The 72,089-nt window shown below is 47.1% G+C and overlaps 1 long non-coding RNA gene across 2 annotated transcripts; it reads left to right on the forward strand.

Moving 5' to 3' along the window:
- Positions 1-7,156: 7,156 nt before the first annotated feature.
- Positions 7,157-43,371, forward strand: LOC144680074 (uncharacterized). 2 transcript variants are annotated; one of them, XR_013576483.1, is made up of 3 exons: positions 7,157-7,254; positions 41,415-41,563; positions 43,239-43,371. It is a non-coding gene; the product is annotated as an uncharacterized LOC144680074 (long non-coding RNA). The 2 variants fall into 2 exon arrangements; XR_013576482.1 differs by lacking the exon at positions 43,239-43,371 and adding an exon at positions 42,256-42,328.
- The last annotated feature ends 28,718 nt before the right edge of the window (positions 43,372-72,089 follow it).

The following is a 72,089-nucleotide window of genomic DNA, read 5'->3' on the forward strand; positions in this document are numbered from 1 at the left end:
ATGGAGAGAGAGCAGGGCGGTGGGATTAGTTTGGGATTGATACAGAGCTACGGGCAGAGAGCAGGGGAGCGGGATTAGTTTGGGATTGATACAGGGCTATGGGGAGAGAGCAGGGCAGTGGGATTAGTTTGGGATCGATACAGGGCTATGGGGAGAGAGCGGGACAGTGGGATTAGTTTGGGATTGATACAGGGCTATGGGGAGAGAGCAGGGCAGTGGGATTAGTTTGGGATTGACACAGCTATGGGGAAAGAGCGGGATAGTGGGATTAGTTTGGGGTTGATACAGAGCTATGGGGAGAGAGCGGGGCAGTGGGATTAGTTTGGGATTGATACAGAGCTACAGGGAGAGAGTTGGACAGTGGGATTAGTTTGGGATTGATACAGGGCTATGGGGAGAGAGCAGAGCGGTGGGATTAGTTTGGGATCGATACAGGGCTATAGAGAGAGAGCAGGGCGGTGGGATTAATTTGGGATCGATACAGGGCTGCGGAGAGAGAGCAGGGCGGTGGGATTAGTTTGGGATTGATACAGAGCTACGGGCAGAGAGCAGGGGAGCGGGATTAGTTTGGGATTGATACAGGGCTATGGGGAGAGAGCAGGGCAGTGGGATTAGTTTGGGATTGATATAGAGCTATGGGGAGAGAGCAGGGCAGTGGGATTAGTTTGGGATTGATACAGGGCTATGGGGAGAGAGCAGGGCAGTGGGATTAGTTTGGGATTGATACAGAGCTACGGGGAGAGTGCAGGGCAGTGGGATTAGTTTGGGATTGATACAGGGCTATGGGGAGAGTGCAGGGCAGTGGGATTAGTTTGGGATTGATACAAGGCTATGGGGAGAGAGCGGGGGCAGTGGGATTAGTTTGGGGTTTGATACAGGGCTATGGGGAGACAGCGGGGCGGTGGGATTAGTTTGGGATCGATACAGGGCCACGGGGAGAGAGCGGGGCAGTGGGATTAGTTTGGGATTGATACAGAGCTACGGGACGAGTGCAGGGCAGTGGGATTAGTTTGGGATTGATACAGGGCTATGGGGAGAGAGTGGGGCGGTGGGATTAGTTTGGGATTGATACAGAGCTACGGGGAGAGAGCAGGGCAGTGGGATTAGTTTGGGATTGATACAGGGCTACGGGGAGAGAGCAGGGCAGTGGGATTAGTTTGGGGATTGCTACAGGGCTATGGGGAGAGAGCGGGGCAGTGGGATTAGTTTGGGGATTGATACAGGGCAATGGGGAGAGAGCTGGGCAGTGGGATTAGTTTGGGGATTGCTACAGGGCTATGGGGAGAGAGCGGGGCAGTGGGATTAGTTTGGGGATTGATACAGGGCTATGGGGAGAGAGCTGGGCAGTGGGATTAGTTTGGGGATTGATACAGGGCTCTTGGGAGAGAGCTGTGCGGTGGGATTAGTTTTGGGATTGATACAGAGCTTTTTGGGATTGATACAGGGCTACGGGGAGAGAGCAGGGCAGTGGGATTAGTTTGGGATTGACACAGCTATGGGGAGAGAGCGGGATAGTGGGATTAGTTTGGGGTTGATGCAGAGCTATGGGGAGAGAGCGGGGCAGTGGGATTAGTTTGGGATTGATACAGAGCTACAGGGAGAGAGTTGGACAGTGGGATTAGTTTGGGATTGATACAGCGCTACGGGGAGAGGGGTGAGAGCGGGACAGTGGGATTAGATTGGGTTGATACAGGGCTATGGTGAGAGAGCAGGGCAGTGGGATTAGTTTGGGATCGATACAGGGCTATGGGGAGAGAGCAGGGCGGTGGGATTAGTTTGGGATTGATACAGGGCTATGGGGAGAGAGCGGGGCAGTGGGATTAGTTTGGGATTGATACAGGGCTATGGGGAGAGAGCAGGGCGGTGGGATTAGTTTGGGATCGATACAGGGCTATGGGGAGAGAGCAGGGCGGTGGGATTAGTTTGGGATCGATACAGGGCCACGGGGAGAGAGCAGGGCTGTGGGATTAGTTTGGGATTGATACAGAGCTACGGGGAGAGAGCGGGGCAGTGGGATTAGTTTGGGGATTGATACAGGGCTATGGGGAGAGAGCAGAGCTGTGGGATTAGTTTGGGATTGATACAGGGCTACGGGGAGAGAGCAGGGCAATGGGATTAGTTTGGGATTGATACAGGGCTATGGGGAGAGAGCAGGGCAATGGGATTAGTTTGGGATTGATACAGGGCTATGGGGAGAGAGTGGGGCGGTGGGATTAGTTTGGGATTGATACAGGGCCACGGGGAGAGAGCGGGGCAGTGGGATTAGTTTGGGATTGATACAGAGCTACGTGGGGAGTGCAGGGCAGTGGGATTAGTTTGGGATTGATACAGGGCTATGGGGAGAGAGCTGGGCGGTGGGATTAGTTTGGGATTGATACAGAGCTACGGGGAGAGAGCAGGGCAGTGGGATTAGTTTGGGATTGATACAGAGCTACGGGAGAGAGCAGGGCAGTGGGATTAGTTTGGGATTGATACAGAGCTACGGGGAGAGAGCAGGACAGTGGGATTAGTTTGGGATCGATACAGAGCTATGGGGAGAGAGCAGGACAGTGGGATTAGTTTGGGATCGATACAGAGCTACGGGGAGAGAGCAGGACAGTGGGATTAGTTTGGGATCGATACAGGGCCACGGGGAGAGAGCAGGGCTGTGGGATTAGTTTGGGATTGATACAGAGCTACGGGGAGAGAGCGGGGCAGTGGGATTAGTTTGGGGATTGATACAGGGCTATGGGGAGAGAGCAGAGCTGTGGGATTAGTTTGGGATTGATACAGGGCTACGGGGAGAGAGCAGGGCAATGGGATTAGTTTGGGATTGATACAGGGCTATGGGGAGAGAGCAGGGCAATGGGATTAGTTTGGGATTGATACAGGGCTATGGGGAGAGAGTGGGGCGGTGGGATTAGTTTGGGATTGATACAGGGCCACGGGGAGAGAGCGGGGCGGTGGGATTAGTTTGGGATTGATACAGGGCCACGGGGAGAGAGCGGGGCGGTGGGATTAGTTTGGGATTGATACAGGGCCACGGGGAGAGAGCAGGGCAATGGGATTAGTTTGGGATTGATACAGGGCTATGGGGAGAGAGTGGGGCGGTGGGATTAGTTTGGGATTGATACAGGGCCACGGGGAGAGAGCGGGGCAGTGGGATTAGTTTGGGATTGATACAGAGCTACGTGGGGAGTGCAGGGCAGTGGGATTAGTTTGGGATTGATACAGGGCTATGGGGAGAGAGCTGGGCGGTGGGATTAGTTTGGGATTGATACAGAGCTACGGGGAGAGAGCAGGGCAGTGGGATTAGTTTGGGATTGATACAGAGCTACGGGAGAGAGCAGGGCAGTGGGATTAGTTTGGGATTGATACAGAGCTACGGGGAGAGAGCAGGACAGTGGGATTAGTTTGGGATCGATACAGAGCTACGGGGAGAGAGCAGGACAGTGGGATTAGTTTGGGATCGATACAGAGCTACGGGGAGAGAGCAGGACAGTGGGATTAGTTTGGGATTGATACAGAGCTACGGGGAGAGAGCAGGACAGTGGGATTAGTTTGGGATTGATACAGAGCTACGGGGAGAGAGCAGGACAGTGGGATTAGTTTGGGATTGATACAGAGCTACGGGGAGAGAGCAGAGCAGTGGGATTAGTTTGGGATTGATACAGAGCTACGGGGAGAGAGCAGGACAGTGGGATTAGTTTGGGATTGATACAGAGCTACGGGGAGAGAGCAGGACAGTGGGATTAGTTTGGGATTGATACAGAGCTACGGGGAGAGAGCAGGACAGTGGGATTAGTTTGGGATTGATACAGGGCTACGGGGAGAGAGCAGGACAGTGGGATTAGTTTGGGATTGATACAGAGCTATGAGGAGAGAGCAGGACAGTGCCGCTGTGGAAAGGTGTAGATTCCTTTGGAAATATCCTCATGTTTGGTGCAGTGGCGATGAAGGATTTAATCGTGATGATGTATAAATTATTGGGCGGCTTGGAGGTGATGCTATGTTCAAGGTGTTATATAAATTCCAGTTGTTGTTGTGTCTGCTGCCCTTGTCATTCTGGGTGGTCAAGGTTGTGGGTTGTGTTGGTGCTGTCGATGGTCAACACCGTCACTGTGGCCCATTTGGCCACCACAGTCCATAGGATCACCATGATCCACACGGCCACCACAGACCACACTATTATTATAGTCCACAGGGTCACCACGGTCACCATCGTCCACACGGTCACTGCTGCCTCTATCCTGACAGAATTGTTTCAGTGCAAAAGGAGGCCATTTGGCCCATTGTGTCTGCACTGACTCTCCGAATAAACATTTCACCTCGTGCGATTCCTCCACTTTCTGCCTGTAATTCTGCACAATCTTCCTTTGCAGATAACAGTCTTATTCCCTTTTGAATGCTTCAGTTGAACCTGGGCAGATGATGGCGTAGTGGTAGTGTTGCTGGGCTAATAGTCTAGAAACCTCAAGCTAATGCTCTAAGGACCAGGGTTCAAATCCTGCCTCAGCAGATCGTGGAATTTGAATTAAATTTAAAAAACAATCTGGAATTAAAGGTCTAATGATGACTCATAAAATGATCGTTGTCAAAAACCATCTGGTTCACTAATGTCCTGCTGACCTTACCTGGTTTGGCCTGCATGTGCCTCCAGACCCACAGCAATATAGGCAATAAATGCTGGTCTATCCAGTCATGTCCAAAGAATAAAAAAGATCCGTTTCTCCTCAAATTACCTTTGCCAATTACTTTAAATCTGTGCATCTCTTGTTCTCGATCTTCCCAACAATGGGAACAGCTTCTTCCTATCGACTCTGTCCAGACGCCTCATGATTTTGAATACCTCCATCAACTCTCCTCTCAACCTTCTCTTCTCGAAGGAGAACAGTCCCAACCTCTACAATTTATCTTCATAACTGAAGTTCCTCATCCCTGGAATCATTCTCCTGAATCTGAATCTGTCCTCCCAATTCCCAGTTTCATCCTATATTCCCAGCTCCCATTACAATATCCCAACCGCAACCCCCTCCCTCACTGATCCTCACCCATACCTCCCCTCTCCCTCACTGATCCTCAATCTGCCTCTCCCTCCTTCCCACTGATCCCCAAAACCTTCTCCACCCTCCTCCATTGATCATCAAACCCCTCCCCTCTCATTCTAATCCCACCCTTCCCCTTCTCCCACTGACCCCCAACATTCCCCTCACCCTCCCCACTTATCCTCATACCACTCCTCCCCCTTCCCCCACTGACCCCCAACATTCCCCTCCCCCTCCCCTCATCCTAATCCCACCCCTCCCCTTCCCCCACTGACCCCCAACATTCCCCTCACCCACCCCTCTCATCCTAATCCCACCCCTCCCCTTCCCGCACTGACCCCCAACATTCCCCTCCCCCACCCCTCTCATCCTCATCCCACCCCTCCCCTTCCCCCGCTGACCCCCAACATTCCCCTCCTCCTCCCCACTCATCCTAATCCCACCCCACCCCTTCCCCCACTGACCCCCAACATTCCCCTCCCCCTCCCCATTTATCCTAATCCCACCCCACCCCTTCCCCCACTGACCCCCAACATTCCCCTCCCCCTCCCCATTTATCCTAATCCCACCCCACCCCTTCCCCCACTGACCCCCAACATTCCCCACCCCTTCCCCCTCTGATCCCCAATCTCCTTCTCCCCTCATCCTCACCCACCCCTATCCTCCCCGCTGATTCTCAACCTGTCCCTCACCTCACCACAATGAACCTCATCCCTCACTCCCCCCTCCTTCACTGATCCTCAACTGGTCCCTTCTCCCACTGAACCTTTCCCCCACCCCCCTCCCCATTGATCCTCAACCCATCCCTCACCCCTTCTCACTGAACCTCATCCCTCACTGCCCCCTCCCTCATTAATCCTCAGCCCACCCCTCCTCACTCCGATTGATGATCCCCAACATTCCCATCTCCCTCCCCATTGATCCTCAATCCCACTTCCCTCTCATCCTCAACCCCCTCCCTCTCATCCTCATCCCATCCCTCCCCATCCCCCAACAATCCTCAATCCGTCCCCTCTCCCCTCCCTCACGGGCCCTCATTCCTCCCTCCCCACATCCACCACTGATCCTCAACCTGCCTCTTCTCCCACTGATCCTCATTCCTCCCCTCCACTGATCTTCCACTTGCCCCTCCTCATTGATCCTCCATCTGCCCCTCCCCCTTGATCCTTAACCAACCCCTCCACCTTCCCCCGCTGATCCCTAACAATCACCTCCTCCCTCCCTCACTGATCCTCAACCCACCCTTTCCCAACATTCCCATTCCCTCTCCAGTGATCCCAACACCTCTCCCCCATCATGCTCACCCTACCCCCTCTCATCCCCTCTCATCAACCTGCCCACTCCCCTCCTACACTGATCCTCATCCCTCACTCCTCCCTCCCACACTGATCCTCATCCCTCATTCCACCTTCCCACCCTCATCCCCTCACCTTCCCCCATTGAGCCTCAACCCACTGCTTTCCCCCTTCCCCATTGATCAAGCTGCCCCTCCCCCAATCCCAATTGACCCTCAACCCACCCCTCACCCACTCCCCATTGATTCTCAACCCTCACCTGATTCTCAACTTGGCCCTTCGCCTCACCCCCTCCCTCACTGATCCTCAACCTGCCCCATCTCCTCTTCCCCGCTGATTTTCTATCTGGCCCCCTACTCCCCCCGACTGATCCTCATCTCCCCCCACTGATCCTCAACCCACCCCTCACCCCCCCACTGATCCTCAACCCACCCCTCACCCCCCACAGATCCTCAACCCACCCCTCACCCACCAACAGATCCTCAAACTGCCCCTCACCCCCCCACTGATCCTCAACCCACCCCTCACCCCCCCACAGATCCTCAAACTGCCCCTTCCCCTCCCCCACTGATCCTCAACCCACCCCTCACCCCCCACAGATCCTCAACCCACCCCTCACCCCCCACAGATCCTCAACCCACCCCTCACCCACCAACAGATCCTCAAACTGCCCCTCCCCCTCCCACCACTGCCCCGCCCCCTCCCCGCCCCGCCCCCTCCCCCTCCCCCCCCGCTCCCTGCCCCCTCCTATGGCCACGCCCTCCCTAACACCCACAACACCTCGCTGCGTGACCGCGCACGCACGCACAAGGCGTCGAGATCGCGCACGCGCAGGGACGCACAAGGCGTCGAGACCGCGCACGTTCGATCGAAGCGGCAGCGCTGAGTTGGAGCGTGAGCAGCTGGAGGACGGAGTGAATTCAGGAGGGAGAGAGGTGAGCGCGAGGGGGGGGGAGAGAGACCCTGTGGAATGGGGGGGGGGGGGAGAGAGAGACCCTGTGGAATGGGGGGGGGGAGAGAGAGACCCTGTGGAATGGGGGGGGGGAGAGAGAGACCCTGTGGAATGGGGGGGGGGAGAGAGAGACCCTGTGGAATGGGGGGGGGGAGAGAGAGACCCTGTGGAATGGGGGGGGGGGGGAGAGAGAGACCCTGTGGAATGGGGGGGGGGGGGAGAGAGACCCTGTGGAATGGGGGGGGGGGGGGGGAGAGACCCTGTGGAATGGGGGGGGGGGAGAGAGACCCTGTGGAATGGGGGGGGGGGGGAGAGAGACCCTGTGGAATGGGGAATGGGGGGGGGGGAGAGAGACCCTGTGGAATGGGGAATGGGGGGGGGGGGGGAGAGAGACCCTGTGGAATGGGGAATGGGGGGGGGGGGGAGAGACCCTGTGGAATGGGGAATGGGGGGGGGGGGGAGAGACCCTGTGGAATGGGGAATGGGGGGGGGGGGGGAGGAGAGAGACCCTGTGGAATGGGGAATGGGGGGGGGGGGAGAGAGACCCTGTGGAATGGGGGGGGGGGAGAGAGACCCTGTGGAATGGGGGGGGGGGAGAGAGACCCTGTGGAATGGGGGGGGGGGGAGAGACCCTGTGGAATGGGGGGGGGGGGAGAGACCCTGTGGAATGGGGGGGGGGGGAGAGACCCTGTGGAATGGGGGGGGGGAGAGAGACCCTGTGGAATGGGGAATGGGGGGGGGGGAGAGAGACCCTGTGGAATGGGGGGGGGGAGAGAGACCCTGTGGAATGGGGGGGGGGGGGAGAGAGACCCTGTGGAATGGGGGGGGGGGGGAGAGAGACCCTGTGGAATGGGGAATGGGGGGGGGGGAGAGAGACCCTGTGGAATGGCGGGGGGGGGAGAGAGACCCTGTGGAATGGGGGGGGGGGGAGAGAGACCCTGTGGAATGGGGGGGGGGAAGAGAGAGACCCTGTGGAATGGGGAATGGGGGGGGGGGAGAGAGACCCTGTGGAATGGGGGGGGGGAGAGAGACCCTGTGGAATGGGGGGGGGAGAGACCCTGTGGAATGGGGGGGGGAAGAGAGAGACCCTGTGGAATGGGGGGGGGGAAGAGAGACCCTGTGGAATGGGGGGGGGGAAGAGAGAGACCCTGTGGAATGGGGGGGGGGGAGAGACCCTGTGGAATGGGGGGGGGGAAGAGAGAGACCCTGTGGAATGGGGGGGGGGAAGAGAGAGACCCTGTGGAATGGGGGGGGGAAGAGAGAGACCCTGTGGAATGGGGGGGGGAGAGAGACCCTGTGGAATGGGGGGGGGGGGGAGAGACCCTGTGGAATGGGGGTGGGGGAGAGACCCTGTGGAATGAGGAGGGGGAGAGAGAGACCCCGTGGAATGGGGGTGGGGTGGGGGGGGAAGAGACCCTGTGGAATGGGGGTGGGGTGGGGGGGGAGAGACCCTGTGGAATGGCGGGGGGGCGGGGGGGGGAGGAGAGACCCTGTGGAATGGGGGGGGGGGGTGGAGAGAGACCCTGTGGAATGAGGAGGGGGGGGAGAGAGACCCTGTGGAATGAGGTGGCAAAGGGAGAGACCCTGTGGAATGGGGCGGGAGGGAGACCCTGTGGAATGGGGCAGAAGAGAGACCCTGTGGATTGGTGGGGGTGGGGGGAGACCCTGTGGAATGGGGGGTTTGGTGATGATGAGACTTCCAGTGGAACGTGGGGTGGGGTGGGTAAGAGACCCCCTCCTCCGCCGTGGAATGGGAGGGGGAGACCACCTGGGTAATGTGGGGTTGGGGAGAGAACCTGGGTAATGGAACAGACGAGACCCTGGGGAACAGGAGTTGGGGAAGCGGCGGAATTGTGATGGGGTGTGGGGGGGAAAGAGAGACCCTGTGGGATTGTAGGGGGGGAGGTGGGGAGAGACCCTGTGGAATGGGGGTGGTTGGCGAGAGACCCTGGGGAGTTTGGCGGGTGGTGGAGACCCTGGGGAATTGGGGGGGGGGGAGGGGGGGAAAGGGTTTGGAGTCCCTGGGGAATGGGGCGTGGGGTTTTTTTTGGAGTCCCCGGGGAATGGGGCGTGGGGTTTTTTTTGGAGCCCCCGGGGAATGGGGGTTTGGGGTCCCCGGGGAATGGGGGTTTGGAGTCCCTGGGGAATGGGGTGTGGGGGTTTTTTTTGGGGTCCCCGGGGAATGGGGGTTTGGGGTCCCCGGGGAATGGGGGTGGTCCCTGGGAGCTGTGCAGTGTTCTGTGAGACCATCAATGAGTTGTGATTCTGTCCTGATGGGCACTGCCCTGCGGTTTGTGTGAAGCTGCTGTCTCGGTGTGTATGACGTTGGTGTGCCCGGTCTGTCTGTAACTGCACCTTATCGGCTTGTCAGGCTGTGCCAGAGTGTTTTATAATCAGTTAATTACCCCATCAGCTGCAATCATGGTTACAATTAAAGTAAATGTGGCAATGCAGCAAGTCCCAGACACGGCAACTCATTAAGAAGCAGCCAGTGTTTCCTGTTTGTCTAATTCCCTGCTTGGCAATGGAGTGACGGGTGTGAGGAGCCCATCAGGCAGAGGCTGTCAGCTTGAGAATCCAGGATACGGTTTGTGGCTGACACACAGATTGTTGGTGTTATGAAGTAGGACTGGGTCCCAGTTAAAATATAACTGACCACTCATAACTATTTACAGAGAATGACATCGAGTTCACAGCACAGAAACATTCAATGTAACCAGCCTGTGCCAATGTTTATGCTGCATTGAAATCACCTCCTGCTTTTGATCATCTCACCCTATAAGTATATCCTTCTAGTCGTTTCTCCCTCGTGCTTATCTAGCTTCCCCCCTTACATCATTTAAACTATTAATTCGCTGTTTTAATGTCTCCCTCCTCTTCCTCTGGAGAATTATGAATTTGCACTGATATGCACAACAGTTTATGTTTAGACAGCACCTGTAATACAGAAACATTACCAGTCAGAAAATTGAGTCTGAGACACAAAAGGATATATTAGTGCAGGTGATATAAGTTTCCTCAGAGGTAACCCCTTAAAGGAGGAGAGAGCTGGAGAGAGGTTTTGGGAGAGAATTCCAGAGCTTAGGGGCGAGGCAGGTGAAGGGACGGAGTGAAGGGAAGTCATGTTGTGTGTAAGAAATATAAAGGAATAAGCTGACTCGTGAGCCCCCTCCCCTGTGGGCACTGGGCAGTGAGCCCCCTCCCCTGTGGGCACTGGGCAGTGAGCCCCCTCCCCTGTGGGCACTGGGCAGTGAGCCCCCTCCCCTGTGGGCACTGGGCAGTGAGCCCCCTCCCCTGTGGGCACTGGGCAGTGAGCCCCCTCCCCTGTGGGGCGGTGAGCCCCCTCCCCTGTGGGGCGGTGAGCCCCCTCCCCTGTGGGGCGGTGAGCCCCCTCCCCTGTGGGGCGGTGAGCCCCCTCCCCTGTGGGGCGGTGAGCCCCCTCCCCTGTGGGGCGGTGAGCCCCCTCCCCTGTGGGGCGGTGAGCCCCCTCCCCTGTGGGGCGGTGAGCCCCCTCCCCTGTGGGGCGGTGAGCCCCCTCCCCTGTGGGGCGGTGAGCCCCCTCCCCTGTGGGGCGGTGAGCCCCCTCCCCTGTGGGGCGGTGAGCCCCCTCCCCTGTGGGGCGGTGAGCCCCCTCCCCTGTGGGGCGGTGAGCCCCCTCCCCTGTGGGGCGGTGAGCCCCCTCCCCTGTGGGGCGGTGAGCCCCCTCCCCTGTGGGGCGGTGAGCCCCCTCCCCTGTGGGGCGGTGAGCCCCCTCCCCTGTGGGGCGGTGAGCCCCCTCCCCTGTGGGGCGGTGAGCCCCCTCCCCTGTGGGGCGGTGAGCCCCCTCCCCTGTGGGGCGGTGAGCCCCCTCCCCTGTGGGGCGGTGAGCCCCCTCCCCTGTGGGGCGGTGAGCCCCCTCCCCTGTGGGGCGGTGAGCCCCCTCCCCTGTGGGGCGGTGAGCCCCCTCCCCTGTGGGGCGGTGAGCCCCCTCCCCTGTGGGGCGGTGAGCCCCCTCCCCTGTGGGGCGGTGAGCCCCCTCCCCTGTGGGGCGGTGAGCCCCCTCCCCTGTGGGGCGGTGAGCCCCCTCCCCTGTGGGGCGGTGAGCCCCCTCCCCTGTGGGGCGGTGAGCCCCCTCCCCTGTGGGGCGGTGAGCCCCCTCCCCTGTGGGGCGGTGAGCCCCCTCCCCTGTGGGGCGGTGAGCCCCCTCCCCTGTGGGGCGGTGAGCCCCCTCCCCTGTGGGGCGGTGAGCCCCCTCCCCTGTGGGGCACCGAGCCCCCTCCCCAGTGGGGCACCGAGCCCCCTCCCCAGTGGGCACCCTCTGCTCCCCTCCGGCTCCCCCCCACCTCTCCGCTCCGACTCTCTTCCCCCCCCTTTCCCTCCGGCTCCCCCCCTTTCGCTCGGCCCCCCCGTCCGTCCGTCCATCCTTCATTTAGGGTATTTAAAGACTTCCATTGCCTTTCCCTGTTGTTGCTTCGGTTTGCAGTGAGACTCTGTGTCCTCTCAGCTGTTGGTAGAGTCGTGTTTCTGTTGTGCTAAACAGTTCCAGGCTAGCTCAGCGATGTTATTTTGTTGTCTGTGATCTTTGAGGTAGGTTGGGAATTGTATGAATATACAAATATGTAATTTTGTTGTCTCTGCCTTTGCTAGCTGTTTGCTTTGTGTTGCTTTCTCCAGTCCAGACATGTCTGTGTTGTTTCTTGCTTCCAGTGAAGCCCAAAGGTTGTCATGTGAAGTTTTTGTACTGTGTCCATTTGAACTGTGGCAAATGATCCTTTCTACAGTTTATTCTCTGATATGTAGAGTGTTGTGTAATTCTAGGGCTTCGTTGGCTGGGCCAACATTTATTGCCCATCCCTAATTGCCCTTGAGAAGGTGGTGGTGAGCTGCCTTCTTGAACAGCTGCAGTCCATGTGGGGTAGGTACATCCACAGTGCTGTTAGGGAGGGAGTTCCAGGATTTTGACCCAGTGACAATGAAGGAACGGCGATATATTTCCAAGTCAGGGTGGTGAGTGGCTTGGAGGGGAACTTCTAGGTGGTAGTGTTCCCATCTGTCTGCTGCCCTTGTCCTTCTAGATGGTAGTGGTCTTGGGTTTGGAAGGTGCTGTCTAAGGAGCCTTGGTGAATTGCTGCAGAGCATCTTGTAGATGGTACACACTGCTGCCACTGTATGTCAGTGGTGGAGGCGGTGGATATTGAAGGTGGTGGATGGGTGCCAATCAAGTGGGGTGCTAAGCAAGTGGGCTGCTTTGTCCTGAATAGTGTCTAGCTTCTTGAATGTTGTGGGAGCTGCACTCATCCAGGCAAATGGGGAGCATTCCATCACACTCCTGACTTGTGCCTTGTAGATGATGGACAGGCTTTGGGGAGCCAGGAGGTGAGTTACTCACTACAGGATTCCCAGCCTCTAACCTATTCTTGTAGCCACAGTATTTATATGGCTAGTCCAGTTCAGTTTCTGGTCGGAGGTAACCCCCAGGATGTGATGGTGGGGAATTCAGTGGTAGGGAGGTGGTTAGACTCTTTTTAGAGACCGTCATTATGTGCGGCCCTGTTACTTGCCACTTATCAGCCCAAGTTTAAATGTTGTCCAGGTCTTGCTGTATGTGGGCACGGACTGCTTCAGTATTTGAGGAGTTGCAAATGGTTCTGAACAAGCTTGCTCCAAGAGGTTTACAGGAAGGTCTTAGTTGAGAGAGCTGGCAAGGTTTAGGATGAGAATTTCAGAGCGCAGGTACCTGATTAAGCCTGGAGGAGACTCTGCCCTTTCGTTGTCAGTCCACAGGACTGTCTGCAACCTTAGTGAGTGAACCTTCAGCTGTCTTGCCCCTGGTTTACTAAATTCCTTCTCTTCACTTCCTCTTTCAGGAGTCTCTCCGATCCCATGATGGTGGCCAGGTTAGGTTTAATGTCTCGAGCACTCCACCATGTTCAGGGGGCTACGTAATAAGCTGTTTCAGCAGTCACCTGGTCTGCTATTCCATATAGCCAGAATGTACTCTTCCCTTCAAATGAGATGTGAAACTGAGCTCGGTGTGGAAATTGGAGGGTGTTAAGACAGCACAAACTGGGGACGGGGATGGAAAATGTGACAAGATGAAAGGGCCACAGCTCTCTGCACCTCCCCTGAGCTAGCAGAATATAACCAGCATTCATTCAGTCTCTCTTGGCCAGAGCTTGATTTAATCAGGAATTTCTGTTGCTTTACAGGGTTATACAGAGTGCAATAATATCCAGTTTGTTTAAAAGGAATGTAGTATCCTCCTCCATCATCCTGTCTCTGAACTTGCCTCAACCCTTCACCCAACCAAAAGTGCAGTCTTTTTGGCCATGAGAGTGAACCCTTGGCCGTGTGTCAATTGGCACACAAGAATTCAGAGTAGGAGTAGGCAATTTGGTATCTTCAGCCTGCTCCAGGTCATGGCTGGTCTGATTGTAGCCTCAACTCCACTTTTCTGTCTGTCCTCCCCACCCCCCCCACCCCCCCCCCACCCCCCAATGACCCTTGACTCCCCTGATGCTCAAAAATGTGTAACTTAGACCTGAATATATTCAATGACCCAGCCTCCTCTGCTCTCAGGGGCAGAGAATTCCAAAGACTAACTACCCTCGGAGAGAAAAAAATTCCTCCTCAATAAATAGGAGATTGCTTGCTTTGAAACTGTAACCCCTAGTCCTAGACACTCCCCACAAAGGTAGGGATAGTGTGAGTAGCCCATTGGCCATGGTGCCAGCTGGGAGTGTGAGTGACCCATTGGCCCTGGTGCCAGCTGGGAGTGCAATGACTCATTGGCCGTGGTGCCAGCTGGGAGTGAAAGTGACTCATTGGCCATAGAGCCGGCTGGGAGTGTGAGTGACCCATTGGCCGGGGTGCCGGCTGGGAGTGCAAGTGACTCATTGGCCATGGAGTCGGCTGGGAGTGTAAGTGACTCATTGGCCATGAAGCCGGCTGGGAGTGTAAGTGACTCATTGGCCATGGAGCCGGCTGGGAGTGTAAGTGACTCATTGGCCATGGAGCCGGCTGGGAGTGTAAGTGACTCATTGGCCATGGAGCCGGCTGGGAGTGTAAGTGACTCATTGGCCTTGGAGCCGGCTGGGAGTGTGAATGACCCATTGGCAGAAGTGCCAGCTGGGAGTGTGAGTGACCCATTGGCCGTGGTGCCGGCTGGGAGTGTGAGTGACCCATTGGCCGTGGTGCCGGCTGGGAGTGTGAGTGACCCATTGGCAGAAGTGCCAGCTGGGAGTGTGAGTGACTCATTGGCCATGGAGCCGGCTGGGAGTGTAAGTGACTCATTGGCCATGGAGCCAGCTGGGAGTGTGAATGACCCATTGGCCGTGGTGCCGGCTGGGAGTGTGAGTGACCCATTGGCCGTGGTGCCGGCTGGGAGTGTGAGTGACCCATTGGCAGAAGTGCCAGCTGGGAGTGTGAGTGACTCATTGGCCGTGGTGCCGGCTGGCAGTGTGAGTGACCCATTGGCCGTGGAGCCGGCTGGGAGTGTGAGTGACCCATTGGCCGTGGTGCCGGCTGGGAGTGTGAGTGACCCATTGGCAGAAGTGCCAGCTGGGAGTGTGAGTGACCCATTGGCAGAAGTGCCAGCTGGGAGTGTGAGTGACTCATTGGCCGTGGAGCCGGCTGGGAGTGTGAGTGACCCATTGGCCGGGGTGCCGGCTGGGAGTGTGAGTGACCCATTGGCAGAAGTGCCAGCTGGGAGTGTGAGTGACTCATTGGCCGTGGAGCCGGCTGGGAGTGTGAGTGACCCATTGGCCGTGGTGCCGGCTGGGAGTGTGAGTGACCCATTGGCCCTGGTGCCGGCTGGGAGTGTGAGTGTCCCATTGGCCCTGGAGCCGGCTGGGAGTGTGAGTGACCCATTGGCTGTGCTGCCGGCTGGGAGTGTGACCCCCACTGGACAGGTTGACCCCTTGTCCAGAATGCCAGCTAAAAAAGCAGTTTCAGCAAACGTGTACAGCCTCCCTCTCTCTCCCGTCCCTCAGGCAGTGACAGCCACTGAACTCCTCTCCATTGAACTCATTGTAGGGAGTGAACTCAAAAGCATTGAGTTAGTGTCTGTCGGTGCTTTTTTCTGATTCATTAAGAACAGTAGTTACAGGAGGAGGTTGTTCAGCCTCTCAAACCTGTGCCAACATTACTGACAGATGTATATTTCAACTCCATTTACCTGACTTTATTCCACATGCCTTGATACTTGACCAGGATTATGTTCTCTCGTTTTGGATTCACCCGCAGTAAAAAGTTTCTCTGTGCCAACCACATTGAATCTCATGAACGTTTTAAATCACTGATTCATCTTCTATAATCGAGGAATACAGGCTAGGTTTGTGCAATCTGCCCGCATGATTTAACAACAAACTGGGATTTCTATAGTAGAGCAATTGAGCAGTGGCTATTTTCCAGTTTTGTGAGTGGAAAACCCCATTGTGGTTTTTGTCTGGGGGCTGCAGTGGGGTTGGGCCTGGGGACTGTCAATTGCGTGCTCCAGGTGAGTGAACCTGTGATTCAGCTCTGATCAAAGTGAGGTTGGTGTCCTGCTTGAATTGGTTTCTTTTTGATTGAAGCTTTGATCTGTTTCAGGAATCCTTCCCCAGAGGAAACTGGCACTTTAAATTCCTAGGACATGAAAATAGGCTTAGAAAACATTCAAAAAATGATTATTTTTGAAAAGTAACGCCTAACTCCTTTTGCTAATTTTGCTGTTGTCTTCATGTCAGGGGCTAATCCTTGGGCTGGTGATTCACTGGAAATCTTTGTCTGATCTTGAAGAGTGCAGGCCATAGAATGTCATAATACAGAAGGGGACCATTTGCACCATTGAGCCTAAATCTGCTCTTTGGAAGATGTATTCAATTAACCCCCACTCCCCTGCTCTTTCCTCATAGCCCTGTAACTTTTTTTTCCTTCAAATATTTATCCTGGTCCCTTTTGAAAGTGCCTATTGAATCTGCTTCCACTGCCCTTGCAGGCAGCGCATTCCAGATCGCAACAATTCACTGTGTAAAAATAAATTCTCCTCATCCCCCCCACCTCTGGTTCTTTTGCTAATTATCTTCAATCTGTGTCCTTTGGCTACAGACCCTCCTGCCAGTGGAAATGTTTCAATCTATCGACTTAATTAGAGATCTTCATAATTTTGAGCACCTCTAGTAAAGCTCACCTTAACCTTCTCTGTTGAAAGGGGAACAGTTCCAGCTTCTCCAGCCTCTGCTTGCAGTTGGCAGGCTAATTGGCAACAAAGACCTTCACAATTGAGCCTGGCACCTGTTGTCTTGTGAGAGCCACGTGAGCGTATTTTTGAAAAAGCTCATCTTCTCTGTCCTCACTAACTCAGCCAGGCTGGGACCATGCTGTGTGGCCCAGTACCTTGTTAGACAGTGCATTTTAGGTACTGAGCCGTTGTGGGGGGGATTTATCTTATTCTTGGAGATCCCAGTGAACCTCATCTTTTCCTGTCTGACAGTTCAAATCCCACCAAGGGTTGAAAAATTACTTTCGATAAATCTAATTAGATCAGACAAGCGAGCCACAACTGTTTTAGGCCAAAAACGAACGAACCTAAGGATTATTTAAATGGTGAAAAGCTAGGAAGAGTTGGAGTTCAAGAGAGATTTGGGGCCCATGTTGTACACAGATCACTGAAATCTGGTTACCAGGTACAAAAAGATCAAAATGTCTAATGGAATGTTACCCTTTGTAACGAGAGGGATAAAATATAATAGGAAGTTTTTGTTAGGGATGTGCAAAGCTGGTTAGTTCACTTTGGGAGTGCTGTGTACATTTTGGGACACTGCACTTTAGAGAGAGGTTATATTGGTCTTGGAAGGAGTATGGTGTAGATTCACCAGAATGTTATCAGGGTTTGCAGTGTTTGAATATGAGGAACGATTACTATTAAACTATTCCCTTGGAATATTGAAGATTAAGGAGAGATTTAATTGAGGTTTTTAGGACCTTGAAAGGGATTAACAGGGTGAATAGAGAGAAATGTTTTACGCTGGTCGGTTGTAACTTTAAAATTGGAACCAGGCCATTCGAGGGAGAAGTTAGGAATCATTTTTTCACACAAAGGATGGGTGAAGTGTGGAACTCTCTCTCTCACACAAGAAGCAGTAGATGCTAGTTTACTGTAATTAATTTGAAACCTGAAATCACTAGATTTTTGCTGGGTGAGGGAATTATGGAACCAAAATGGGTGGATATCAGCCATAACCTCACTGAATGGCAGAACAGGCTTAATGGCCTGAGTGGCCCCTTTTTCTTCTTCATTCTTTCACAGGATGTGGGTGTCACTGGCAGGGCCAGCATTTGTTGCCCATCCCTAATTGCCCTTGAACTGAGTGGCTTGCTAGGCCATTTCAGAGGGCAGTTAAGAGTCAACCACATTTCTGAGAGTCTGGAGTCACATGTGGGCCAGACTAGGTAAGGATGGCAGATTTCCTTCCCTAAAGGACATTAGTGAACCAGATGGGTTCTATACAACAATCGACAATGGTTTCACGGTCATCATCATACTTTTAATTCTAGATTTTCATTGAATTCACATTCCACCATCTGCCATGGCTGGATTCAAACCTGGGTCTCTTTTGCATATGTATAGAAGCCTTTGCAGTCTGTTTTTATGTTCCTCACTAGTTTACTTGCATATTCTATTTTCTCTTTATCAGTTTCTTGGTTCTACCATCATACCTTTTAATGTAGCTTCCCAATCTATCACAGCCAACTTTCCGCTCATATCTACAGAGTTTCCTTTGGTTAGATTTAAGACCCTAGTTTCGGATTGAACTGCATCACTTTCAAACCAATGTAAAATTCCATCATAATATGGTCACCTTTCCCTAGAGGCTCCTTTTACAATGAGATTATTATTTGGCCCTTTCTCATTGCACAATACCAGATTGAAAATAGCCCATTTTCTATTTGGTTCCTCAATGTACTGTTGTAGAAAACCATCTCATGTACATTCATACAAAGATACGAATGAGGAGCAGGAGTAGATCGCTCAGCCCTTCGAGCCTGCTCCACCGTTCAATAAGATCATGGCTGATCTGATTATAACCTCGGCCTCACATTCCTGCCTACCCCCGATAACCTTTCACCCCCTTTTTAATCAAGGACCTATCTAGCTCTGCCTTAAAAATAATAATAAAAAATCCATTGCCTTTTGAGAAAGAGTATTCCAAAGACTCATGACCCTCCTGAGAGAAAAACATTTCTCCTTATCTCTGTCTTAAATAAGTGACCCCTTATTTTTAAACAGTGACCTCTAGTTCTAGATTCCTCCACAAGAGAAGCATCCTCTCCCTGTCAAGACCTCAGGATCTTAACGGTTTCAATCAAGTCACCTCTTACTCTTTTAAATTCCCGTGGATACAAGCCTAAACCCGTCCAACCTTTCCTCATAACACAACCTGCCCATTCCTGGTATTAGTCTACTGATTCTGAGCTTGACATCTTTCCTTAAATAAGGAGACCAGCACCGTGCACAACTGAAGCACAACATCCTTTTGTATTCAATTCCACTCATAATAAACAATAACATTCCATTAGCTTTCCTAATTATTTGCTGTACCTGCATACTAGCCTTTTGTGATTCAAGCACAAAGTGCCTTGCTCTAAAGTTTTTCATAATAGTTTCTAACATTTTCCCTAAGACAGATGTTAGGCTAACCGGCCTATAATTTCCTGCTTTCTGTCTCTTTCCCTTTTTGAATAAAGGAGTAATATTTGCTATTTTCCAATCTAATAGAACCTTCCCAGAATCTAGGAAATTTTGGAAAATTAAAACCAACGCATCAACTATCTCACTAGCCACTTCTTTTAAGACCCTAGGATGAAGTCCATCAGGACCCAGGGATTGGTCAGCCCGCAGCTCCAACAATTTACTCAACACCACTTCCCTGGTGCCATAGAGTTATACAGCACAGAAACAGGCCCTTCAGCCCATCGTGTCCGTGCCGGCCATCAAGCACCTATCTATTCTAACCCCATTTTCCAGCACTTGGCCCGTAGCCCTGTATGCGATGGTGTTTCAAGTGCTCATCTAAATACTTCTTAAATGTTATGAGGGTTCTTGCCTCTACCACCCCCTCAGGCAGTGTGTTCCAGATTCCAACCACCCTCTGGGTGAAAAATTTTTTCCTCAAATCCCCTCTAAACCTCCTGCTCCTTACTTTAAGTCAATGCCCCCTGGTTGTTGACACCTCCGCTAAGGGGAAAAGTTTCTTCCTATCTACCCTATCTATGCCCCTCATAATTTTGCGTACCCTATCAGGTCCCTCCTCAGTCTTCTCTGTTCTAAGGAAAGTGCTTGTAATTTTCCCGAGTTCCTCCATCCCTTCCATTTCCTGATTTGCAGCTAATTCTGGGATGTTACTTGTATCCTCTATAGTGAAGACTGATGCAAAATACCTGTTCAATTCATCTGCCATCTCCTTATTTTCTATCATCAATTCCTCAGATGCACTCCCTATAGAGCTAACGCTCACTTTGTTAACTCTTTTCATATTTAAATACCTACGGAATCACTTGCTATCTGTCTTTATATTTCTAACTAGCTTTCCCTCGTACTACTTCCCTCCTCATCAATCCTTTTGTCATTCTTGTCTGCCACCTTTGCGCTATAATGTGCTTTTTCTTTAAGTTTGATGCTATCTAACTTTTTTAGTTGAGCACAATGGGTCCTCCCCTTGGAATTTTTCTTTCTTATTGGAATGTATCTATTCTGTTTATTTTGAAATATCCCCTTAAATGCCTGCCACTGTATCTCTAATGACCAACCCCTTAACCTAATTTGTCAGTTCACTTTAGCTAGCTCTGCTTTCATAATTGCCCTTATTTAAGTTTAAAATACTAGCCTTGGGCCCACTCTTCTCCCCCTCAAATTGAATGTAAAATGCTACCTAGGGGTGCCTTCACTATGAAGTTATCAATTAACCCTATCTCGTTGCACAATACCAAGTCTAGTATAGCCTGCTCTCTGGTTGGCTCCAGAACATGATGTTCTACAAAACTATCCCGAAAACATTACATGAACTCTTCATCTATGCTACCTTGGTCCATCTGATTTTTGCAGTCTAAATGTAAATTAAAATCTGCAGTGATCATTGTTGTATCTTTCTGACAAACTCCCATTGTCTCTTCCTTTATACTCCGTCCTACCATGTGGTTACTGTTAGGGGGCCTGTACACCGCTCCCGCAAGTGACTTCTTGCCTTTATCATTTCTCATCTCTTTCCAAATTGCTTCTACATCCTGGTTTCCTGAACTTAGATCACCCCTCTCTAAATGTGCTAATACCATCATTAATTAACAGAGCCATCCCTCCACACTTTCCTAACTCCTGTCCTTCCTGAACGTCACGTACCCTTCAATATTCAGCCCCCAATCTGTCATTCTGTAATAATGGCTACCAGATCATACTTGTTTATTTGCGCTGTTGTTATGACTGTGATGGGAGGAGTGTGTGAATTATCAAGTCCCACTACTCTGCAGACCAGACCATTAATTTAAATGTTTAATTTTCTTTCGAAATGACCAATTGTTTACCTATACCTCTAGCACCCAGAAGAAAAGAGACTGACCAGGCTTCTTTCAAAACTCAGAATGATTAATTTATTATTAAACAAAACTCCTATTAATAAGTTGCAAGTACTGTTTAACACACAATTGTAATTGAGAAGTATAAGTATCTATCTCTTCCTAAAGAATTTCCCCAGTGTGCGTGCACGCACACACACACAGACAAACAAAGGACAAACAGGTAGAGTCTCTCTGCAGGGATGGGCTTTGGAGGATAGGCATTATAAAATAAAGGATAAAGTCCGCAGGGTCTCGACGCTGTTGACGTGGAGTTCTCTTGTGTCCCGCTGGATGCCTGGAAGTTCTCACCAACAGGTCCAGCTTTGCAGGTCCAAATGCAGGCTAGTTACACTCAGATGAGGGTTCTCTGGCTACTGGTTGATGGCCACACACAATTGTAGACAAGGTAGAGAGAGGAAGCAAGTCAAACTAGCCGCCTTTCCTCAACTTGTTCTTTAACAAGACTGCCTTCAAAACAAACAGGTTCACAACTTTTTTTTCCCATGCCCCATGTCTCCCAGCTTTTCATTAATTAAAGTACGTTGCAGTTCAACACAAACAAACAACTCCTCCTCAAGCACCATACAGGCCAGGTGATTTCTTGGAAGGGGCCTGCTTGTTGACAGTTCCAAGGTGGATTTATGACCTTTTTAAAAAAAAAAATCCCAGGTTCGCAACCAGATGTCCAGATTATGCCAAGTCTTTCCATTTTGTAAAAGAAAAACTTCAGTCTTGAGAGATATGATTCTAGCACTGTAAGTTCATCTGTTTTGTTTCGAATGCTACCTGCGTTTAGATACACTGCCTTTAGTTTTATCCTTTTACTATTTGGTAGCATCTATCCTTCTCTGCTGATTTACTCTTAGTTTGTACTCCCTGTCACGTTCTGTTTATCATTTCCCATATCAGTACCTCTCTCTCTTGCCTTTGTCTACGCTTTGATTCACCACACCTTCCCAAATTTGATCCCTTGCCCCACTTTTTGGTTTAAAACCCTCTCTACTTCCCTAGTTATGCAGTTCCAGCAATTTGTCCTCCAAAGCATTAATGATAACTAGGTTTACCCAGTCTGTGTGTAGATTGAAGCCTTCCATGGTTATTGTATTACCCTTGTTACACGCACCTCTAATTGCCTGATTTCTACCGTACCCTACATTGCCACTGCTGTTTGGTGGTCTATAAACAACTCCTACCAGTGTTTGCTGCTCCTTGCTGTTTCTTAGCTCCACCCAAACTGATTGCACATCTTGATCTTCCGAACAAAGATCCTTTCTCACTAACAGCGCTACCCCACCTCCTTTTCCTTTTTTCCTTTCCTTCCTAAATATCGAACACCCCTGAACATTCAGTTCCCAACTGAGGTCACCCTGCAGCCATGTCTCTAATGTCAGTGAGATCATACCTGTTTACTTCCCTTTGTGGTGTAAGTTCATTGTTGTGAATGTTGCGTGGATTCAGATAGAATGCCTTTAATTCTGTCTTTTCATTATTTTCACAATCTCTAGCATCATCTGCTGGCACACTCTTAAGTTTGTACACTCTGTCCCTTCCTGCTGCACTCAGATTGTCAATTCCCTTATTGCCACCTTGCTCTCTTGCTTTGTTCTTTTCTTCAATTTATTCCCTCACCTAACCTTTTGCCCCACTATTTAAGTTTAAAGCCCTCTCTACTGCCCTAGTTATATATCTCGCCAGAACACTGGTCCCAGCATGGTTCAGGTGAAGACTGCCCCAAAGGTACAGCTCCCCAGTACTGGTGCCAGTGCCCCATGAATCGAAATCCATTTCTCCCACACTGGCTTTTGAGCTGCACATTTAACTCTCTAACCTTATTTACCCTACCCTAATTTGTTAGAAACAGAGTAAAGCTCCCTCTACACTGTCCCCGTCAAACACTCCCAGGACAGGTACAGCACGGGGTTAGATACAGAGTAAAGCTCCCTCTACACTGTCCCCATCAAACACTCCCAGGACAGGTACAGCACGGGGTTAGATACAGAGTAAAGCTCCCTCTACAATGTGCCCATCAGACACTCCCAGGACAGGTACAGCACGGGGTTAGATACAGAGTAAAGCTCCCTCTACACAGTCCCCATCAAACACTCCCAGGACAGGTACAGCACAAGGCTAGATACAGAGTAAAGCACCCTCTACACTGTCCCCATCAAACACTCAAACACTCCCAGGACAGGTACAGCACAGGGTTTAGATACAGAGTAAAGCTCCCTCTACACTGCCCCCTTCAAACACTCCCAGGACAGGTACAGCACGGGGTTAGATACAGAGTAAAGCTCCCTCTACACTGTCCCCTTCAAACACTCCCAGGACAGGTACAGCACGGGGTTAGATACAGAGTAAATCTCCCTCTATACTGTCCCCATCAAACACTCCCAGGACAGGTACAGCACGGGGTTAGATACAGAGTAAAGCTCCCTCTGCACTATCCTTTTGAATTTGTAGGGGGAGGGGCAGAATGGTGACAATCCCACTGGGGTCAGGGTGACGCAGGCTGTTAAAAGCAATAATTTCCCTTCATGTTATTTGTGGGTGACCTGGTCACTGAGCAACAGCTATTGACATGTTTTAAAATAACTCATTCTTGCGTCAAACCTGTAATTTCTCTGCATGTTTCCATCCGCTGAGGTAGCCCTTGTTTGGTTTAAGTCAGTTATTAGTGCAAAATCACTGCCCAGTGGTTAACCTGGGATTATTTAGTGCTATTTTTGATCATCTTTCTTTACCCTATTTCCCTCCTCTTAGGAGACTGACCTCTGCTGGAGTCCGATTCCATGAGTACCGACAAGCTAAGTCTGGCTGTGGATTAGCATCTTTGTTTTCAAATCTATCCATTGCCTCACTCCTCCCTATCTCTGTAATCTCCGACAACCCTCTCTTAGATCTATGCACTCATTCAATTCTGATCTCGTCTCCGTTCCTGATTTTAGTTGCTTCACTTCTTTTTATTCATTAGTACAGGCTCAACATGTTCCCTCTAGGGTGATAGGAAGGAGTAACAAGCCCAGAGAACCATGGATGACCAGAGATATTCAGGTTACGATGAGAAGGAAAAGAGAGGCTTTTAGCAGGTACAAGGGAAGCAAATCAGCAGAGGCATTAGTGGAGTACAGTAAGTGCAGGGTGGAGCTTAAGAAAGCAATTAGGAGAGCAAAGAGGGGATATGCGAAAGTTCTGGCTGGTAAAAGTAGGGAAAATCCCAAAATAGTCTCTAAGTATATCAATGGGAAGAGGATAACCAGGGAAAGAGTAGGGCCCATAAGGGACCAAGGGGGCAATCTATGGGTGGAGCCAGAGGACATCGCTAGAGTGTTGAACGAATACTTCACATCTGTCTTTATCCAAGAGAATAAGGATGAAGGTATTGAACTTGGGGAGAGAGACTGCGAGGTTCTTAAGCAAATTGATATAGGGAGTGACAAGGTATTGGAGGTGTTGACAGGCTTAAAAGTGGACAAATCTCCAGGTCTGGATGATTTGTGTCCCAGGCTGCTGAGGGAGGCAAGGGAGGAGATCGCAGGGGTTCTGACCCAAATTTTTAATTCCTCCCTGGCCACGGGGGAGGTGCCAGAGGACTGGAGAACAGCTAATGTGGTTCCGCTATTTAAGAAGGGTTGTAGAGATAAGCCAGGGAACTACAGGCCAGTGAGTCTCACGTCAGTGGTCGGGAAACTATTGGAGAAAGTTCTGAAGGAGAGAATCTATCTCTACTTGGAGGGGCAAGGTTTGATCAGGGATAGTCAGCATGGCTTTGTCAGAGGGAGGTCATGCCTAACAAATTTGATTGAACTTTTTGAGGAGGTGACCAGGTGTGCAGATGAGGGTAGTGCAGTTAATGTAGTTTATATGGATTTCAGCAAAGCCTTTGACAAGGTCCCACATGGGAGACTTATAAAGAAGGCAAATGCACATGGGATACAGGGCAATTTGATAAGGTGGATTCAAAATTGGCTTAGTTATAGGAGACAGAGGGTGATGACAGAAGGTTGCTTTAGTGACTGGAAGCCAGTGTCCAGTGGCGTACCACAGGGATCTGTGCTGGGTCCCCTATTATTCGTCATTTATATAAACGACATAGATGACTACGTGGGGTGTAGGATTAGTAAGTTTGCGGATGAGTCAAGGATTGGCTGGGTAGTTAACAGTGAGGTTGAGTGTCTTGGGCTACAGGAAGATACAGTCAGGATGGTCAAATGGGCAGATAAGTGGCAGTTGGAATTTAACCCTGAAAAGTGTGAGGTGATACACTTTGGAAGGAGTAATTTGACAAGGAAGTATTCAATGAATGGCATGACACCAAGAAGTTCTGAGGAACAAAGGGACCTTAGCGTGTGTGTCCATAGACCTCTGAAGGTGGAGGGGCGTGTTAGTGGGGTGATGAACAAGGCGTATGGGACACTTGCCTTTATTAATTGAGGCATAGATTACAAAAGTTGGGAGGTCATGTTGGAGTTGTATAGAACCTTGGTGAGGCCACAGCTGGAGTACTGTGTGCAGTTCTGGTCGCCACATTATAGGAAGGATGTGATTGCACTGGAGGGGGTGCAGAGGAGATTCACCAGGATGTTGCCTGGGATGAAACATTTAAGTTATGAAGAGAGGTTGGATAGACTTGGGTTGTTTTCGTTGGAGCAGAGAAGACTGAAGGGCGACCTGATTGAGGTGTACAAGATTATGAGGGGCATGGACAGGGTGGATAGGGAGCAGCTGTTCCCTTTAGTTGAAGGTCAGTCACAAGGGGACATAAGTTCATGGTGAGGGGCAGGAGGTTTAGGGGGTATGTGAGGAAAAACTTTTTTACCCAGAGGGTGGTGACGGTCTGGAATGCACTGCCTGGGAGGGTGGTGGAGGCGGGTTGCCTCACATCCTTTAAAAAGTACCTGGATGAGCACTTGGCACGTCATAACATTCAAGGCTATGGGCCTAGTGCTGGTAAATGGGATTAGGTATGTAGTTCAGGTGTTTCTCACGTGTCGGTGCAGACTCGATGGGCTGATTCTGTGATTTATGGGATGTGGGCGTCACTGGCTAGGCATTTATTACCCATCCCTAATTGCCCTTGACAAGGCTGCCTTCTTGAACCGGTGCAGTCCGCATGGTCTATATGCACCCACAGTGCTGTTGGGGAGTGGGTTGGGACTGTTAAGACCGCAGAGCTAAGATCTGATCTGTTGGCTATTGAATTGCTTAGCTCTGTCTATCACTTGCTGCTTCTGCAAGTAGTCCTGTGTTATCGCTCCACTAGGTTGATGCCTCATTTTTAGGTATACCTGGTATTGCTCCTGGCAGTCCCTCCTGCACTCTTCATTGAATCAGGATTGATCCCCTGGCTTGATGGTAATGGTAGAGTGGGGGATATGCCGGGTTACAGATTGTGTTCGAGTACAATTCTGCTGCTGCTGATGGCCCTCAGCGCCTCATGGATGCCTAGTCTTGCTAGACCTGTTCGAAATCTATCCCATTTAACATGGTGCTTGTGCCACACAACACGTTGGAGGGCTTCCTCAATGTGAAGGCGGGACTTTGTCTCCACAATGACTGTGCAGTGGTCACTCCTACCGATACTGTCATGGACAGATGCATCTGCAGCAGGCAGGTTGGTGAGGATGAGGTCAAATATTTTTTTCCCTCTTGTTGGTTCCCTCACCACCTGCCGCAGACCCAGTCTAGCAGCTATGTCCTTTAGGACTCGGCCAGCTCAGTTACCAGTGGTGCTACTGAGCCACTCTTGGTAATGGACATTGAAGTCCCCCACCCAGAGTACATTCTGCGCCCTTGTCACCCTCAGTGCTTCCTCCAAGTGGTGTTCAACATGGAGGTGCACTGATTCATCAGCTGAGGGAGGGCGGCACGTGGTAATCAGCAGGAGGTTTCCTTGCCCATGTTTGACCTGATGCCATAAGACTTCATGGGATCTGGAGTTGATGTTGAGGACTCCCAGTGCAACTCCCTCCTGACTCTATACCACTGTGCCCCCACCTCTGCTGGGCCTGTCCTGCCAGTGGGACAGGACATACCCAGGGATGGTGATGGTGGTGTCTGGGACATTATCTGTAAGGTATGATTCAGGCTGTTGCTTGACTAGTCTGTGAGATGCTCTCCCAATTTTGGCACAAGCCCCCAGGTGTTAGTAAGGAGGACTTTGCAGGGTCAACAGGGCTGATTTTGCTGTTGTCATTTCTGGTGCCTGGGTTGATGCCGGGTGGTCCATCCGGTTTCATTCCTTTTTTGTGACTTTGTAGCGGTTTGTTGCAACTGAGTGTTTGGCTCGGCCATTTCAGAGTCAACCACATTGCTGTGGGCCTGGAGTCACATGTAGGCCAGACCAGGTAAGGATGGCAGATTTCCTTCCCTAAAGGGCATTAGTGAACCAGATGGGTTTTTACAACAATCGACAATGGTTTCATGGTCATCATTAGATTTTTAATTCCAGATTTTTATTGAATTCAAATTCCACCAATTGCCAGACCACAAATTACCAGATTTATTCAGTTCAATTTCACAACTTGCCCTGGTGGGATTTGAACTCATGACCTCTGGAACCCAAATAGCTTGGAACATTTTATTACATTAAAGGTGCTACAAGAATGGAGGTGAGCGCGATGGAGGTCACGGCCTGTTCAGGAACTCGAGAGGCAACATTGAACAGAGGCCATAACCAAAGCATCAACTTCTATTCCCAGTCAGTACTGGGTGATCTAAGCTCACAAGGGCAATAATTGGGATATTACATTTGGCCTCACTGCTCCTGAATTGTCGAAGGAAGACTAACACTTTGTTTCCAGTACACCAGCTGGAAAGTGCTGAGTCTGTGGGCAGCCAAGTAGCCCGGTCCTGGACAAGAAACCCCGAGTTCAGGAATTCACATTCCGCTATTGGCAAACTGAGAAATTTAATTTAATAAATTTAGTGATTTATGTACTGACACCAGGGGAACATGGAGACTCTTCTCAACCTGGGCAATCTCATATGCAGGCAAAGCTACAAGCCTTGCGACAATTGAATGGGGCTTTGGTGACACCGCACCTGGAATGCTGTGTGAAATTTTGGTCTCCGTATTTAAGAAAGGATATGCTTGCATTGGAGGCGGTACAGTGAATGTTCACTAGATCGGTCCCTTGAATGAGAGAGGTGTCCTATGTCGAGAGGCTGAGTAAATTGGGTCAGCATTCTCTTGAGTTTGGACGAATGAGAGGGATCTTATTGAAACATCCAAGGATTTGGAAGGAGTTTGACAGGGTAGATACTGAGAAGCTGTTTTCTCCTGGTCGGAGAATCTAGAGCATAGGTACACAGTTTCAGGATAAAGGGTTGATCAATTAGGATGGAGATGAGGAGAAATTACTTCATTCCAAAGAGTTGTAATTCTTTGGAATACTCTATCCCAGAGGGTTGTGGGTGAGCCCATCATTGAATTTATTTAAGGCTGAGAGAGACAGGTTTTCGGCTTCTCAGAGAATCAAGGAGAGCAGGCGGGAAATGGAGTTGAGGCTGATGATGAGCCATGATCCTGTTGAATGGCAGAGCAGGCTCGATGGGCTGTGTGGTCTACTCCTGCTCCTACTTGTGATGTTATGTCGCCAAACCCAAACAACAACTTGCATTTATATGGCACCTTTAAGGTAGTAAAACATCCCAAGGCCCTTCACAAGAGCATGATCGACAAAATTTGACACAGAACCACAGATACTTGGACAAGAAGCCAAAGGCTTGGTCAAAGAGATAGGTTTTAAGGAGTGTTTTCAATGAGGAGAAAGGGGCGTAGAGACTCAGGGGGAGGATTCCAGAGCTTAGAGCCATGGTACCTGAAAGCACAGCGACAAATAGTAGATGTTACAACACTGACATCGACCCAGCAATGTGAAAAATTTCCCAGGTGTGTCCTGTACACACACTCAGCAAGACAAATCCAACCTGGCCAATTACTGCCCCATCAGTCTATTCTCCATCATGAGTAAAGTGATAGAAAGGATCATCAACGCTGCTATCAAGCAGCACTTGTTTAACAATAACCTGCTCACTGACGCTCAGTTTGGGTTCCGCCAGGGCCACTCAGCTCCTGACCTCATTACAGCCTTGGTTCAAACATGGACAAAAGAGCTGAGCTCCCGAGGTGAGGTGAGAGTGACTGCCCTTGACATCAAGGCAGCATTTGACCGAGTGTGGCATCAAGGAGCCCTAGCAAAACTGGAGTCAATGGGATAAAAGCAAAATACTGCGGATGCTGGAAATCTGAAACAAAACGCAAAATGCTGGAAAAACAGACCATGAACTCTTTCCTCTATTTCTCCTTGTTTAATCCCCTTTTTTCTACATTCATTTTTATTTTTTATCCACTTATTTTTATTATTTTATTCATTTATCCATGGTTTTATCTCCTTTTTTATCCCCCTTCTATTCCATTTTCTATCCTTCTTTTCCCTACCACTGACCCACCCCCCCTCCCTTCCCCAAAAGGGCCATCTGGTACTTGTTCATGTGTTTTTCAGAGTGCTGGCCCTTGTTCTGCTATTGTTACATTCTGCTTTCTTACCTTTGCCACCACCAGCACTTGTTTTAACCGTTACCACTACCATTAACACTCCCTTTGTCCTTTAGCTCATGACATTTTTGTCAATCTCTCCTTTGTTCCCATCTATCGCTGGCCTTCTATCCAGCTTCACCTGCTCCGCCCCCCCTTAAACTGTACAAATTTAATCACATTTCCACTCCCCTTCAGCTCTGAAGGAGGGTCTTATGGACTTGAAACGTTAACTCTGTTTCTCTCTCCACAGATGATTCCAGACCTGCTGAGTTTTTCCAGCATTTTGCGTTTTTGTTTCAGATTTCCAGCATCTGCAGTATTTTGCTTTTATCCCATTGACTCCAGTTTTGTTAGAGCTCTGAAGAAGGGCCATACGGACTTGAAACGTTAACTCTGTTTCTCTCTCCACAGATGCTGCTGGACCTGCTGAGTGTTTCCAGCATTTTCTGTTTTTGTTGGAGTCAGTGGGAATCAGGGGAAAAACTCTCCGCTGGTTGGAGACATACCTAGCACGAAGGAAGATGGTTGCGCTTTGGAGGTCATTCATCTCAGCTCCAGGGCATCACAGCAGGAGTTTCTCAGGGTAGTGTCCTAGACCCAACCATCTTTAGCTGCATCTTCAGTGACCTTCCTTCCATCATAAGGACAGAAGTGGGGATGTTCGCTGATGATTGCGCAATGTTCACCATTCGCAACTCCTCAGGTACTGAAGCAGTCCATGTCCAAATGCAGCAAGACCTAGACAATATCCAGGCTTGGGCTGACTGTGGCAAGTAACGTTTGTCCCACACAAAAGTGCCGGGCAATTACCATCTCCAACCAGAGAGAATCTAACCATCGCCCCTTGATATTCAATGGCGTTACCATCACTGAAATCCCCACTATCAACATCCTGGAGGGTTTTTATTGACCAGAAACTGAACTGGACTAACCATATAAATACGTGGCCACAGGAGTAGGTCAGAAGCTAAGAATCCTGTGGTGAGTAACTCACCACCTGACTCCCCAAAACCTGTCCACCTACAAGGCACAAGTCAGGAGTATGATGGAATACTCCCCACTTGCCTGCATGAGTGTGGCTCCAGCAACATTCACTGTCCAAGACAAAGCAGTCCGCTTGGTTGGCACTCCATCCGCAATCATTCACTCCCTCCACCACCGACGCATAGTTGCAGCAGTGTGTGTACCATCTACAAGATGCACCACGGGAACTCACCAAGCCACCTTAGACAGCACCTTCCAAACCATGACCACTACCATCTAGAAGGACAAGGGCACCACATTATAGGAAGGATGTGATTGCACTGGAGAGGGTGCAGAGGAAATTTAGCAGGATGCTGCCTGGGCTGGAGGGTCTGAGCTATGAGGAAAGATTGGATAGGCTGGGGTTGTTTTCCTTGGAGCAGCGAAGGTTGAGAGAGGGACCTGATAGAGATGTATAAGATTATGAGGGTTATAGATAGGGTGGATAGGAAGGCACTTTTTCCATTAGTAGAGGGGTCAATAACCAGGAGGCATAGATTTAAGGTAAGAGGTAGAAGGTTAAGAGGGGAGTTGAGGAGAAATTTTTTCACCCAGAGAGTGGTGGGAGTCTGGAACTCACTGTCTGAAAGGGTGGTTGAGTCAGAAATTCTCGTAACATAAGTATTTAGATATTCACTTGCGTTGCCTATAGCCTCTAGGGCTGTGGGCCAAGCGCTGGAAAATGGGATTAATGTAGTCAGATCTTTGTTGACTGGCATGGACATGATGGGCCGAATGGCGGCCTCCTGTGCTGTAAACGTCTATGTGTCTATTACCCATGACCACTACCATCTAACAGGACGAGAGCAGCAGATAGATGGGAACACCACCACCTGGAAGTTCCCATCCAAGCCACTCACCATCCTAACTTGGAAATATATCGCCGTTCCTTCACTGTCGCTGGGTCAAAATCCTGGAACTCCCTCCCTAACAGCACTGTGGGTGTACCAACACCACATGGACTGCAGCAGTTCAAGAAGGCAGCTCACCACCACCTTCTCAAGGGCAACTAGGGATGGGCAATAAATGCTGGCTCAGCCAGCGAAGCCCACATCCTGTGAATGAATAATAAAAAAGGAAAAATCACCATTAAAATTAATAGAGCATATAGTACTCTAGACTTTGTTAATAGGGGAATAGAGCACAAGAGCAAGAGGCTTATATTGAGCTTGTATAAGACATTAGTTAGACCTCACCTGGAGTGCTGTTTACAGTCCTGGGCGCCGCATTTTAAGAAGGATGTGTAGGCATTGGGGAGAATGCAGAAAATAATCACAAGAATGATTCCAGGCATGAGAACCTTCAGTTATGAAGATAGATTGGAGAAGTTGGGACTGTTTTCCTTGGAGAAAAGAAGGCTGAGAGGAGACTTGATAGAGGTATTCAAGATCATGGGGGGGCCTAGATAGAGTAGATAGGGAGAAACTGTTCCCATTGGCAGAAGGATCGAGAACCAGAGGGTACAGATTTAAAGTAATTGGTGAAAGAAGCAAAAGTAATATGTGAAAGAACTTTATCACACAGCGAGTGGGGAGGGTCTGGAATGCCTGAGTGTGTGGTGGAGGCAGGATCAGTCGAGGCATTCAAAAGGGAATTAGATGAATATTTGAAAGGAAACAATGCGCAGGGTTACAGGGAGAAGGCAGGAGAATGGCACCAGCTGAAATGCTCATTTAGAGAGCCTATGTGGACACAACGGACCAAATGACCACCACCTGCACTGTAACAATTCTGTGATTCTGAAACCTGCCAGCTTGTCATAAAAACCCAATTGGGTTACTGATTACCAGACTTATGGCAAACCGTGAGGATGATGTCAGTCAAATGCAACAGGATATAGATTGGCTGGTACAATGTGCAGACAAGTGTCAGATGGAATTTAATACAGAGAAGTATGAGGTGATGCATTTTGGCAGAAGGGATAGGGAGAGGCAATGTAAACTTAATAGCACAGTTCTAAAGAGTTTGTGGGGACAGAGGGACTTGGGGGTCAATGTGCATTAATCTTTGAAGGTGGCAGGACATATTGAGAGAGCAGTTAGCAAAGCAAATGGGATCTTGGGCTTCATTGAGTACAAAAGCAGGGAAGTTATGCTGAACCTTCATAAAGCTCTGGTTAGGTCCCAACTAGAGTATTGCATCCAGTTCCGGTCACCACACTTTAGGAAGGATCTTTGAGAGGGTGCAGAGGAGATTTACCAGAATGGTTCCAGGGATGAGGGATTTTAACTACAAGGTTAGGTTGGAGAAGAAGGGGTTGTTCTCCTTGGAGCAAAGGTGATTGAGGGGAGATTTGACAGAGATGTACAAGATTATGACAGGGTTAGATAAGATGGCCAAAGAAAAGCTGTTCCCATTGGCTGATGGTACAAGGACTCGGGGGACACAGATTTAAGGTTTTGGACAAGATACAGGAGGGAATGTGAGGAAGAACTTCTTTACACAGTGGGTGTTAATGACCTGGAACTCATTGCCTACAAGGGTGGTGGAAGTGAAGATGGTCAGTGATCTCAAAAGGAAATTAGATAGGCTGATCTGATTGTGGTCTCAACGCCACTTTCCTGCCCTCAACTCCATTTTGCTCCCTGTCCCCCATAACCCTTAACTCTCCTGTAGGTCAAAAATGTGTCTAACTCAGCCTTGAATACATTCAGTGACCCAGCCTCCACTGTTCTCTGGGGAAGAGAACTCAAAAGACTAATGACCCCTCATCAATGTATTAATTGGAAGACCTCCTATTTAGAAACTGTGTGCCCCCTTGTTCCACAAGAGGAAGCATCCTCTCAGCACCTATCTCGTCAAACCCCCTCAGAATCTTGTGTTTCAGGAAGATCATCTCTCATTCTTCTAAACTCCAATGAGTATAGACCCAACCTCTTCAACCATTCCTCGTGGGATAATCCCTTCCTTCCAGTAATCAACCTAGTGAATCTTCTTTGAACTGCTCCTAATGCAATTATATCCCTCTTTAACAGAAATGGTATACAGTACTCTTAGCTGTGGTTTCACCAATGTCTTTTACTGGAGTGCTGCTTTGGGTGCATTAGTGTGCTTAAGTTGGAATTTGGTGAGTGAGGGAGTTCAGTGAAGAGGGAAGGAGATGCTCTTTTCTTCTACCTTTTTTCAGCTTCCAGTAGCTGTTAACCTTTCTCAGATAGGGAGAAATTGTTCCCATTAGTAGAAGGATCGAGAACCGGAAGGCACAGAGTTAAAATGACTTGCGAAAGAAGCAACAGAAGGAAAAACCTTTTTATGCAGTGAATGGTTAGGATCCAGAATGTGCTGGTGGTGGAGGCAGGTTCAGTCGTGTCTTTTAAAAGAGAATTTGATAATTATCTGAAGAGGAATAACTTACAGGGAAAAGGCGGGTGAGTACATCTAAGTAAGTTGCTCTTGCAGAGAGCTGGCATGTCATGATGGGCTGAATGGTCTTCTGAGCTGTAGTCATTCTATGATTCTAAATATATGGCCATTCTATCACTAACGCTAGATCAAAATCCTGGAGCTCCCTCTAACAGCACTGTGGGTGTACCTACACCACACGGACTGCAGTTGTTCAAGGTAGTGTCCCGACTGAGAACTGGTATTCACACAACAAATAGGGGCTTCCACCTGGTGGGTTTTGGCTGGCTTGGCTTCTCTTGACCAGCCACTGCCATGTTTTTGGGGGAGCCTTTAAGAAGCTTCTCTTCCTTTGCATCACCATTGGGGGTTGTGCCTTTAGCTGCCCAGGATGTGGGCTCTGGAATTCTCCAGACTGGAACTTTATAGCTTTGTATGTAGGCGTCTGAGAGCTGATCTTACATAAGGATAGAAGATAGTTAAGGTTTGGTAAAGTGAATCTGTAATTTACTTTAATTCTGCTCTCACAGTTCAATTTAAAGGACAGGAATTTAAACTAGTAAATGGTGATTTTAGGACTTGTTTTCGAACCCAGTTGTTTGTTAAATGATTTCAAGGGATTTGCTTTCAATACACTGTGCGGGTTTATGAAACAGATGGTGAGCTGCCTCCTTGAACCGCTGCAGTCCGTGTGGTGAAGGTACACCCACAGTGCTGTTAGAGGGAGTTCCAGGATTTTGACCTAGTGTTGGTGATAGAATGATGATGTATTTAGAATCATAGAATGATTACAGATCAGAAGGAGACCATTCAGCCCATCATGACATGCCAGCTCTCTGCAAGAGCAACTTACTTGGATGCACTCACCTGCAATTTCCCTTTAGGCCTGCAAGCTATTCCTCTTCAGATAATTATCACATTCTCTTTTAAAAGCCAAGATTGAACCTACCTCCACCACCAATACATTCCAGCTCCTAACCATTCACTGCATAAAAAGGTTTTTCCTCCTGTCAGAGAGGCATGACTGAGGGAATGCTGCACTGTTGGAGAGTCAATACTGAGGGAGCGTTGCACTGTCGGAGGGTCAGTATTAAGGGAGTTCTGCATTGTCAGAGGGTCAGTACTGAGGGAGTGCTGCACTGTCGGAGGGTCAGTACTGAGGGAATGCTGCAGTGTCGGAGGGTTAGTACTGAGGGAGTGCAGCACTGTCAGAGGGTTAGTACTGGGACTGCTGCACTGTCGGAGGGTCAGTACTGAGAGAATGCTGTACTGTGGGAGGGTCAGTGCGGAGAGAGGTCTGCATTGTGGGAGGCACCATTAACGCGATGAATTGTGAAACCAAGAACCCCTCTAGCCTCTTGAGTAGGTAAACAGCCCTGCTGCGTTATTTACAGCAGAGTGCGGAGTTCTCCTTGGATCCTGGTTGTAACTTAATGTATGTGCATTACAGCCAAACCCAGTTGTGCCCACATCCATTTGTGATTTGCAGTGGGCGTCACTCGGGAATGTCAGAGTCTATCTGGGGTACCATTGACTTTTTCTTCATGGAGAAGTTGCAATTTTTAATTTGTTTCTTTGTAAAATAGATTGAGTGGCCTGCACTGGAGTGCTGCTTTGGGTGCATTAGAGTGCTTAATTTGGAGTTTGGTGAGTGAGGGAGTTCAGTGAAGAGGGAAGGAGGTGCTCCTTCCTTCTACCTTTTTTCAGCCTCTAGCAGCTGACTCTTCAGTATAGGGGACAGAGCTGATTGGTTAGTAACTGGTAAGTTATTCTACTTATTCTAATTGCAATAAATAGTTTTTAGAGTTATGGTATGACAGGTCAGCTCGGTTGAGTGGAATGTCCATCCTCCAGTATGTGGGAAGCCATGAATGCACCATGTGTCTTGGATGAACACATCTGCAGGAAGTGTCAATGGCTGCAGAAACTTGAGCTCTAGGTTATGAAACTCGAGCGGCGGCTAGAATCACTGTGATGTATCCATGAGGTAGAGAAATATGTGGATAGCATGTTTCGGGAGGTCACACCACAGGTTAGGGATGTGCAGGCAGAGAGGGAATGTGTGACCACCATGCGGCGTAAGAGAACCAGGCAGATAGTACAGGACTCCCTTGAGTCTATCTTGCTTGCTAACTGGTTTTCCATTTTGGATACTGGTGAGGGTGATGGTTCCTCAGGGGAATGCAGCCAGTGCAGAGTCTGCGGCAGCATGGGTGGCTCAGCTGCGCAGGAGGGGTGGAAGAAGATTGGAAGAGCAATAGTGATAGGGGATTTGATAGTCAGGGGATCAGGCATGCATTTCTGTGGCAGTAAATGTGACTCCAGGATGGTGTGTTGCAGCCCTGGTGCCAGGGTCAAGGATGTCATGGAGCAGGACACCCGTCTGGGGGAGGGTGAACAGCCAGACATCTAAGTCCAGATTGGCACCAATGACATAGGTAGGAAGAGGGATGAGGTCCTGAGAGCAGATTTAGGGAGTTAGGAAGGAAATTAAAAAGCAGGGCCTCAAAAGCAGTAATCTCAGGATTACTCCCAGTGCCACGCACTACTGAGCATAGGAATAGGAGGATTGAGTGATTGAACACGTGGCTGGAGAATTGTTGTAAGAGGGAAGGCATCAGATTTCTGAAACATTGGGACCGGTACAAAATGGACGGGTCACACCTTAACAGGATTGGGACTAATATCCTCACAAGGAGATCTGCTGGTGCTGTTGGGAGGGTTTAAACTACCTCGTCAGGGAGATGGAAACCTGAGAGGTAGCTCAACTTGGAAAGAATTCAAGTTGGTAAAGGGAAGTGGTAAGTGGTAAGTGAAATTAGAAGGCAGATAAGATGAAGACGAGCATCAACTAAACCTGGAATCCAGAATAATGTCAAAAAACTAAGTTAAGGGCTCTCTACCTGAATGCATGCAACGTTCACAACAAGATAGATGATTTAAAGACACAGATGGAAGTAAATGGGTCTGATCCAATTGCCGCTACTGAAACATGGCCACAGGGTGACCAAGACTGGGAACTGCATATTAAAGAATTTCGACATTTAGGAAGGACAGGCAAAAAGGATAAGGAGGTGGAGCTGTGCTGATAATAAGGGATGAGATCAGTAATTCAGCAAGGGAGGATGTCAGATTAGAAGAACAAAATGTGGAATTTGTTTGGGGGGTGCTAAGAAACAGCAAAGGGCAGCAAACATTGGTTGGAGTTGTTTATAGGCCACCGAACAGTAGTGGTAATGTGGGGCATGGTATTAATCAGGAGATGAGAGAAGCTTGTAGCATGGGCAATATGGTAATCATGGGCGACTTCAATCTGCATATGGACTGGGTAAACCTAATGAGCACTAATGTTGTGGGGGACGAGTTTCTGGAGTGTGTTAGGGATGGTTTTCTAGAGCAGTATGTTGAGGAACAGGCTATTTTAGATCTAGCATTATGTAACAAGAAAGGGCTAATTAATAAACTTGCTGTGAAAAGAAGCTTTAGGGATGAGGGACCATAATGTGATAGATTTTACATTCTGTTTGAAAGTGAGGTAGTTCAGTCTGAAGCCAGGTTGTTAAATTTGAACAAAGGAAATTATGAAGGTATGAGCGGTAAATTGACTGAGGTGGATTGGGAAAATACATTAGAAGGTATGACTGTCCATAGGCAATGGATAGTCTTTAAGGAATTATTACATAGTTTACAGCAATTATACATTCCTTCAAGGCACAAAAATCCAAAGAAAAATCAGTCAACTGTGACTAACAAAGGAAGTTAAGGATTGTGTAACATTAAAAGAAATGGAACACCACCACCTGGAAGTTTCCCTCCAAGCCACTCGCCATCCTGACTTGAAAATATATCACCGTTCCTTCACTGTCGCTGGGTCAAAATCCCAGAACTCCGTTCCTAACAGCACTGTGGGTGTACCTACACCACATGGACTGCAGCGGTGTAAGAAGGCAGCTCACCACCACCTTCTCAAGGGGCAATTAGGGATGGCCTAGCCAGCAACACCCTCATAGTCATAGAGTCATAGAGGTCTACAGCACAGAAAAAGGCCCTTTGACCCATTGAGTCTGTGCCAGTCAAACAAGTACCTAACTATTCTAATCCCATTTTCCAGCACTAGGCCCATAGTCTTGTATGCCATGGCATCGCAAGTGCATATCCAAATACTTCTTAAATGTTATGAGGGTTTCTGCCTCTACCACCCTTTCAGGCAGTGAGTTCCAGATTCCCACCACCCTCTGGGTGAAAACATTCTTCCTCACATCCTCTCTAAACCTCCTGCCCCTTACCTTAAACCTATGCCCCCTGGTTACTGATCCCTCCACCAAGGGGAAAAGTTCCTTCCTGTCTACCCTATCTATGCCCCTCATAATTTTATACACATCAATCATGTCCCCCCTCAATCTCTTCTGCTCCAGGGAAAATAACCCCAGTCTATCTAATCTTTCCTCATATCTAAAACTCTTCAGCCCAGGCAACATCCTGGTAAATCTCCTCTGCACTCTCTCTAGTGCAATCACATCCTTCCTATAATGCGGATTCCAGAACTGCATGCAATACTCTAGCTGTGGCCGAACCAGCGTTTTATACAGTTCCAGCATAACCTCCCTGCTCTTATAGTCTGTGCCTTGGCTAATAAAGGCAAGTATCCCCAAGGTAAGCATGCAGGTGCAGCAGGCGGTAAAAAAGGCTAATGGTCTGTTGGCCTTCATAGCCAGAGGATTCGAGTACAGGAACAGGGATGTCTTGCTGCAATTATACAGGGCCTTGGTGAGACCATGCCTGGAATATTGTGTGCAGTTTTGGCCTCCTTATCTGAGGAAGGATGTACTTGCTATAGAGGGAGTACAGCAAAGGTTTACCTGACTGATTCCTGGGATGGCGGGACTGACATATGAGGAGAGATTGAGTCGATTAGGATTATATTTGCTGGAGTTCAGAAAAATGAGGGGAATCTCATAGAAACCTATAAAATTCTAACAGGACTAGACAGGGTAGATGCAGGAAGGATGTTCCCGGTGGTGGGGGAGTCTAGAACCAGGGGTCACAGTCTGAGGATATGGGGTAAATCATTTAGGACTGAGCTGAGGAGAAATTTCTTCACCCAGAGAGTGGTGAGCCTGTGGAATTCGTTATCACAGGAAGTAGTTGAGACCAAAACATTGTGTGTTTTCAAGAAGGAGTTAGATATAGCTCTTGGGGCGAAAGGGATCAAAGGATATGGGGAGAAAGCAGGAGCAGGCTATTGAGTTGGATGATTAGCCATGATCATAATGAATGGCGAAGCAGGCTCGAAGGGCCGAATGGCCTACTCCTCCTAGTTTCTGTAATTCTATATGCCTTCTTAAACACCTTATCTACCTGTCCCGCTACCTGAAGGGACTGTTGGACATGCACACCAAGGTCCATCTGATCCTCGGTACTTTTCAGGGTCCTACCATTCGTCGTGTATTCCCGTGCCTTGTTTGTCCTGCCCAAGTGCATCACCTCACACTTATGAATGAATAAGATAAAGGCCTATAATGTTGCCAGAAATAATCGTAAAACCTGAGGATTGGGAGGATTTTAGAATACAGCAAAGGAGGGCCAAGAAACTGATAAAGGGAGAATGGAATATGAATGTAAACCAGCAAAGAACCTAAAAACAGGCTGTAAAAGCTTCTATAGTTATATAAAATGGAAACATTTGGCTAAGACAAATGTGGGTCCATTACAGGCAGAACCAGGAGAATTTATAATGGGGAATAGAGAAATGGCAGAGAAGCTAAGTGATTCCTTTGTGTCTATCTTCACTGAGGGAGATATAAGAAATTTCCCAGAATTAGAGATCTAAGGGACAATGAGGAATTGAAGGGAATTTGTATTTATAAAAAAGTTCTATTGGAGAAATTAATGGGACTGAAGGTTGCTAAGTCTCTAGGACCTGATGATCTACATCCCAGAGTGTTGAAAGAAGTAGCTATGGAGATAGTGGATGCATTGGTGATCACCTTCCAAAATTTTACAGATTCTGGAATGGTTTCTGCAGATTGGAAGGTAGAAAATGTCACTCCACTATTTAAGAAGGGAGAGAGAGAGAGAAAACAGGGAACTACAGACCTGTTAGACACACATTAGTGACAGGGAAAATACTAGAATCTTTTATAAAGGATGTGATAAATGGACACTTGGATAATCATGATCTGATTGGGCATAGTCAGCATGGATTTGCGAATGGGAAATCATGTTTGACGAACTTGGAGTTTTTTGAGGATGTTACTAACAAAATTGATAAGAGGGAGTTGTTGGATGTAGTATACTTGGATTTTCAGAAGGCTTTTGATGAAGTCCCCCACAGGAGGTTGATTTGCAAAATAAAAGCACATGGGATAGGAGGCAACATACTGGCATGGATTAAGGATTGGTTAACAGGCAGAAAACAGAAAGTAGGAATAAACAGGTCAGTCTCGTGTTGGCAGGCTGTGACTAGTGGGGTACCACGGGTCAGTACTTGGGCCCCAGCTGTTCACAATATATATCAATGATTTGGATATAGGGACCAAATGTAATTTTCCAAGGTCACGCAAAGCTAGGTGAAAATGTGTGCTGTGAGGAAGATTCAAAGCAGCTTCATGAGGATTTGGGCAGACTTAGTGAGTGGGCAAGAACAGGGCAGATGGAATATAAGGTGGAAAATTGTGTGGAAACTTGTGAAGTTATCCACTTTGGTAGGAGGAACAAATGCACAGAGTGTTTCTTAAATTGTAAGAGATTGGAAAATGTAGATGTACAAAAGGACCTGGGTGTCCTCGTCAATAAGTCACTGAAGGCTAACATGTAGGTGCAGCAGGCAATTAGGAAGGTTAAAGTTATGATTTGAGTACAGGAGTAGTAAATTGTATAGAACCTTGGTTAGACCGCACCAGGAGTAGTGTGTGCAGCTTTGGTCCCCTTACCTTAGGAAGGATATTATTGCCAAAGAGGGAGTGCAACAAAGGTTCACCAGACTTGTTCTCAGGGTGGCAGGACTGTAGAGAGAGATTGGGGAAACTGGGCCTGTATTCTCTAGAGTTTTGAAGAATGAGAGGTGATTTAATTGAAGCCTACAAAATACTTAATGGGGTAGGCAGGGTAGATGCAGGTAAGATGCTTCCCCTGGTTGGGGAGTTTCAAACCAGGGGACACAATTTCAAAACAAGGGGGAAGCCACTTAGGACTGAGATGAGATTTTTTTTATTCAGAAGGTTGTGAATCTTTGGAATTCTCTACCCCAGAGGTCTGTGGAAGCTCAATCGTTGAGTATGTTTAAAGTTCCTGCTCCTGTGTTTCTGTTAATTCAAGCTCTGGTGCCAGTGTTGGAACACTGCAATAGTATTAGAGAGGCTTGGGTTAGTGTAGCTGGTGCCAGGAGTGTTATTGAATGTTGTACTCAATCCTTTGAAGATGTTATGTTAAGGTCTATCTACCCTATCAAATCCTTTCATCATCTTAAACACCTCAATCAGACCACCCTTAATATTCTATACTCAGAATAGAAGCTTAGTTTATGCAACTTTCCCACGTAATTTAACCTCATCAGTCCCGCTATCATTCTGGTGGATACAAAAGTCTGACTTCACTCAAATTAATTTTGGTGTTTGTTACTGAAGTATTTTTTATTAATTATTCTAAGATTTTGAATATTGTCCCTTCAGGTAGAGTCACATTAAATCACGGAGTCACTAATTCACCAAGCCTGCCATTTCCCTGTCGACACGTGGGATGTGTGTTTGCGTCATTTTGCAGGAAATCGGAAGTGAGCTTACTGTTGGTGCAAGACTCGAGGCTAACTCATGAATTAGAGGTGAGCTGTGCTAAATATTTGTGCTTTCTCAGGGACCAAGCTTAAGGATAATTAAATATCTCTGCGCTAAAGTTGCTGTATGATTCCGTATTCCGTCCCTGTCTGTACTGGGTTAACTGATCTCTGCTGGGTGGATGGTGGGGGTAAAGCAATGACATCATAGGCTATGAGGGGGCGGGGGGGTTAGGGTAGATCTCAGCCTGGATTTCTGTTCCAGACTAAAGCATGCATCTGTGAAATAAAAAAGGAAAATGCTGTCTTCAGGTCTCGGAGGATGATTGCTAGATGCACCATAACTGCCCTTTCTGACTGACCTGTCAGGTATTACCAGCATCTTCTGTTCTTAATAATGAATTTGGAGATTTATCAGCTTCCGAGCACAGTAGAGGTACATTCTCCTTGTCCTGTGCATTGGACAGTCAGGTTGGGTTCCCGTCCATCATTGATAAAATGTTAAATTGAGGCCTCCATCTTCCTGTTCAGGTGGATGTAATAGATACAGTGATATTATTCAAAGAACAACTGGGGAGTCCTCTTCGATGCCCTAGCCAATATTTAACTGTCAGCCAGTATTTATCTGTCAACCAACATTGCTGCTGAAATTTCTGTTTGTGAACTGCCACTTGTTCAGTAAAATATTGCCTGCAATTCTGATGTTTGAGGGAGCTGGTTGTTTTTTTCTGATTCTGCAGCAGTTGTCCTCTGACAGTGAACGTAGCTCTCTCCAGGATAAGTACGATCAATAAATTTACAGCAGTGATTACAGAGATAGCATCTGCCCTCATGGGAACCGCGCTATTCTTGTACTGTCCGTGTAGTCACTAGAATTCCATGCATTGATGCAATATGAGAGAGTTTGGGCTTAAGTACAACTGTTCTCCAGTTAGTTTATTTCTGCTCCCTGTGATGCTCTTGAACCATAACCTCACATTGTTCCCTGTGCTGCCAGCAAGGGGCTCCCCTAGTATTAAACGGACAGAATGGGTCTCCAACAACCACTCTGTTTTAGAATGACTGAATGAGGAATGAGGTAGCTGTACTAATTAGAGAGAACATAATGGCAAAGAGAAAAGGGACATAACTAACATTCAACAGAGAGAAAATCAGTTTGGATCGATCCAAAGGATAGGAAGAAATCCATCACGTTAATAGAGTTCCTAATAGTGGAAGGAAAGTGGAGAAAGAAATATGTTGGCTAATCTGTGAAATTAATTTTTAAAAATTGAATTATAACCATGGGAGATTTTAATTACTCCAAAATAAACTGGCAAGAGAAGGTAGTGAAAGGGGAATAAGGAATGGAGTTTTTTTATAGTGTGTGCAGGACTATCTTCCCATGTATGCAAGAAGTCAGTTGCTGTCAGATCTAATAATGGGAAGTGAACCAGAGCAAATAAGAGAAGTAAGCAGAGGGAAAGGTCTAGGCAATAGTGATCATAACATAATAGGTTTAAAATAATGATTGAGAAAGACCAAAGTAATAGATTTTTTAAAAAGCTAATTTTTTGGGAATGAGTGTGGAACTAGGAAAAGTAAATTGAAAAAATGTTTCCAAAAGATATAGAACAGTAGTAGGAAATATTAGTAAAGGTGATCAGTAGAGTTCAGGAAACTATATTCCGCTAAAAATCAGGAACAAACTAGTCAATAATGAAATATTTCATTTGCGCCACAGCTGAAGCTAGCCGTTGCATGCTGCTACTATGCAGTCGCAGCATGTGTGGCATTCTTCACTAACAGAATGCTGCCATCAAGCCAAAAAGATGTTCCACCTATCACACAAGTGAGTAATGCGGTACATGAATTTCAGTGCCAGTGTGATGCCAGGTATGGAGGCTGTATGCCCCAATGACTGGTGGATCTTATCAAACAGCATGTACGTTGACTCTTCACAACAGGCAAAGTGCTGACTGTACCCAACCATCCTGTGCTTGCAAAACTCAGAACATAGTGTCCAACATTAGATATGATTCTGTGAATGGACAAACTTGCTAACCAATCCTGATTGTGCTACGAATTGCACTGACAGCCAATTTAAGATTATCAGTTGGGCTCGCAGTGTAGCTCACATAACATGCTAGAAGCCACATATGTTTACACACAGAGCCCTGTCCTTTGCAAACAGAAAGAACGTGTTCACACATTGCGCCTTTTTCAACTAAACAAAAACTTGGGCGACAGCCTGGTTCGTTTGTTTCCCCCTGGTTCGTTCGTGTGTCCCCCCACCCCCCGCCGGGTTCGTTCGTTTTCCTCCCTGCCAGGTTCGTTCGTTCCTCGCTGGCAATGCCTCGATCAGTGAGAGTCAACCTGCCTGGTTTGAATTTAAACAGAAGCTTGGCAGTTAACTGTTCCCTGGTGCATTTTCCATGGCAATGTGTCTACCAATCAGAGACCACTTGCCACCGATCAGCACCCTCTTCTCGTGCGGTATAAATTGTTCCCTTTGAAATTTGACATTCTTGCGAATCTGTCCTGGTCAGTGCAAAATGAAAAGCAATACCCAAATAATGAAATACCAGGGATGAATAAAGTGATGAGGGTAACCTTGAAACCAAAGGGACATGCACTTAGTTCATGGACAATAAAGGAGAGGATAGCAAAAATGACTGAGAAGAGGTTAGGAAAGAAGTCAAAATTAGGAAAGTAAAGTGGAGCTACAAAATTAATTGATCAAGGGATATAAAAAGAAATAGTAAAGTATTCTAGTCACATAAATACCAGAAGGAAAATCAGCACAGGATTTAGGGCCATTAAGGGATGTGCAATGTAAACTCATAATTTATAACAATGAAATGGTAGAAATATTGAACAATTACTTTGCCTCAGTATTTACCAGGGAGATAACAAAGTGGACGTGACATTAGAAGAAGAGATCAGAAAAGATAAAAAGGTACTTAAGATAGGAAGCAGGGAGATAATTGATAACCTAATCAAATTTGGAGTAAACCTCTGGCCCATGTTTTGCATGCTCAAAGAAGCTAAGGAAGAAATTGCAGAGGCAAGATTAAATATTACAATTTATTAAAAAAGGGAATGGTACCACAGAGAGCTGAAGAACAGCTAGGTAATTCATATGTTTAAAAGAGAGAGAGAACAAGTCTAGGGAACTGTAGATAGGAATGATAATGAATTCTTTATTTAAAGACTTAATAGAAAAACAACTGGAATTTGAAAATGCAATAAAGGGCATTCAGCATGGATTTCAAAAGGGAAAGTCATACTTCACTAAGTTCATTAAATGCTTTGAAGAAATAATGGAATGCATAGGCTGGGGTAATGCAATAGGTGTAATATATTTGGATTTTTAAATGGCCTTTGGTAAGGTACTGCGTAGCCAGAATCGAAAGTTGGTACAGATAACAATGGATAACAAGCTGGCTGCAAAACAAAAACAGAGGAGGTTAAAGCGTGCTTATCCGACTGACAAAAAATAGCAAGTGATTTTCCACAGGGATCGATGCTGGGGCCACTATTTATCATTATTTACATAAATGTTTTGGAGTCAGAAATCAAAAATATTATTTCTGAATCTATGGAAGACAACAAATTGGAAGGTGTAGTTACCACAGGGATGGACTGTGATCAAATACAGGAAGACGTGAATAAACTTGCAGAATAGGTATGTAGCTGACAGATGAATTTCAATATAGTTAAGGGTGAAGTGATAATGTTTTGGTAGGAGGATTAGGGAGGCCACACACTGCTTGTAAATTAAGAGTGTAAATGGGATCAAGGAACAAAAAGAATCTGGGAGTGAAGATGTACAAATTGCCAAAAAGTAGTGATGCTGGTTAATGAAAGTAAACCAAGCAATGAGGGTTCATTTCTAGACGGAAAGAGTTGAAAGGAAGGGAAGTTATGTTAAACTTGTATCGAACCTTGGTTAGACCACACTTGGAGTTACTATACACAGCCTTGGTCCATATTATAAAAAGGATATAGAGGCACTGGAGAAGATGCAAAAAACATTAGCAGGGGTGATATCACACCTGAAAGGTTATAGATATTAGGAAAGATTGAACAGGCTGGGGCTCTCTTCTCAAGAAAAGAGAAGACTGACAGATGCCCTGATAGAGACCTCCAAAATTATGAAAAGGTTTGAGAGGGTATTTTAAAAGTTCATTTATGGGATGTGAGCATCGCTGGCTAGGCCAGCATTTAGTGCCCGTTGTTACGAACAGGATGGGAGGAGTGCGCAAATTATCAAGCCCCACTGCTCCGCAGGCCGTAACATTAATTTAAATGTTTAATTTTCTCACCGAAATGGCCAATTGTGTACCTATACCTCTAGCACCCAGAAGAAAAGAGACTGACCAGGCTTCTTTCAAAACTCAGAATGATTAATTTATTATTAAACAAAACTCCTTTTAACAAGTTGCAAGTGCTGGTTAACATACAGTTGTAATCAGGAAGTATAACTATCTATCTCTTCCTAAAGAATTTCCCCAACGCTCACACACACAGACAAACAGACAAACAAAGGACAAACAGATCGAGTCTCTCTGCAGAGATGGGCTTTTGAAGGATGGGCGTTATAAAATAAAGGATAAAGACTGCAGGGTCTCGATGCTGTCGACCTGGAGTTCTCTCGTGTGCTGGTCCTGGTAGATATTTGGAAGTGCTCACCACTGGTCTCAGCTTTGTAGGTCCAAATGCAGTCCAGTTACACTCAGATTAGGGTTTTCTGGCTACAGGTTGATAGTCGCATACAATTTTAGGCAAGGTAGAGAGAGAGCCAGTCAAGGTAGCCTTCCTTCTTCAGCTTGTTCTCCAACAGGACTGCCTTCAAAACAAGCAGGTTCACAGCTTAAGTTTTTTCCCTCTCTCCTACGTGATTGCCTTTTTGCCCCTCAGCAAAATTAATTAAAGAGCTTTGCAGTTCAAATCAAACCAACAACTTCTTAAGTACCATGCAGATCAGGTGATATCTTGGACGAGGCCGGCTTATTGACAGTTCCAAGGTAAAATTATGACCTTTCAAAAAAAATCTTAGGTTAGCATCCACATGTCCAGATAATGTCAAATCCTTCCAGTTTGTAAAAGAAAAACTGCAGTTTTGAGAGATATGATTCTAACAATATCCCTAGCTGCCCTTGAAAAAGTGGTGGTGGTGAGCTGCCACCTTAAACCACTGCAGTCCATGTGATGGAGGGAAGGCATTCTAGGATTTTGACCCAGCGACAGTGAAGGAACAGTGATATATTTCCAAGTCAGGGTGGTGAGTGGCTTGGAGGGGAACTTCCAGGTCATGGCATTCTCATGTGTCTGCTGCCTTTGCCCTTCAAATGGTAGCAGTTATGGGTTTGGAAGCTGTTGTCTAAGGAGCCTCGGTGAGTTCCTGCAGTGTATCTTGTAGCTGGTACACACTGCTGCATGGGTTGCTTTGTCCAGGATGGTGTCAAGCTTCTTGAGTGTTGTTGGAGCTGCATTCATCCAGTAAACTGGAGAGTACTCCATCACACTCGTGACTTGTGACTTGTACACGAACAGGAGAGAGAGCACATCCTGAGTGGGGCACAGCCAGAGTGGGTATTCGGAATTCGGTGCACAGGGGACGAGGTGCTCTTTGCACTTTTTCCTTGCTATCCAACTTCTTAAATCTTCAGAGCGTGCTGCAGCAGGAAAGGCTACAAGGGAAAGGAATCACTGGTAAATAGTGGGTAAGGTATTTACGACTTTAATCGCTTACAATTTAAGGTCTTTTTGTGGTTTACATTCTACAGTAACGAGTACCAGGAGGAGAAAGGCCCTAGAATAATTGACTTAAAAGGTTTAATTTAAAGGGATAAGTCATGGCAGGAGCGCTCAAAGCCATGGTGTACTCCTCGTGCTCCATGTGGGAAGCCGGGGACATTTCCAGTGCCCGGGACCAGCGTGTGTGCAGGAAGTGTGTCCAGCTGCAGCTCCTGGAAGCTCGGGTTTCAGAGCTGGAACGGCGGCTGGGGACACTGTCGAGCATCCGCGAGTCTGAGAGCATCGTGGATAGCACGTTTAGAGAGGTGGTCACACCGCAGATGAAGGGACTTGAGGAAGGAAGGAAATGGGTGATCACCAGGCAGTCCAAGAGAAACAGACAGCTAGTTCAGGAGTCCACTGGGGTCCCACTTGCTAACCGGTATTCCGTTTTGGAGGCTGATGAGGGCGCTGGTTCCACCAGGGAGTGCTGACATGTTGGTACCAATGACATAGCTAGAAAGAGGGATGAGGTCTTGCATCAAGAATTCAGGGAGTTAGGCAGTAGACTCAAAAGCAAGACCTCTCGGGTTGTAATCGCTGGATTACTCCCAGTGCCACGTGCTAGCGAGCTCAGAAATAGGAGAATAGCGCAGATGAATACGTGTCTTAAGAGTTGGTGCAGGAGGGAGGCTTTTAGATTCCTGGATCACTGGGAGTGTTTTTGGTGAAGGTGGGACCTGTACAAGCGGTACGGTCTACATCTGAACCAGAGCGGGACTAATGTCCTTGCGGGCGGATTTGCTAGTGCTGTTGGGAGGAGTTTAAACTAATTCGGCAGGGGGAGGGGACACAATGTTAGCAGAATGGGGACACATCATAATACAGTAAAACAATCAAGTCAGAGGGAGTACAACTGCAATAAGCTTCAAGGGAGTAAGGCAAGGCTGGATGGCCTCTACTTTAACGCCAGGAGTATTACAGGTAAAACGGATGAGTTAAGGGTGAGGATTGACATGTGGAATTGTGATATTGTAGCCATCACTGAGTCGTGGTTGAGGGAAGGGCAGGATTGGCAGCTCGACATTCCGGGATATAGAATCTTCAGGCGAGACAGGGGAGGGGGTAAAAGAGGAGGAGGCGTTGCATTGTTAGTTAAGGAGTCAGTTACTGCAGTAAGGAGAGATTATATCTTGGAGGGGGCATCGAATGAAGCTTTGTGGGTAGAGCTTAGGAATAAAAAAGGGGCAACCACATTGTTAGGTGTTTATTATAGACCCCCAGATAGTCAGCGGGAAATTGAGGAGCAAATATGTGCACAATTTGTGGAGGTGTGTAAAAACAGTAACAGTAGGGTAATTATATTAGGTGATTTCAACTTTCCCAACATTAATTGGGATAAACATAGTGTTAAGGGCTTGGATGGAGTGGATTTCTTGAAATGTGTACAGGAGAACTTTTTAGGTCAATATGTAGAGGGTCCAACAAGGGACGGTGCATTGCTGGACCTAATTCTGGGGAATGAAGCCGGACAGGTGGCTGAGGTGGTGGTGGGGGAGCATTTTCGTGATAGTGACCACAACATGGTACAGTTTAAGTTTGTTATGGACAAAGAAATCGACAAGTTGCAAAAAAATATTTTGCATTGGGGAGAGTGGATTTTAGTAAAATAAGGCAGGATCTGGCCAAGGTAGACTGGGAACAGCTACTTGTGGGGAAATCTACAGAGGAACAATGGGGGGTGTTCAGAAAGGAAATGGGGAGGGTACAGGTTCAACATGTTCCCTCTCGGCTGATAGGAAGGAGTAAGAAGCCCAGAGAACCATGGATGACCAGAGATATTCAGGTTACGATGAGAAGGAAAAGAGAGGCTTTTAGCAGGTACAAGGGAAATAAATCAGCAGAGGCATTAGTGGAGTACAGACAATGCAGGGTGGAGCTTAAGAAAGCAATTAGGAGAGCAAAGAGGGGATATGCGAAAGCTCTGGCTGGTAAAAGGAGGGAAAATCTCAAGATATTCTATAAGTATATCAATGGGAAGAGGATAACCAGGGAAGGAGTAGGGCCCATAAGGGACCAAGGGGCAATCTATGGGTGGAGCCAGAGGACATCGCAAGAGTGTTGAATGAATACTTCACATCCGTCTTCACCAAGAGAATGAGGATGAAGGTATCGAACTCGGGGAGAGGGACTGTGAGGTTCTTGAGCAAATTGATATAGGGAGCGACAAGATATTGGAGGTGTTGGCAGGCTTAAAAGTGGACAAATCTCCAGGTCCGGATGATTTGTGTCCCAGACTGCTGAGGGAGGCAAGGGAGGAGATCGCAGGGGCTCTGACCCAAATTTTTAATTCCTCTCTGGCCACAGGGGAGGTGCCAGAGGACTGGAGAAAAGCTAATGTGGTTCCGCTATTTAAGAAGGGTTGTAGAGATAAGCCAGGGAACTACAGGCCAGTGAGTCTCACGTCAGCAGTAGGGAAACTGTTGGAGAAAATTCTGAAGGAGAGTATCTATCTCCACTTGGAGAGGCAAGGTTTGATCAGGGATAGTCAGCATGGCTTTGTCAGAGGGAGGTCATGCCTAACAAATTTGAATGAAGTTTTTGAGGAGGTGTCCAGGTGTGTAGATGAGGGTAGTGCAGTTAATGTAGTTTATATAGATTTCAGCAAAGTCTTTGACAAGGTCCCACATGGGAGACTTATAAAGAAGGCAAATGCACATGGGATACAGGGCAATTTGATAAGGTGGATTCAAAATTGGCTTAGGTGTAGGAGACAGAGGGTGATGACAGAAGGTTGCTTTAGTGACTGGAAGCCAGTATCCAGAGGCGTACCACAGGGATCTGTGCTGGGTCCCCCTATTATTTGTCATTTATATATATGACATAGATGACTGTGTGGGGGGTGGGATTAGTAAACTTGCGGATGACACAAAGGTTGGTCGGGTGGTTAACAGTGAGGTTGAGTGTCTTGGGCTACAGGAAGATATAGATGGGATGATGAAATGGGCAGCTAAGTGGCAGATGGAATTTAACCCTGAAAAGTGTGAGGTGATACACTTTGGAAGGAGTAATTTGACAAAGAAGTATTCAATGAACGGCATAACACTTGCAAGTTCTGAGGAACAAAGGAACTTTGGTGTGTGTTTCCATAGATATCTGAAGGCAGAGGGGTATGTTAGTGGGGAGGTGAAAAAGGCATATGGGACACTTGCGTTTATCAATCGAGGCATAGATTACAAAAGTAGGGAGGTCATGTTGGAGTTATATAGAACCTTGGTGAGACCACAGCTGGAGTACTGTATGCAGTTCTGGTCGCCACATTATAGGAAGGATGTGATTGTACTGGAGGGGGTGCAGAGGAGATTCACCAGGATGTTGCCTGGGATGAAACATTTAAGTTATGAAGAGAGGTCGGATAGACTTGGGTTGTTTTCGTTGGAGCAGAGAAGACTGAGGGGTGACCTGATCGAGGTGTACAAGATTGAGGGGCATGGACAGGGTGGATAGGGAGCAGCTGTTCCCCTTAGTTGAAGGGTCAGTCACAAGGGGGCATAAGTTCATGGTGAGGGGCAGGAGGTTTAGGGGGGTTGTGAGGAAAAACTTTTTTTTACCCAGAGGGTGGTGACGGTCTGGAATGCACTGCCTGGCAGGATGGTGGAGGCGGGTTGCCTCACATCCTTTAAAAAGTACCTGGATGAGCACTTGGCACATCATAACATTCAAGGCTATGGGCCAAGTGCTGGTAAATGGGATTAGGTAGGTAGGTCAGGTGTTTCTCACGTGTCGGTGCAGACTCGATGGGCTGAAGGGCCTCTTCTGCTCTGTGATTCTGATTCTGTAGATGGTGGACCGACTTTGTGGAGTCAGGAGGTGAGTTACTCACCGCAGGATTCCTAGCATCTGACCTGCTCTGTAGTCACAGTATTTATATGGCTAGCCCAGTTCAGTTTCTAGTCAATGGTACTCCCAGGATGTTGACAGTGGTGGATTCAGTGATGGTAATGTCATTGAATGTGACGGGGCGATAGTTAGATTCTCTCTTGTTGGAGATGGTCATTGCCTGGCACTTGGCGTGAATGTTACTTGCCACTTGTCAACCCAAGCCTAGATATTGTCCAGCCCTTGCTACGTTTGGACATAGACTTCATCAGTGTTCAAGGAGTTGCAAATGGTCCTGAACATTGTGCAATCATCAGCAAACTTCTGACCTTATGATGGGAGGAAGGTCATTGATGAAGCAACTGAAGATGGTTGGGCCTGAGGAACTCCTGGAGCTGAGATGATTGACCTCCAACAACCACTACCATCTTCCTTTTTGCTGGACATGACTCCAACCAGTGGAGAGTTTTCCCCCTGATTCCCTGTGACGGCAGTTGCTAGGGCTCCTTGATGCCACAGTCGGTCAAATGCTGCCTTGATGGCAAGGACAGTCACTCTCATTCTGGATATGAAGAAGATGTTTCCACATGTGGGGGAGATCAAAGCTCGAGGTCCTAAATTCACTACCACAGGCAATGTTTGAGGCAAGTGGTGTGGTTGCATTTAAGGGGAAGCTGGATAAACTCATGAGGGAGAAAAAAAATAGAAGAATATGCTAATAGGGTTAGTTGAAGTAGGATGAGTGAAGGCTCGTGTGGATCATAAACACTAACATAGACTAATTGGACAGAGTGGGTTTTTTCTGTGCTGTAGACTCTCCACCCTCAATTGTCTTTGAGAAGCTGGTGGTGAGGTCCCTTTTCAAACTGCATGTGGTGAAGTTGTTCCCAGTGTGTCGTTCGGTTGGGTTTTTGTCCAATGGTGTTGAAGGAAGAGTGATATAGTTCCAAGTCAGGATGATGAATGGCGTGGAGATAGTGGATTTCCCATGACATTGCTCCCCTTGCCCTTCTGTTTGGGGGAGGTCAGGGGAGGGGAGGAGCTTTTGAAGTAACTTTGGAGTGTGGCACCAGTCAAATAAGCTGCTGTCCACAGGAGATTATGATGTGCTTTGTTTGTGCTGCACTATTTAGGCAACTAATGTGTGTTCCTTTACACTCCTGACTTGTACCTTGCAGGAGGTAGAGCAGTTTTTCAGGCTCAGGAAGTGAGTCACTTGCTGCAAATTGCCTGAGCTTCTGACATACCTCCTGTCGATACGAAGTTGAAGATTGAGAAATGGTGATACTGTTTAACGTCAGGCGAGACATGTGCCATGTGCTAGCGAGCTCAGAAATTGGAGAATAGCGCAGATGAATACGTGGCTTAAGAGTTGGTGCGGGAGGGAGGGTTTTAGATTCCTGGATCACTGGGACCGTTTCTGGGGGAGGTGGGTCGACATCTGAACCAGAGCAGCACTAACATCCTTGCAGGCGGGTTTGCTCGAGCTGTTGGGAGGAGTTTAAACTAATTTGGCAGGGGGAGGGGACACAGAATGTTAGCAGAATAGAGACACATCATAATACAGTAAAACAATTAAGTCAGAGGGAGTACAGCTGCAATAAGTTTCAAGGGAGTAAGGCAAGTCTGGATGGCCTCTACATTAATGCCAGGAGTATTACAGGTCAAACGGATGAGTTAAGGGTGAGGATTGACACGTGGAATTGTGATATTGTAGCCATCACTGAGTCGTGGTTGAGGGAAGGGCAGGAATGGCAGCTCAACATTCCGGGATATAGAATCATCAGGCAAGAGAGGGGAGGGGGTAAAAGAGGAGACATTGCATTGTTAGTTAAGGAGTCAGTTACTGCAGTAAGGAGAGATGATATCTTGGAGGGGGCAACGAATGAAGCTTTGCAGGTAGAGTTTAGGAATAAAAAAGGGGCAGCCACATTGTTAGGTGTTTATTATAGTCAGATAGTCAGCAGGAAATTAAGGAGCAAATATGTGCAACAATTTGCGTAGGTGTGTAAAAACAGTAACAATAGGGTAATTATATTAGGTGATTTCAACTTTCCCAACATTAATTGGGATAGACATAGTGTTAAGGGCTTGGATGGAGTGGATTTCTTGAAATGTGTACAGGAGACTTTTTAGGTCAATATGTAGAGGGTCCAACAAGGGATGGTGCATTGCTGGACCTAATTCTGGGGAATGAAGCCGGACAGGTGGCTGAGGTGGTGGTGGGGGAGCATTTTCGTGATAGTGACCACAACATGGTACAGTTTAAGCTTGTTATGGACAAAGAAATCGACAAGTTGCAAAAAAATTGTTTTGGATTGGGGGAGAGTGGATTTTAGTAAAATAAGGCAGGATCTAGCCAAGGTAGACTGGGAACAGCTACTTGTGGGGAAATCTACAGAGGAACAGTGGGGGGTGTTCAAAAAGGAAATGGGGAGGGTACAGGCTCCACATGTTCCCTCTAGGGCGATAGGAAGGAGTAAGAAGCCCAGAGAACCATGGATGACCAGAGATATTCAGGATACGATGAGAAGGAAAAGAGAGGCTTTTATCAGGTACAAGGGAAGCAAATCAGCGGAGGCATTTGTGGAGTACAGAAAGTGCAGGGTGGAGCTTAAGAAAGCAATTAGGAGAGCAAAGAGGGGATATGAGAAAGTTCTGGCTGGTAAAAGTAGGGAAAATCTCAAAATATTCTCTAAGTATATCAATAGGAAGAGGATAACCAGGGAAAGAGTAGGGACCAAGGGGGAAATCTATGGGTGGAGCCAGAGGACATCGGTGGAGTGTTGAACGAGGACTTCAGATCCGTCTTCACCAAGAGAATGACGATGAAGGTATTGAACTCGGGGAGAGAGACTGCGAGGTTCTTGAGCACTTGATATAGGGAGTGACAAGGTATTGGAGGTGTTGGCAGGCTTAAAATTGGACAAATCTCCAGCTCCGGATGATTTGTGTCCCAGACTGCTGAGGGAGGCAAGGGAGGAGATCGGACCCAAATTTTTAATTCCTCTCTGGGCACGGGGGAGGTGCCAGAGGACTGGAGAACAGCTAATATGGTTCCGCTATTTAAGAAGGGTTGTAGAGATAAGCCAGGGAACTACAGGCCAGTGAGTCTCACGTCAGTGGTAGGGAAACAATTGGAGAAAGTTCTGAAGGAGAGTATCTATCTCCACTTGGAGAGGCAAGGTGTGATCAGGGATAGTCAGCATGGCTTTGTCAGAGGGAGATCATGCCTAACAAATTTGAATGAAGTTTTTGAGGAGGTGACCAGGTGTGTAGATGAGGGTAGTGCAGTTGATGTAGTTTAGAACCATAGAACCACAGAAAAATTACAGCACAGAAGAAGGCCATTTGGCCCATCTTGCCCATGCCAGCCCGAGGACACCCAGGTGCCCTTTCTAATCCCACCTTCCTGCACCCGGCCCATAGCCCTGCAGCTTACAGCACTTTAGGTGCAGATCCAGTTACTTTTTAAAAGAGTTCAGAGTTTCTGCCTCTACCACCAACTTGGGCAGCGAATTCCAGACACCCACTACCCTCTGCATAAAAAAGTTCTTCCTCATGTACCCCCTACACCTTCTGCCACTTATCTTGAATCTATGTCCCCTGGTTCTAGAATTCTCCACCAAGGGAAACAATTTTATTCTGTCCACTCTATCTATTCCCCTCATAATTTTGTACACCTCAATCAAGTCACCACTTAGCCATCTTTGTTCTAAGGAAAATAACCTCAACCTATCCAATCTCTCCTCGTAGCTACACTTTTCTAACCCTGGCAACATTCTTGTAAACCTCCTCTGCACTCTCTCCAGAGCTATTACGTCCTTCCTGTAATGTGGTGACCAGAACTGCACACAATACTCCAGTTGTGGCCTCACCAGTGTTTTATATAATTCCAACATTATATCCTTACTTTTATATTTATTCCTCTGCCAGTGAAGGAGAGCATTCCATATGCCTTCTTTACAACCTTGTCTACTTGAACTGCTGCCTTCAGGGACCTGTGTACTTGTACACCAAGATCTCTCACTTCATCTACCACTCTTAGTATATTCCCATTTATTGTGTAATCCCTGTAACTGTTTGACCTCCCTAAATGTATGACCTCACTTCTCTATGTTAAAATCCATCTGCCACTTTACCGCCCACTCCACCAACCCATCTATATCGTTTTGGAGATTATGGCCATCCTCTACACTATCCACTACTCGGCCAATCTTTGTGTCATCTGCAAATTTCCCAATCGTGCCCCCCACGTTTATGTCCAAATCGTTAATATATAACACAAACAGCAAGAGTCCCAACACCGAACCCTGTGGAACACCACATCAGACAACTTTCCATTTGACCATTCCCCTTTGTTTCCTGTTACAAAGCCAACCTTTTATCCAGTTTGCCACATTACCCTGAATCCCATGGGTTTTTACTTTCCTGACCAATTTGCCATGTGGGACCTTGTCAAATGCCTTGCTAAAATCCATGTACACAACATCCACTGCACTACCTTCATCAACCCTTCTTGTCACTTCCTCAAAGAATTCAATCAAATTTGTGAAGCAAGACCTTCCTTTAACAAATCCATGTTGACCATCCCTGACTAGTCCATGCCTTTCCACATGACAGTTAATCCTATCTCTCAGGATTGATTCTACTAATTTGCTCACCACCGATGTAAAACTAACTGGCCTATAATTGTTTGGCATTTCCTGTGACCCTTTTTAAACAATGGAACTACGTTTGCATTTCTCCAGTCATCTGGTACCTCCTCTGTATCTAGTGAAGATTGGAAAATCATCCTTAGAGCATCTGCTATCTCCTCCCTGACTTCCTTCAGCAGCCTCGGAAACAATCCACCTGGTGACTTATTAACTTTCAAGGATTTCAACCCTTCGAGTACTTCCTCTCTCTTTATGGCTATCCCGTCCAATATCTCGCAGTGTTCCTCCTGGACTACTATATCTACATCCTCCCTTTCCTTTGTAAACACAGAAACAAAATATTCATTCAAAACCCTTCCCACAGCCTCTGCATCTACGCACAAGTTTCCATCTTCATCTCTGATAGGTCCCACTTTTTCCTTAACTACCTTTTAGCATTAATGTATTGGTAAAACATCTTTGGGTTATCTTTAACTTGACTTGCTAATCTTTTTTCATGCCCTTTGATTTCCTTATTTCCTTTTTTACTTCGTCCCTGCACTTCCTATATTTGTCTAGGCTATCAGCAGTGCTTAGTTCTTTGTGCCTATCGTACGCTTTCTTTTTCTGTTTGATCTTCCCCTGTATTCCTCTAGACAACCAGGGAGGTCTAGATTTGGCAGCACCGCTCCTATTTTTGTAGGGGCATGTCTACTTTGTACAATTAGGATCTTGCTTTTTAGTGCTTCCCACTGGTTTTCCACTGTTTTATCCTCCAGCAGCGCTGTCCAGTCCACCTCAGCCAAGTCCCATCTCATTTCTGCAAAATTTGCCTTCCCTCAGTTCAAGACTTTTACTCCTGCCTTGTCTCTGTCCTTTTCCCTGGTGATGCTAAATCTAACTGAATTGTGATCACTGTCCCCGATATGGTCTCGCCAATTGTCACTTTACCCACTTGCCCTTCTTCATTCCCCAAGACTAGGTCTAGAATTGCATCTCCTCTCGTTGGGTTTGTCACTAATTGGTTGAAAAAATTTTCCTGGACACACTGCATGAATTTTTCTCCCTCAGTGCCCCTTATATTGTTTGAATCCCAGTTGATATTAGGATAGTTGAAGTCTCCTACTATTATTGCCCTCTTGTTCTTACAAGCAGAAATTTGTCTACATATTTGTTCTTCTATCCCCCTTTCACTATTTGGGGGTCTGTAGTATACTCCCAGTAGTGTGACTGCCCCTTTTTTATTTCTAAGCTCAATCCATAAAGCCTCGTTTGGTGACCTATTTAGTGTATCATCCCTTCTCACAACTGGAATTGATTCTTTAACCATTAGTGCTACCCCCGCCCCTCCTTTTTTATCTCCTACTCTATCGTGTCTGAAGACTCTATAACCAGGGATATTAAGCTGCCAGTCGTGTCCCTCCTTTAGCCAGGTCTCTGTTATAGCAATGACATCCTGCTGCCGTCTGTCTACCTGTGCCCTTAACTCATCCACCTTGTTTGTAATACTCCTTGCATTGAAGTGTCAACAGTTTAACCCCGTCATTTTCCCTTGCTGGACACTTCTTAAACTTTGCTTCTCCTCTAACTCCATGTCTATCACAACGTCCCTAGCTAATGTTCTACCTCCATTTTTCTGATCTGAATCTGACCTATCTGATCCTACTCCTGCGATCCCATCCCCCTGCTACACTAGGTTAAATAGTCCCCAACAGAACTAGCAAAAGCCCCCGCAAGGGCACTGGTCCCAGCTCTGCCTGGGTGCAGCCCGTCCGGTTTGTACAGGTCCCACTTTCCCCAGAACTGATCTCAGTGGCTCAAGAATCTGAATCCCTCCCGGCTACACCATCTCTCCAACCACGTATTCATTTGGTCTTTCCTCTTATTCCTGCTCTCGCTAGCACATGGAACTGGGAGTAATCCTGAGATTACTACGTTGGCGGTCCTGCATTTTAATTTATCTCCTAACTTCCTGTACTGAGTTTGCAGGTCCTCATCCCTTAGTTTCCCCATGTCGTTGGTTCCAATGTGTACCATGACCACTGGCTGTTTACCTTCCCTCCCCAGAATGTCCTGCAGCCGCTCCGTGACATCCTGGACCCTGGCACCAGGGAGGCAACATACCATCCTTGATTCACGTTTGCAGCCACAGAAGCGTCTGTCTGTGCCTAACTATTGAATCCCCTATCACTATAGCCCTGCCACTTGTTTCCCTCCTGCCCCTCTGAGCAACAGAGCCACCCATGGTGCCTGAACTTGGCTGTTGCTATTTTCCCCTGAGAGGCCATTCCGCCCCCCAACAGTATCCAAAGCGGTATATCTGTTAGCGAGGGGGATGACCACAGGGGACTCCTGCACTACCTTCCTGAGTCTTTTACTGTTCCTGATGGTCACCCATTCCCTTTCTGCCTCGCTAAACGTGCTATTCACGACTTGCTCAGCATCGCGGATGCTCCACAATGAGTCCACCCGCAGCTCCAGCTCCGAAATCCGGTTAGCTAGAAGCTGCATTTGGACACACATGGTCTTCCAGCGTCCCTCATTTTCCACATCTTGCAGGAGGAGCTTATCATGGGTCTGAGATCTCCTGCCATGATGTCCCTCTCGATTAAACTAGTTACCCCCTTAAATATGCTAGCTCGGGGCCTTAGTTATGTTAGCTAGGAACCCTGTTTCTTGACTAATTATACTTGTACAGTACTACTCTATACTTTTTTTTTTAGCTCCTACCTCAGTATTAAGCAATGAATAACTTTAATAGATTGAAAAAAAACTCACCAGGATTTACTCACCAATCAGCTGCTTTTTGTTTTAAATCCACTTTCAGAAGAGTGTCCCTCGCAGGTCTGGTGCACTCCTGAAGGTACTGCCTCTCCCTCTTCCTTTTTTTTTGGTTTGAGTAGGGAGGGAGGGATGGATACACTACAGCAATGTACTGTTTGGGGCTATTCCGTTCTTTGACAGTGGGTCCTCCGCGATCCCCTTCTGAGTTGCTGTGTCTGCGGTGACTTCTCCCAGAATGCTTCACTCACTTCTCACTATCGCCCTCTGTTGGATTTCAGCAAAGCCTTTGACAAGGTCCCACAAGGGAGACTTATAAAGAAGGCAAATGCACATGGGATACAGGGTAATTTGATAAGGTGGATTCAAAATTGGCTTAGTTGTAGGAGACAGAGGGTGATGACACAAGGCTGCTTTAGTGACTGGAAGCCAGTGTCCAGTGGTGTACCACAGGGATCTGTGCTGTGTCCCCTATTATTCGTCATTTATATAAACAACATAGATGACTATGTAGGGGGTAGGATTAGTAAGTTTGTGGATGACACAAAGATTGGCCGGGTGGTTAACAGTGAGGTTGAGTGTCTTGGGCTACAGGAAGATATAGACGGGATGGTCAAATGGACAGATAAGTGGCAGATGGAATTTAACCCTGAGAAGTGTGAGGTGATATACTTTGGAAGGAGTAATTTGACAAGGAAGTATTCTATGAACGGCATGACACTAGGAAGTTCTGAGGAACAAAGGGACCTTGGCATGTGTGTCCATAGATCTCTGAAGGCGGAGGGGCATCTTAGTGGGGTGGTGAAAAAGGCATATGGGACACTTGCCTTTATCAATCGAGGCATAGAATACAAAAGTAGGGAGGTCATGTTGGAGTTGTATAGAGCCTTGGTGAGGCCACAGCTGGAGTACTGTGTGCAGTTCTGGTCGCCACTTTATAGGAAGGATGTGATTGCACTGGAGGGGGTGCAGAGGAGATTCACCAGGATGTTGCCTGGGATGAAACATTTAAGTTATAAAGAGAGGTTGGATAGACTTGGGTTGTTTTCATTGGAGCAGAGAGACTGAGGAGCGACCTGATTGAGGTGTACAAGATTATGAGGGGCATGGACAGAGTGGATAGGGAGCAGCTGTTCCCCTTAGTTGAAGGGTCAGTCACAAGGGGGCATAAGTTCATGGTGAGGGGCAGGAGGTTTAGGGGGGATGTGAGGAAAAACCTTTTTACCCAGAGGGTGGTGACGGTCTGGAATGCACTGCCTGGGAGGGTGGTGGAGGCGGGTTGCCTCACATCCTTTAAAAAGTACCTGGATGAGCACTTGGCACGTCATAACATTCAAGGCTATGGGCCAAGTGCTGGTAAATGGGATTAGGTAGGTAGGTCAGGTGTTTCTCACTTGTCGGTGCAGACTCGATGGGCTGAAGGGCCTGTTCTGCACTGTGTGCTTCTGAGAGATGGCTAGCCTTTCTTTAGTTGGAGATGGTCATTACCTGGTAGAAGTGCAATGCGAATGCTACCTGGTACAGTACATTAATGTGAAACTCGTCACTGTGTGCTTAAATAAAGACAGAAGCTGTACTCGGTGATTTGAAGAGGCAATATGTTGGAGGGAGAGGGGGAGAGTTTGTTTTAGACAATTTCTGTCATGAGTTCAGGAACCGATGAATGTGTTGAAATTGGAGCTCAACATAGAAGGAGTATTTCCTGTCAATACTGGAAATAAGGAAATAACATGCAGAGCGTTGGGTAAAGGGCATGTTCAGCCTCAGGCTTCAAATAAAAGGCTGAGGCACCTTATCTCATCCTCACTATCGGGATGTCCTGAAACCTAAAATGTGTTGTGGCGTGTACAGGGCCTTCCTAATTCAGCCGTTCTGTCAGGGAGTTTACTATGGGTAAAATTCCTGGCTTGGAAGGAGCTGCCTTGTGAAACCTGAGCTGAACACTTAGGTGTGATTGTGGAATATTAGGAGCTGATTGAGCAGGTTCCTGAGCCTCCCTTTCTGTGAAGAGTGTGAGTTATATTGATCCTGAATGCTGCAGTTATTTGGCATTGACATAGTTAGAATAATGTACAAATATTACATAAAAACGCTCTCACTTTTTCTTGCTGTTCTGACTAATTTCTCTCGTTCTTTCTTATCTCACGTTCGCAGAATTGCAGTTCATTTCTCTTGGGAGTAATTTAACAAACAGAAGGTACAATAAAGGGTGTGTTCCGTCTTGGACTTCTCGAAGACCGAGGCACTGTATTCACATCCTTGCTACCATGATGTTTTAAAACCGAAAATGTGCAGAGCAGACTGGAGGGGCCGAATGGCCTAATCTTCCTATTTCAGATATTCTTTCTCATGTTCTCCTTGTTCTTCACTTAGTCACTTCTCTCATTCTTCCCTGTTTCACTTTCAAAGAATCTCTTCTCACTTCTGTCCCATGTGCGCTCCCTTCACCGCCCCACCGCTCAAATTTCTAGTGTCAGGCATGGCTCAATTGGTAACACTCTTGCGCCTTAGTCGCAAGATTCCACCTCTGAGAGCTCCTGCAGCCCCACAACTCTCCGAGATACCTGCGCTCCTCCAATTTGGGCCCCTTGTGTGGATCGGTGTCGTACTTTGTTTCATAATGCTACTCCTGTGAAGGGCTTTCAGGTGCCTTGTTACATTCAAGGTGCTATATAAATATAAGATGTTGTTGTTTAAGCTTGGGGTGCCATCTTCGGGATGAGATGTTAAACCGAGGCCGCGATGAATGTAAACGATCCCATGGCTGCTATTTGGAAGAAGAGCAGGGGAGTTCCCCCTGGCGTCCTTGTCAATATTTATCCTCAATCACCGACACAATAAAACAAAAATAGCTGGGAAAACTCAGCAGGTCTGACAGCATCTGTGGAGAGAGGAAGACAGAGTTAACGTTTCGAGTCCGTATGACTCTTAATCAGAACTGAAGAGAATTAGAAATGTGGTGAAATATAAGCTGGTTGAGGCGGGGTGGGACAGGTGGAGCTGGTTAGAGGGCCAGTGATAGGTGGAGGGAAAGGAGAGATTGCCAAAGATGTCATAGACAAAAGGACGAAGGGGTGTTGACGGTGGTGATATTAGCTAAAGGATGTGCTAATGGTGACATTAAGGGTAGAAAGCAGGACGAGCAAGGGACAGATAGCCCTAGTGGGGGTGGGTTGGGGGGAAGGGATTGAAATAGGCTAAAAGGGGTGGAGATAAACCAATGGATGGAAATAAGTTTAAAAATAATAGAAATATAATACAATAAAACAGTTAATTTGCTCATTATCATTTTACTGTTTGTGGGAGCTTGCTTTGCATAAATTGGCTGCCCTGTTTCCTATGTTACAACAATGACTTAAATTGGCTGTAAAGCACTTTGGGACATCTTGAGGTTGTGAAAGATGTTACTGAAATGCAGTTCTGTCCTTTTCCTTTCTTTCTCCTCACTAAGACGCTCTCCCCACACATTGGAATAAGAATATTCTGTTTAGCCTCTTCAGCTTGTTCTGCCATTCGTAGCTGACCTGCAGTCTAGCTCCATATACCCACATTTGTCCTATATCCCTTCATGCAATTAGTTAACAACAATCTATCAATCTCAGATTTATAATTAACAATTGATCTAGTGTCAGTTTTTTTATTATTTGTTGCTGGTATGTGGGTGTCGCTGGCTAGGCCAGCATTTATTGCTCATCCCTAACTGCCCTTGAGAAAGTGGTGGTGAGCTGCCTTCTTGAACTTGCAGGTACTGAGCAAATTGTTGGAGCCGCGGACTGACAAGTCCCCGGGTCCTGATGGGCTTCACCGTCGGGTCTTAAAAGAAGTGGCTAGTGAGAGAGTTGATGCATTGGTGTTAATTTTCCAAAATTCCCTAGATTCGGGGAAGGTTCCATTAGAATGGAAAATAGTGAATGGAGCTCCTTTGTTCAAAACAGGACGGAGACAGAATGCAGAAAACTACAGGCCAGTTAGCTTAACATCTGTATAGGGAAAATGTTGGAAGCTATTGTTAAAGATATTATAGCAGGCCACTTGGAAAAATTCAGTGTAATCAGATAGAATCAACATGCTTTTATAAGAGGGAAATCATGTTTAAACAATTTATTGGAGTCCTTTGAAGAAGTAACATGCTGTGGATAAAGGGGAACCAGTGGATGTACTGTAATTAGATTTCCAGAAGGCATTTCATAAGGTACCACATCAAAAGTTATTGCAGAAAATAAAAGCTTGTGGTGTAGGGAATAACATATTGGCATGGAGAGAAGATTGGTTAATAGGAAACAGAGAGTAGGCATAAATGGGTCATTTGTAAGATGTAACAAATGGTATGCCACAGGGATCAGTGTTGGGTCCTCAATCTTTTACAATTTATATAAATGACTTGATGAAAGGACCAAAAGTATGCTTGCTAAATTTGCTAATGACATGAAGATAGGTTGGAAAGGAAGTTGGACATAAGAGGGCATAAAGAATCTACAAAGGGATATATGTGATCTCTCGAGTGCTCAGTTATATGGAACACTAGTGAGACCACATCTGGAGTATTATGTATAGTATTGGTCACCTTATTTAAGGAAGGATGTAAATGCGTTGGAAACAGTTCAGAGAAGGTTTACTAGACTAATACCTGGAATGGGTGGGTTGTCTTATGAGGAAAGGTTGGGTAGGCTAGGCTTGTATCCACTGGAGTTTAGAAGAGTAAGAGGCAACTTGATTAAAACATATAAGATCCTGAGAGGTCTTGACAGGGTGGATGTGGAAAGGATGTTTCCTCTTGTGGGAGAATCTAGAACTAAAGGTCACTGTTTAAAAATAAGGGGCCACCCATTTAAAACTGAGATGAGGTGAAATTTTCCATCATCTGCTGTGATGGGATTTGAACCCATGTCCCCAGAGCATCACACTAGGTCTCTGGATTACCAGTCCAGTGACAATACCACTTTGCCACCACCACCCCTTCCTTTGTGCTCGGTATGACTCCTACCAGAGAGTTTTCCCCCTGATTCCCATTGACTCCACTTTTGATAGGGCCCCTTGATGCCCCTCGGTCAAATGCTGCCTTGATGTGAAGGGCAGTCGCTCTCGTCTCCCCTCTGGAGTTCAGCTCTTTTTGTTCATGTTTGAACCAAGGCTGTAAAGAGGTCAGAAGTTGAGTGGCCCTGGTAGAAACTAAACCGAGCATTGGTTATTGCTGAATAAGTGCTGCCTGATAACACTCAACTACTCTTCTATCACTTTGCTGGTGTTTAGTCATACACTAAACATTGGTCAAGCACCGGACTGTTGGCTGTTTAACCATCGATTTGTTAAGCATACCCTGTCTGACACCTATGGGCAATTTCCATTAAGGAGTCAGCGATGCGGAACAGGGACTTGTGGTTTTCCTCCTTTTCTCTCTAATTCAGTAGAGCCCGAGGGCCCCGAGGTGTATTTTGCACAAACTAAATTTTTTTTTAAATGCCAAATGTAACATTAATGTCCGTTTAAATTTAATATATCTCAGTGTAGACATTTCACTAGCAGTGTGTGAGGAAGTTTGGGTAGAGTTGAGCTAGAGCTGAACTAGGGGGAGAGCGTGGAGTTACTGTGGGCAGAGCAAACGGGTTTTTAAAAATTTGTTCATGGGATGTGGGTGTCACTGGCTAGGCCAGCAATTATTGCCCATCCCTAATTGCCCTTGTTAGCATTTAAGAGTCAACCACATTGCTGTGGGCCAGACCAGGTAAGGACAGGAGATTTCCTTCCCTCAGTGAGCCAGATGAGTTTTTATGACAATCGGCAATGATTTCATGGTGGTCATCAGACTTTTAATTCCAGATTTTTATTGAATTTGAATTTCACCATCTGCCGTGGTGGGATTCGAACCCTGGTCCCCAGAGCATTACTCTGGGTCTCTGGATTACTAGTCCAGTGACAATACCACTATACCATCACCTCCCAGTGGGGAGACACTGGATGCTGAATGATGTGGGAGTGGTAACTGTTATTGCCCAGGTTTAGAATTCCTGCACTGGCTGAGGTCATCCATGAAGGTCCCACCTTCTTAACCTTGCCCCTCACCTGAGGTGCGGTGACCCTCAGCTTAAATTCACCACCAGTCGCCCATCTCTCTGATGAGAGAGCAGCCTATGGTCCTCTGGGACTACGGCGACTTTCACTTCATTCAGGATTGTCATACTGCCTGTTTCCGGTTGTTGACACTGGAGCCTTCTGAACTTTGAAGAAAACTTTGTGTGCGATTTGCAAGAGATTAGCTTTAAAGAGCAGATTGAGAGATTGGTTTACAATGTTGACAGCATTTTTGTGGTTTACAGTGGGAGTGACTTATTATTTTTTATGGTTTATAATAAGATGATTTGTTTATGTTCACGGACAGGGGTAATCGGAGTCGCACGTCCAGTTTCTGAAGTATTGTAAAGGTGAATTGTGTTTGCTGGCTTAGTCTTTTAAATAATCGTGAAGTTTAGTATTTTAAGAATTGGGCTGAGACTGTGAAGCTACAGTTGATATTGGTGACCTGGCCTCTATCCAATGAGGTATTTGAAATGATAAGGAAATTCAATTGGATAAATATGGAGAAACTATTTCCTCTGTTGGGGAGTCCAGAGTAAGTTGGCATAGCCTTAAGATCAGGGTTTGGCCATTTGGTGTGAGATAAAGAAACCCATTTTCACACAGAGGACACTGGAACTACGCAACTCTCTCCCTGCAAAAGGCAGTGGATGATGGAGATTAATATACTTTTATTAGGTAAGATATCAGGGATATGAACAAAGAGAGCTCAAGTTAAGGCCCGTTATCTTATTAAATAATGGATCAGGCTGGAGGGGCTGAATGGCCAACTATGCAGTCTTGCTTGGAAGTGGACTCATGTTGATGTTAGGTGAGGGACCAGACTCCTGTGTGATCACCTCATGTTTAGATAGTTTCTCACTACCTTGACTTGTATGTGGAGATGCTAATCCGGTCCTCAGGGGTGACGGGGCAAGAGTAGAAAATAGCACTTTAAGGCATTAAAGTTGAGTACTGTATGTAACATGTTGCAGAGTTGGCTGTGGTAATGCAAGGATTCAAAGTGTTTTTCCCTCACCATCCTGAGTTATTCAGATCCATTATTTTCCACCAGTGGAGGGCTGGACTTGGACTGATTACTCGTTTCAGGATTTGCTAGCCACTGATTCTCTGTTTGCTGGCTTTCTCTCCTTACCCTGATCTTTCCTTTCTGAATTTTCAGACTCTTGCCCACATCCCCCCCAAGTTTATTTCTTCCTTTTTCTCTCTCCCTTCCCTATCTAATGTCTCAATTTTCTCTCTCCCTCCCAGAACTGTGCACAGTTCTGGTCTCTATACTACAAAAAGGAGACAACCCCTGGAGAGAGTGCAAAAAATGTTCACAAGGATGGTACCAGAACTAAGAGGTTACAGCTATCAGGAAAGATTAAACAACCCTGGACTTTTTTCTTTAAAGAGAGGCTCAAAGGTGACCTGGTAGAGCTCTATAATTTAATTAATTTAATTTAATTTAAAGAAGAGTCATATGGACTCGAAGCATTAACTCTGTCTCTCTCTCCACAGTTGCTGCCAGACCTGCTGAGATTTTCCAGCATTTTCTGTTCTTATTTCAGATTTCCAGCATCTGCAGTATTTTGCTTTCACGTTATTGTCTTTAAATTACGAATGAGTTAGACAAGTTAGATGTGGAGATAATATTTTAATTTGTGGGCGAATCCAGACCATAAATTCAGCATGGTTAATAACAAATGCGGTAAAGAAACAAAGAAAAAATGTTTTTCAAAGGGAGTGGTTTGAATGTGGAACTCACTACTGCAGGAAGTGGTTGAGGTGAATGCTTTCAAAAGGCAACTAGTCAAGCACATTGGAGAAAAAATGTAAACAACACTTTATAAAACGCTGGTTAGGCTACAACTGGAGTACTGTGTGCAGTTCTGGTCGCTACATTATAGGAAGGATGTGATTGCACTGGAGAGGGTGCAGAGGAGATTCACCAGGTTGCTGCCTGGGCTGGAGGGTCTGAGCTATGAGGAAAGATTGGATAGGCCGGGGTTGTTTTCCTTGGAGCAGTGAAGGTTGAGAGGGACCTGATAGAGGTGTATAAGATTGAGGAGCACAGATAGGATGGATAGGAAGGCACTTTCTCTATTAGTAGAGGGGTCAGTTACCAGGGGGCACAGATTTAAGGTAAGAGGTCGAAGGCTAAGAGGGGAGTTGAGAAATATTTTCACCCAGAGGGTGTTGGGAATCTGGAAGTCACTACCTGAAAGGGTGGTTGAGTCAGAAACTCTCGTAACACTTGAGAAGTGTTTAGATATTCACTTGCCATGCCAGGGCGATGGGCCAAGTGCTGGAAAATGGGATTAGTGTTGTCAGATCTTTGTTGACTGGTGCAGACACAATGGGCCGAATGGCCTCCTTCTGTGCTGTAAACGCTTATGAATCTATGAGTAAAAGGTAATAGAAAGAAATGCTGAAAGACTGAGATGTGGCAGATGGAATGGGATGGACTTTGTTGAGTATAAGCCCCAACACTGACAAGTTGGGCTGAGTGGCATGTTTCTGTGGTGTATATTCAATGTAATATAGTAATGGGTTTAAACTGGAGCTGTGGTGTGTTGGGGAGATGACTCCCCAGTTACTTTTCATACCAGGGATAGTGCAGCAGTTCTGGTCTTGGGCTAGAAACTCAGAGATGGTGAGTACAAGTCCCACCAGAACAAAGATAAAAACAAAAAGCTAAAAGCTACTGCGGATGCTGGAAATCCAAAACAAAACAAAAACAGAATTACCTGGAAAAACTCAGCAAGTCTGGCAGCATCGGCAGAGAAGAAATCAGTTAACGTTTCGAGCCTCCATGGCCCTTCGGCAGAACTGCAGCATAGTTTCAACAAGGGAGAAATATAAATTGGTTTAAGGTGGGTGGGGGGGAAGAGACACATTGAGGGTGTGGTGTGAGCAGATAATCCAAAGATGTCACAGACAAAAGGGTCAAAGAGGTGTTGAAGGTGGTGGTCTTTGTCTGAGAAAAGTGCTAATTAAGAATGGAAAACAGGATATTCAAAGTACAGCTCTAGTGGGGGTAGGGTGGAAAGACTAAAGGTTTTAGTTTTAGATTTAAAAATAATGGAAATAGGTGGGGAAAGAAGAATCTATATAAATTATTGAAAAAAAACGGGTGGGGGGGGGGAAAGAAACGGGGTGGGGATGGGGGGAGGGGGAGTTTAAGATCTGAAGTTGTTGAATTCAATATTCAGCCCAGAAGGCTGTAAAGTGCCGAGTCGGAAGATGAGGTGCTGTTCCTCCAGTTTGCGTTGGGCTTCACTGGAACAATGCAGCAAGCCAAGGACAGACATGTTGGCAAGAGAACAGGGTGGAGTGTTAAAATGGCAAGCGACAGGGAGGTTTGGGTCTTTCTTGCGGACAGACCGCAGGTGTCCCACCAGAACAAGTTGTGAAATTGAATTGAATAATTTGTGGTCTGGCACCAGGAACAGTCAGTATGGAAACTGTTGGATTGCCATAAGAACCCAACTGGGTCATTAATGCCCTTCAGGGAGGGGAACCTGTCTGGACTACACCTGACTCGGGCCCCACACAGGGTTCAGTGTAATGCCCTCGGAATTAACTGAGAAAGCGTTTGGTTGTCAGGGCAACTGGGGATGGGCAATAAATGTGGCCTTGACAGCCCCATGGAGAATGAATTAATACATTTGTGTAGTGTGTCATTTTTTACACTTGTTTAGAATTTGTATCTCGTGATCTGACATACAATGGCTCATTTTGGTAATAATAAGACCATAAGACATAGGAGCAGAAATTAGGCCATTCGGCTCATCGAGTCTGCTCCACCATTCAATCATGGCTGATAAGTTTCACAACCCCATTCTCCCGCCTTCTCCCCGTAACCTTTGATCCCCTTACTAATCAAGAACCTATCTATCTCAGTCTTAAATACACTCAGTGACTTGGCCTCTACAGCCTTCTGTGGCAATGAATTCCACAGATTCACCACTCTCTGGCTAAAGAAGTTTCTCCTCATCTCTGTTCTAAAAGGTCTTCCCTTTATGGAATACAACGTGGGGAAGTGTGAGGTCATGCACTTTGGTAGGAAGAATAGAGGCATAGACTATTTTCGAAATGGGGAGAGAATTCAGAAATCTGGAGTGCAAAGGGACTTGGGAGTCCTAGTCCAGGATTCTCTTAAGGTTAACTTGCAGGTTGAGTCGGTAGTTAGGAAGGCAAATGCAGTGTTGGCATTTATTTCGAGAGGACAAGAATATAAAAGCAGGGATGTGCTACTGAGGCTTTATAAGGCTCTGGTCAGACCACATTTAGAATATTGTGAGCAATTTTGGCCCCCGTATCTCAGGGAAGACCTTTTAGAACAGAGATGAGGAGAAACTTCTTTAGCCAGAGAGTGGTGAATCTATGGAATTCATTGCCACAGAAGGCTGTGGAGGCCAAGTCATTGAGTGTATTTAAGACCGAGATAGATAGGTTCTTGATTGGTAAGGGGATCAAAGGTTATGGAGAGAAAGCGGGAGAATGGGGTTGAGAAACTCATCAGCCATGATTGAATGGCGGAGCAGACTCGATAGGCCGAATGGCCTAATTTCTGCTCCTATGCCTTATGGTCTTTACTCTGAAGCTGTGCCCTCGGGTCCTGGTCTCTCCTACTAATGGAAACATCTTCCCCACGTCCACTCTATCCAGGCCTTTCAGTATTCTGTAAGTTTCAATCAGATCCCCCCTCATCCTTCTAAACTCCATCAGTATAGACCCAGGGTCCTCAAACGTTCCTCATATGTTAAGCCTTTCATTCCTAGGATCATTCTCGTGAACCTCCTCTGGACCTTCTCCAGGGCCAGAACATCCTTCCTGAGATACGGGGCCCAAAATTGCTCACAATATTCTAAATGTGGTCTGACCAGAGCCTTATAAAGCCACAGCAGCACATCCCTGCTTTTATATTCTAGTCCTCTCGAAATAAATGCCAACACTGCATTTGTCTTCCTAACTACCGACTCAACCTGCAAGTTAACCTTAAGAGAATCCTGGACTAAGACTCCCAAGTCCCTTTGCACTCCAGATTTCTGAATTCTCTCCCCATTTAGAAAATAGTCTATGCCTCTATTCTTCCTACCAAGTGCATGACCTCACACTTCCCCACGTTGTATTCCATCTGCCACTGCTTTGCCCATTCTCCTAACCTGTATAAATCCTTCTGCAGTCTCCCCGCCTCCTCAATACTACCTGTCCCTCCACCTATCTTTGTGTGATCTGCAAACTTAGCCAGAATGCCCTCAGTTCCTTCATCTAGATCATTAATGTATAAAGTGAAAAGTTGTGGTCCCAACACTGACCCCTGCGGAACTCCACTAGTCACCAGCCGCCATCCTGAGAAGGACCCCCTTACCCCACTCTCTGCCTCCTGTCAGACAGCCAATCTTCTATCCATGCTATTACCTTTCCTCTAACACCATGGGCTCTTATCTTACTGAGCAGCCTCCTGTGCGGCACCTTGTCAAAGGCCTTCTGGAAGTCCAAGTAGATAACATCCATTGGCTCTCCTTTGTCTAACCTGCTCGTTACCTCCTCAAAGAATTCTAACAGATTTGTCAGACATGACCTCCCCTTGATGAAACCATGCTGACTTTGCCCTATTTTACCATGCACTTCCAAGTATTCTGAAATCTCATCCTTAATAATGGACTCTAAAATCTTACTAACGACCGAGGTCAGGCTAATCGGCCTGTAATTTCCCGTATTTTGCCTCACTCCCTTCTTAAACAGGGGGGTTACATTAGCGATTTTCCAGTCCTCTGGGACCCTCCCTGACCCCAGTGATTCCTGAAAGATCACCACTAACGCCTCCACTATCTCTTCTGCTATCTCCTTCAGAACTCTGGGATGTAATCCATCTGGTCCAGGTGATTTATCCACCTTCAGACCTTTCAGTTTTCCTAGCACCTTCTCCTTGGTAATGGCCACTATACTCACCTCTGCCCCCCGACTCTCTTGAACTTTGGGGATGTTATTCGTGTCTTCCACTGTGAAGACTGACGCAAAGTACCTATTCAGTTCCACTGCCATTTCTTTGTTCCCCACTACTACTTCTCCAGCGTCATTTTCTAGCAGCCCAATGTCCACTTTGGTCCCTCTCTTACCCTGTATATATCTAAAAAACTCATGCAATCTTCTTTTATATTACTGGCTAGTTTATCCTCATATTTAATCTTCTCCCTCCTTATTTCTTTTCTAGTTGTCCTCTGTTGGTCTTTGTAGGCTTCCCAATCCCCTGGCTTCCTACTGCTCTTCGCCACATTGTATGCTTTCTCTTTAGCTTTTAGGCTGTCCCTGACTTCCCTTGTCAGCCATGGTTGCCTCGTCCTCCCTTTAGTATGCTGCTTCTTCTTAGGGATGAATTTTTGCTGTGTCTCCCAAATTACTCTCAGAAACTCCTGCCATTGCTGTTCCACTGTCTTTCCTGCTAGGCTCATCTCCCAGTCAATTCTGGCCAACTCCTCCCTCATGCTTCTGTAGTTGCCTTTATTCAACTGTAATACTGTTACACCTGATTCCAGCTTTTTCCCTTCAAATTGGAAGGTAAATTCTATCATATTATGGTCACTTCCTCCTAAGGGTTCCTTCACCTTAAGCTCCCTTATCAAATCTGCCTCATTACACATCACTAAATCTAGAATTGCCTGTTCCCTAGTGGGCTCCACCACAAGCTGCTCCAAAAAGCCATCTCGTAGACATTCCACAAATTCCTTTTCTTGGGACCCACTAGCAACCTGATTTTCCCAGTCTACCTGCATATTGAAATCCCCCCATGATCACTGTAACCTTGCCTTTCTTACATGCCTTTTCTATCTCCTGGTGTATCTTGTGCCCCACATCCTGACAACTGTTCGGAGGCCTGTACATAACTCCCATTATGGTTTTTTTACCTTTGCGGTTCCTCAACTCTACCCACACAGATTCTACATCATCTGACCCTACATCATTTCTTGCTATCGATTTAATTTCATTTCTTACTAACAAAGCAACCCCACCCCCTCTGCCAAGCTGCCTATCTTTTCGATAGGATGTATATCCTTGGATATTTAGCTCCCAGTCTTGATCCCCTTGCAGCCATGTCTCCGTGATGCCAACCACATCATACCTGCCAATTTCAATCTGCGCCACAAGCTCATTTACCTTATTTCGTAATCTATGAAACTGATGAGATTTCTCAAGTTCTTTGATGAATTTGTCATCCTAGGTGTGTCGTTTATTTGTCGCTCCCCCTCCCTCCCCACTCCTGCCCGCCCCGGGCTCCCCTCTCCTCTTTTCACCTCTAACCCTTGCCCACCCTGCCCCCTTACCACCCTTCTGCCTCCCTCATGCCCCTACTTTCATTAATTCCCATTGTCCCCCACCCTCACCATCCTGCCTGCCCACCCATTCTATTTTGCGCATTTCAATTTTTTTCTTTCTTTCCTTCCCCTCTCTTCACTCTCCTCTTGCAATTTCTCTCTTTTCCGTTTTCTCAGTCT

This window comes from Cetorhinus maximus, chromosome 4 (assembly GCF_964194155.1).
Source record: "Cetorhinus maximus chromosome 4, sCetMax3.hap1.1, whole genome shotgun sequence".
NCBI classification, from domain to species: domain Eukaryota; kingdom Metazoa; phylum Chordata; class Chondrichthyes; order Lamniformes; family Cetorhinidae; genus Cetorhinus; species Cetorhinus maximus.